The 72,089-nt window shown below is 38.4% G+C and overlaps 1 protein-coding gene across 2 annotated transcripts; it reads left to right on the forward strand.

Annotated features, from left to right (window-relative positions):
* The first annotated feature begins 6,631 nt into the window (after positions 1 to 6,631).
* Positions 6,632 to 50,575, forward strand: pax2b (paired box 2b). Of its 2 annotated transcripts, none has more exons than XM_088070173.1 (10): positions 6,632 to 7,186; positions 8,652 to 8,817; positions 9,418 to 9,615; positions 14,883 to 14,962; positions 16,498 to 16,617; positions 27,907 to 28,082; positions 32,346 to 32,460; positions 45,207 to 45,308; positions 47,572 to 47,658; positions 48,697 to 50,575. In XM_088070173.1, exons 1-10 carry the CDS (start codon positions 7,144 to 7,146, stop codon positions 48,771 to 48,773), a joined length of 1,164 nt encoding a protein of 387 aa, XP_087926299.1. In that variant the 5' UTR covers positions 6,632 to 7,143; the 3' UTR covers positions 48,774 to 50,575. The 2 variants fall into 2 exon arrangements, with proteins under 2 accessions (XP_087926299.1, XP_042363799.1); XM_042507865.2 differs by having other exon boundaries at positions 48,716 to 50,575.
* Positions 50,576 to 72,089: the final 21,514 nt, after the last annotated feature.

The raw sequence follows: 72,089 nt of genomic DNA on the forward strand, positions 1-72,089 counted from the left end.
AAGTGATCAGGAGCTTATGTGGGAGCTGCTCATCCGTAGATTTCTGGGGAGAGGAATATATGTGTACACACACACACAGACACACAGACACACAAACTAATCAGCAAATGTGCAGCTGACATCCTCATCATTACAGTGAATAACCAGCAAAGACAAAGAGGGAAAATTAACCTCTTCATGGAAAAGTCACCGAAAAAACGCCTATCTGAGGCAAAATAAAGTAAAAGCTGTTCTTATTCCATTTTTTTTTTTTTTTTTTTTTTTTTGCACATGTACATGACTGGTATCTTTTGAAAGCTAACACTCTGAAGTGTTTCCCCACTGCAAGTGCTTCTGTTATTGAGTTATACAGTATAAGTATGAACAAATTCAAATATAAGGTTATTTTTAATCTTTGCTTGAATATTTTAACTACACTGCTAATTATTTCCAGCATTTCACATTATGTAACTATTTCACAATATATTACTGTAAAAAATGATACAGCAGCTTATTGTGAATGTAATGCAAATATATTTGTATCAATTTCATTATATCATTTTTACAGTAATTCATTGTCAAATATTACAGTTACACACCATACAACCCTGGAAATAACCACAGCATCTTCATATTGATATAATTGTATCATTGTTACACTAATTTCTTGTGAAATTTTATCCTACAGTTACATCCTGTATAATCTGGTGAATAATCACAGCATCTTTGTAGCCTATTAATTATTTCTAGGATTTTCTAGAATGTAACTGTAGTATTTCACAATAAATGGCTGTAAAAAATTATGCAGTAACTTACTGCAACAGTAATGCAACTGGAAGCCAGTAATTTATTGTAAATGTATAGTCAAAAATTTTGCAGTGCATAGTCCGAATTCAAAAGAAAATACGCAATTTACAGATTTTTCAGGTTTTGTCTGTGCTTTTCAAAATAAAAGGTTAAAGAACTTGTGTGGGGTATAAAAAATGGTGAGTTCACAGCCTGCCACCAGGAGGTGACTGCTACATTATGCATTCACATGCCATAGGCTAACACATGTCAGCGGCCCACTGGACAGAAGCTCTGTTTCCCATATTGCTGACATGTGATTGGAAGCTGTTGGCTGTCTGGTTGGGACAGAGGCAGCTGGCGGGACACCTCCGAGCCGCCTCGGGCTGATCTCTGCTGCACACACACTCACACTGAGAGAGAGACACACACACTGAAGGATCCAGACGTGGGATCAGTTTCTCCCAGGGTGATGAACCCAGGGCCTTATGGGAGGACTGGTGCCTTTATCCACTGGAAGAGAGGCTTCTCTGGAGGATTTTTTTTAGTTTTATGACTTGTTTGTGTGAAATAATAAAATGGAAAAATGTCATATGAGGATGAACTTTTCTAGAAAAAGTAAATCTCTTACAATAGCTCTGACTTTTATTTCTGATGCCCTTAAAATTTTTACTGTAACGCCTCCCCAGTCTTTGTTAAGTCCCAACCAGAGGGGCACACATTTAACTATTCATGTGGAAACTTTGATGGGGGGGAAGAGAAGGGATTTTGTTCCCAGTACAATAAATGCAACATGGAGAATACTTTTGAAAATGACAAGATACAGTCCTATTTTTGATCTAGCACTGCGGGGCATATTTAACAATTACTTGAAAATCTGCATAATGAATGAGGAGCGAGTGTGTATTTTAAGTCTCTGGCACTTTATTCCCCAACTTGGTGTGTTAATGCACGTGAGATGGAAAGACAACGTGTGGGAGATATTCAGAATATTTATGGTAATTTAGATTTTTGGGGAACATGGGGGCAAAAAGGGAAATAACATGCTAAAATTATGCTCTGCACTGTAGATTTAAAAGCTTGTGATAATAATAAAAATATTAATTTTTATTTATTTTTTTGTAATTTGGCCCTTCATTCATGTTTAAATGCAAATGAGATGTTAATTTTTCTTAATGATTTGCTGTACCTGAGGCATGGAAAAGCTCAGAAACTCAACTGTCTGACTGCTTTTGTGCTCAGGGTATGAAAAGTAATTTAACAAAGTGTTTTCTAATCAAAGTAATGTAACCTGATCTCACTTGCATTTGGATCTTTAATACAATGCAAAATCACTGGAACCACTCAGTGTGTGTGTGTGTGTGTGTGTGTGTGTGTGTGTGTGTGTGTGTGTGTGTGTGTGTGTGTGTACTAATGACGGGACAGATCATCAGCTGAACAGCCAGCCTGCCAACATGCAGACATATAAGAAAATAATTTAATTGGAGTTAGCAGCAAAAAAAAAAAAAAAGAGTGAGAGCAGCTCCCTGTGTGTGTTTTATCATCTGATATACGACCCTGACTGCTGTAAACTTCCGCATTGACTTTTACGTCTATTCTTAATTTTTGATGATTCCCCATCAAAGACAGTAAACGGTTAAATTGGCAGCATTAAACTGACATATTTATTTATAAGTGCACTTCGAAAAAAAAAACGGGTTGAAATGAAAGGTGCTTCAAACTGGAGAACAAACTACTGATAGAAACACAATAATGCGATTTTGTTTCATATTATAGTGTTTGAATCCACCCTTTAAAAATGTATTTCAGCATATATTTCCAGAGCAACAATTTCGGCTAAAAATAATCAGGTTTACTCATCAAACGTCACTACACTAAAAGAAAAAATACGACTAAAAACATAATTTATCGATCATCTCAATCAATTTCCGACGATACTGCCTGACACGTGAACAAATTGAAGTTTAAAATATGCTTGGACTTTATATTTGATGAGTTGTAGGCAATGAAAGCAAAGTTTTTACTTTGCCACAGAATATTTGTAAAAATAAATAAATAAATATAAATAAATAAATAAATGGTATGGTACATTAAAAAAAAGAGTTTAACGATGTATTATAATAATGCCCATAACAACCGAGCCGAATATGCACATTTTACTGTAAAATTGGAGGGACATTATTGTAAAATCATACACACAGACTATCAGAAAATAGAGAAAAAAATGAATATTCACGCGACTTTTCGTTATGAGATGCTGAAGAGGACCAGTGTGTGTGCTTAAACCAATAGGCCACATTCTGGGGTCATAATGAGTTTATAACTCTGCAAAATGAATATACAGTTAGTGCATACAGGAAACAGACGCTCAAATAACTGTCGATAAACGAGTATTATTTTAAAAGATTTTTTTGTTGTTGCTGAGGCACGTTTCTCCGCAGACTAAATACACAAATAAATAAATTAAAGCAACGATAAGAAACATAGATCACATTCCAATTTTGCATTTAAACGAGGGGATCGATGGAAAACAGTTGTAATGATCCAATTAATTATGGGCAAAATTAAAAGCAAGTGCAAAATCAATCTTTCACGGTGTCGAGGATGGAATCAAATTGATGCTCCATCTGTTCACGCCAGCAAAGATTTGTAGCCCGGGAGTATTTGTGGCTGCTCGCTGCTGGAGCACATGGACACAGAGAGGAAATCCGATGTACAGTAACAGTGTCAGGAGATGTGTCTGTTAGTGCGTGGATATATATGTCGGTGGAGGCAGGTGTCATATATATTAGATCTAAAATATTACAATTAGTACTCATTTGCATACATTTTAAGAGCTATTTCATATTTTTGACACATTTAATCGCATAAAAAGCCTGAAATATATTATTTATTATGTATTTAAGCATGCAAAACTCGTGCATTTTATTTATTTATTTTTTTGCCATTTTTCTCATATTTACAAAATGTGCTAAATCAGCCCACAAATTCACCATATAACTCTCCTGACAGACCCCTCCCTTCAATCGAAAAGGATTAATATTCAACTTACAACCAGTGGTGTCAGCTCCCCTCTGCAGGGAAACTCAGATCGATTGGTGACGTTGGAATAACGCGAGACAAGCACAGCAGAGTCTGCACGAGAGGAGAGAGAGAAGAGAGAGAGAAGAGAGAGAGAAAAAAACATAAATGACAACTCTCCCACCTCTACAAATAAAAGTTTATACCAGCACACAGACATCATCCTCCCCACAGCTGCCTCAGAGTGTGAGCTGATGTTCGGCATGCTGGACCCTCGGTGCTGCTGCTTCTCCTCCTTCTCCTCTCCTCCTCCTCCTCCTCCTCCATGCCACCTCTCCTCTCTCCTCTCTGCACAGGCCATTAGGAAGCGGGGCAAAAGATAAATTGCTCTCTGTCAATACATTACACCTCTCCTAATGGGTGCACCCGGGCTCCAAAAACATTTTCCAAACTCTTGACATGCAGTGTCTTAAATACTGCAGAGTGGGAATGAGTCGGTAATTGATTTTAATTTTTCTGGGGGAAAAAGGGCTGTTTTCAGGCTTAAGAGGTCACGTGATTGAATGTATTAAAGTATAATTATTAAAGGTAAAATTGAAAAAAAAAAAAAAAAAAAGAAGAGGTGCTAATTGATTCAGCCTTTGTGTTGTTTAAATGGCTTTTTAGGAGCTCTTTGACCTCGTGTTGTAGCAGATGAATGGAGCGGCCCCCCTTCCCAAAAAAAAGGCCAATCTGACCACGCAGCCAAACACAAGCGCACGTGCTGTTCAAACACGTAAAAACGGTGTATTGGTTTGGTTAGAAAATAAAATAAAACCAGCATTTTGTTTTCCACCCCCTCCTCTTCCTCCCTCTGCTTAATTTTTGCAGTGGGGAGATCAAATTGTGGGGAGCAGGAGGGCACGAGAGAGAAAACTGAGGGAGGGGGTGATGGTGGTGGTGGGGGTCTTATAGGGGGGAGAAAAAAAAAGAATGTAGCTTTAAGGGAAATGTGCAGCCGGGTGTGAAATTACAGCCTATAGTGCTACATATTGTACCAGAAGCTCACTCCAAAAACAGTAACAAAAAGAGAAATCATCCCCTAACCTGACCAGGAGGCAGAGATGTGGCCGTCTGCCCCCAAACTCTACCTACACCCCCACCCAAAAACCAGAAACTGGTCAATATGTGGCGAGTGTATAAAACAAAAACAAGGGAAATAAGACACTCACCTGAAATTATGTATTCTATTTTGAAATGTTATGCCATCATTAATATTTTTTAATATTATTATATTTTTAATTATTTTATTATCATCATAACAACAGCAAGAAAAATTAAATAATGTGCATATATATATATATATATATATATATATATATATATATATATATATATATATATATATATATATAATGTGTATATAATGTGTATGCCATTCTTTTTCATTTTTTAAATTATTCTTATTATTTTAGAATTATTATAATAAGGCATTTTTAAAAAGTATTGTCACTTGCAGATATGTGACTGGCATGCAGAAATATTCAGTGACTAACTAGAGATTTCAACCAACTTGAGATTTTAATATATTTATCTTTATGAGTTTATATGTATTTCTTTTTTAATTTTTCTTTTTTAAAAATTTTGCTTCCTTTTTGTTTTCCCTTGTAAAACACTTAATAACGTTGTTATGGAAAAACTTTATGATTAATATTGTTATTAATCATTATTAATCATTAACTATTGTTATTTTATTATTATGATTATCATCATCGTCATCAATTTACCTAAAGAATCAAAGAATTGTGAGGTGATTTAATGCATTTCAATATCATTATTATTATTAATATTGTTATTATTATTTGAGTTATTATAAATGCATGGTTAAAATAGATATTATCAGGACTAAAAACGAAACAGCTTGACTTTAGCTCCATCATTGTTTAGTTTTACTTCCCATTCAGATGTCTTTACAGTGCAGGTCTTATCTGCTGTTTAATTCTTTGCAACACCTTACATGGATCTATAGCTGATGGATTATTGCTCCAGAAGAATATTTTGACTTCTCAGTCTGATCACTGAAGTGCACCCCAAGTTTTACTTTTCTTTTTTAGACTTTGACAGCGTCTTTAAATTTGAGAAACTATACAGCGCCATCTACAGAAGCTGAGCGGCACTGCTGCGTGCAGAACACTTTCACCTCCAACCTCCAAAACCACCAGTGTGCCCAGTTTGGACCAGTGCAATCATCACACCATCAGCTGGATGTAAAACTGTCAGTGTATTTGCAGTATATTAGTTCCCATTTTATATCAAATTTTATATTAAATTGCAGCAAAAAATTGAGGCAACAAACGAATTATTTGAGGCCTACTTTGGTTCCAGAGCGGACATAAAGACAGATGAGCAAACAAATTGAATAAAAATTATTATTAAAAAGAAGCTAAATCCGGGTTGTGAGGACATATTCCCAGAGACAGACCGTTTAGTAAAGAGAAAAAGATCAGAAAGAAACCCAAATTAAAATATTAAATAAAAATCTCTATTTCATTGATTCAAAACTTCCAGTAAGCGCGCATATAACTCAGAGAGCTGTTATAATGTCTAATAAACTGAAATTTCTAACTCTGTTCCTTATTTATCTCCCGCCCCTTCCTGCCGGTGTGTCAGACCCACAGACCTCCTCATTTGGACCCCGTTTTTTTTTTCTTTTTTTGCGTTGGCGAATCACAAAGTGTTGGCATCTATTGCCTTTGTCTGACAAGTCATCCATATAAGCAAAAGGGGGGTCTGCAGAGGGGAGGAGAGGGGAGGTGGTGGTGGTGGAGGGGGAGAGAGGAGGGGAGGGTTGCAGCTTTTAGAACCACAGACACAGAGAGAGGCTTCATTCCCAGCCCCAAAGATCCAGCCTTACGCATCCAGCGCCGAAGAGAAACCCCCGATGTGTGCGTGCGCGTGTTTCCTCCGCCGTTTTTGACGCGTGAATCAAGGCCACCGGGAGGGATTGAGGAGATAAACCGGGCCCCTGCACGCTGGACATCAACGTTGCATTTGAGAGAAACAACCTCGCTGGCTGAGAATTACACCTCCGCAAGGAAGAAAATAAACTAAAACACAGGTCGCGTTACTGAAACAATCCTTCTTTCGGTCATGCTGCGCACCTGCCAGACCTCCGCGCCCGGACCGGACTGTTGAAGAAAAAACACAAGGCAACTTTTGGGGGAAGAAGTTGCCATCAGATCGGTTGTTGAAGCGGGGGTGGAGGGGCTAAACTAAAGTCCCTCCATCGAGTCGAATTTTTTTTCTTCACATTTTCATCCTTGATCGGAAGGCGAAACGGCGACTTCAGTTGATTATCTGTCTTTCCTTTGCTATCCAATGGATATTCACTGCAAAGCAGACCCCTTCACAGCGATGCACCGTAAGTAGCACAACCCGAGTTCATCTGCAGCTTCTACGCGCATAGAAATAACAAGAATATAGAACATTTCTGCACATTAAAGGCCTGCAGCAGAGAGCATAACAGCTTTTTTTTTTTTTTTGGCGCATAAATAAACTGGCATGCACCCAAACATGCAAACATTTTGGATTAAATAGTCATATATTTTTTACGCCCATATTCTGCGTGAAAATTATTCTAAAACATCATAAAATGCAACAATACCCCTGTAAACAAAGCAGCGATGTGCAGAAATTAAACTTGCCATAGTAAACAAAGAACACGCAGGTACCCTGTAATTTACACGTGTATCAGCCTCCAGCTTCCCGCGCATGCAGTGTGTGTGTGTGTCTGTGTGTGTTTAGGCCCTAATAAGTCAGCCACACATCTATTATTCAAATAATTCAAATAACAGTAATAAGTCCAGCTTAAGTCCACACGCACAGTGCTATTTTTGTAATTTGGTGAAGGTGTGTGAATAATTGATGACCTCTTCGTTTACTAAATAATATGTAATATGAGTAATCAAAGCTCGTTCAATTATTTAAAATTACCGTGCAGGGAAAATGAAGGAGCGTGTAACTTAATAGGCATAACATGACCCGCGAGGCTGCTGGGAAAATATGAGGGCTGTGTTTTGGCTGTGAGAAACTTTTACTGGAGCCTAAACTAAGTTACTTTTTAAAATGCATTATTATTTTCAGAATTTAAATAGTCGTATACTCATAGGGTCAAATGCAGGTTGTTGTACTAATTGTAAAAGCTGCACAATAACAGTGTGACAGGTGAAAAATCACATGCAGCATCAGTAGGTGTTGAGCACTTGAACGTAACCTTTTATTTTATTTAGTCAAAAAATAAAAAAAAAGGCCTATCCTAAAGACATTATTGTAATTAACTATAATTTTAAAACTGAGATGTAAATTGGGAGGAGAAAATACAACACGAGCATGGAGGAAAACTACCATAAAAATAAGACATTTTCAGCTGCTTTGTTTAATCAAAAAAATAAAATAAAAATGACATGAATAAAATATGTGTATTTGTTATAGACGCTTAGTTTACAGTATCTGTTATACTTTTTCTTAAAACATCCAAATTCTCTTTTATTTATCATTTGGGATAAATTGCTATTATTGTATCACTGTGATGCATTTTAAAAGCTTTAAAACACAAAAGGCGCCTGCGTAATGGTACTAAACAACTTTCTGATTCCATAAAATAAAATAAAACTATTTTTCTAAACAATGTCATTTTATGCGTCCTTAAACACTTCTCCATAATACCATAAATCCACGTAAATGCACGTTAAGCTATAATATTTAGGCTTTTTCTCCGTCATTTTTGCCTCCCCTATCGAAACAAACAAACTCACGTGCGCCTTCCTCTCCACTACGACTTTATGTAATGTTACGGTTGTGTGTTGCTGCTGTTGTATCCCACGTAGGGCACGGAGGTGTGAACCAGCTCGGCGGGGTGTTTGTGAACGGCAGACCCCTCCCGGACGTGGTGAGGCAGCGGATAGTGGAGCTCGCGCATCAGGGCGTCCGGCCCTGCGACATCTCCAGACAGCTGCGGGTCAGCCACGGCTGCGTCAGCAAGATCCTGGGCAGGTGAGTGACCGGTGTCCGGACAAGCCCTGCAGCCAGGTGCACAGTGTGTGTGGGTGTGTGTGTGTGTGCGCTGGGTGTGAGGAGGTGGATGGGTTTACATGTGCACGATGGTGGTGGAGGAGAGAGCTCAAGCTAGAAAATCAGCTTTTAATTCTTAAATATTGGGTTAATTGTATTTAAGGGGTCCTAAATTATAGATTAAGGGCATTTTCATGCGGACTTTTCCTTTATTTTTATATGCACATGTTATTTTTTTGAGAAGATTTAATCTGAATTAAACCGAATTACATCCTTGTGCCGTGCATGCATGCATGCGCAATGCGTTTTCTCGCATTTTAATTCGTTTTTAAGCAAAGTTCTGTTTGTTTTGAGACATCATGAGACGCATGTTAAGCTCTAAAGTTGGTTTTACTGGAGAAAAGTTTGACTGTCTAGCAAAAAAGTAGTCCCAATATACAATAACTCTGCAAAGTTTGCACCATCTGTGTGTATTATTGCGTTTAAAATGACATTTCACGCCTATCTTACAGGGCTGTCTGCAGAATTACGCCTTAAAAAATTGCAAGCTGTCATCTCATTGGAGAATATTATTTTTTGCAGATATTACGAGACTGGCAGCATCAAACCAGGGGTGATTGGTGGGTCTAAACCTAAAGTGGCCACGCCAAAGGTGGTGGAAAAAATCGCGGACTACAAGAGACAAAACCCAACTATGTTTGCGTGGGAGATCAGAGACAGACTGCTGGCAGAGGGCATCTGCGACAACGACACCGTTCCCAGCGTCTCATCCATTAACAGGTAGGACGCACCAATTAAAACCTTAAAAAATAGATGCAAAATCTGAATTTTGCATAATTTTTTCCCTTGTTTTAAATATAGTTGGGTTAACCACCGGTCTGCAGGATGCAACTCTAAATGAATTAATCATTTATGGTAGTATTTGTGTGCTGTAAGCGCACCACCCACAGCAGAATATTGTTTGGCCAACTTTTGTGCTGCCCGGCACGCCGAGGCTGCCCGCGGTCTCAGAGGTGCAATTCAATCTTTCAGACCAAACTCCCTCAACAATCAGCAGTACATCCAGGACTGAGTGAATCTGTCGAGATGAAAACCGATCAATATTCGGTGACCAGATCCCGTGGCGCTATAAAGCAGGCCAATTTTCTTTAGCACATCTAATGTGCTGGAGCTGCTGCTGCTGCTGCTGCTGCACACAGAGACTCGTGGCTTTCTGCAGGATTTTATTTTGAAGTATTAAGGGGAAACCGATTGGCTGTAATTTGTAAAATAAGGTGATAAATAAAAACATAGTAAAAGCAAGGGGGGAAACGCTTTTAAATCCCTTCTTGATTTGAGTCATCGCTTCAAAATTCGTGGTGATATTCGGCTGTAATTAATATTGATGTAAAATTATGATGATGCATAAGAGTGCAGCATCAATTTTGCCTTCAATGGCAATTTATCTGGTGACATATCCATATTTAACAGTTCAAGAGTCCAGCTGCAAAACTCTAGTTTTCTTAAAGGAATTCCTAAACAGCAACATGGTTAAGAAGATTTTGGGGGCTGGGGGTGGGGGGTGGGGTGGGGTGGGGTATGAGCATTTGACCCTCCAACTAAATAAAAAACATGAAAGAAGCAGTGGACTTTTAATTTGACAAAATTGAAGACTTTTACACCACAAAATGATGCATATAGTGCACACATTTGTGTATAAGCAAATCACAAGAAAGCAATAAACTGTTCAAAATTTTTTGTCGAAGGACACCCCAAACCTCCTCAATAAATAAAAACATGACAGAAGCTGAGGCATTTAATTCTGTCAAAACTGATCACATTTACAGTATTAATTCATACTGAAAATGCACACATTTGTGTACATAAAAATTCAATTCAGAAAGCAATAAATTAAGTATTTCACGCTCAAAATTTCCCAGTGGAGGACCCCTGAACCTCCTTAATAAATAAAAACATGAAAGAAGCAGGAGACTTATATATTTGCAAAACTGAAGACATCTACGCCCTAAATTAATAGTGAAAATGCATAAATTTGTGTATAAAAATCACTAGAAAGCAATAAATTAAGTGTTTGATGCTCAAAATTTTCTGATGGAGAACTCCCTTCATAAATAAAAACATGAAAGAAGCAGGAGACATTTACATTTGCAAAACTGAAGACATTTACTAAGCTGATGCAGAAATTGCACAAATTTCTGCATCAAAAAAAAAATTCAGCAGAAAGCAAGAAATTAAATGCACCAAATTTTCGGTCAGAGGACCCCCAAGCCACCTTGATAAATAAAAACATGAAAGTAGCAGAAGACTTTTAGTTCGGCAAAATTAAAGACAATAATAATAATTTGATGCAGAAAATGCTCAAATTTGTGAATAAAAAGTCACCAGAAAGCAAGAAATTAAGTGTGTGATGCTCCAAATTTTCTGATTAAGGACCCCCCCACTCCAATGTTGAAATGAAACATACGCCCCTGCTGTAGTTATAGAGTGGCAGCTACAGGAGGACCCAGAGCACCCCCACCCTCACCCCTCCTCACCTCCTCCACCACCAGAGATCCCTGGTGATGAACTTTGGTTAAGAGGCACTGTTCCATAGAGCCAGCATCAGCATTACATTTTAATGAGCTGATGGGAGAGCATGGACAGCTCCACACAAGACATCTTTTAAATAGAGAAAAAGGCTGAAGAAAATTCATTTCATGCTTCGTGGCTGCTTAAAAAGCCCCATTTAAGGAGGCTCAGACACATGTATGTGATAAATTCAAAATGTACATTAATATCATTAAAAGAGCCCTATAAAGTTTTTTCAATTCCAATTAAAGCTTTTCTATTTTGGAGCCCAGGGGGGTTGGGGAGCCTTATGTGTCTTTGTTTATGTGGGAAATTAAATTGTGAATACAAAGAAGTGTAATTCTATCAGCCAAATATGAGAGCTACTTTGAATTTCTATTACGGCTTAATGCTGATTTTTTTTTTTTAAGCAGATTTCAATGTGTTGCTCTGTGCCCACACACACACACACACACGCACACACACACGCACACACACACACACACACACACACAATGGAGCACACACAAATGAGACATATTTGTTTTGATTTAGTTGGGGGTTAATATTTCAATGCAGTGAATTTCTAAAGGAGCAGTCCACAAAAAAAAAAAAAAAAAAAAATCAATGAAATCATCCTTAGTGCTTCAGCCACTTTGCTCCAGATCATGTGATGCTACTTCAGGTTTAAAATCCCTTTAAAGAGAAATAAATGACAGGAGACATTTTCACCCCAGGTGTTAAAACAAGAGTTTTACCACTTAAGACAATTCAGAAAAAAAACAACAACAACCGAAAGACTGGAGCCAAAGACTTTTCCAGTTGGGTGACTCTGACTGGGGCCAGTCGTGGGTTTCTGTGGCAGACAGTCTGACCTCAGGACTGTTGACAAAAGAGGACGCTCTATTTAAACACCTTTCGCCTGCATGCATTATTAAATGCCACAGAGACAGCGTAGTACTACGAGATAGGGCCACCACAACCAACAAGTAACGCCACCCTGTTGGTAGACATTAAAAAAAAAAAATCCTCAATGGCGCTCGATATTATTGATTCAGAAGGAAAGCAATTTTAATATTTCTTCAGGGGATTTTCAGCAACAGCCAGGTCATTAATTCATTCTCCCAAATTGCTTATTCAATATCAAGAACATGGATACCAAATAAAGTCTTTGAATTTATGTAGCACACACAAGTCAAAGGGGTCGAATAACTGTTATGGGGAGAAGTGAAAAAAATTAAAACATCAATATGCGCTCTCTGGAAAAGCTTGTTGTTGTAGCTTTGCCTCCGAGGGGAGTTTTTTGTGTGTGTGTGTGACAGTGTTGGATTTATTCCTCTGAAGCCTTCTGGCACCTACAGTAACATCAATATCCAAATCATCTGATGCATTTCTAGATAATATGGAGAAAATATAACAGGAGTATTTTTGGTTTAGTGTGTGGAGTTTTATCTGAGTGGGTAAATATTTTTATGAAATAAATGATGCACAGAGACAGAGGCGTAGGTTTTGTTTCAAAACTGAGGGGGACATATGTGAAAAGGTGGGTTTGGGGATCCTAAGTCTCACAATTCTGAGCATCAGGCACATAAATGCATTCTGGTAATTTTTATGCACCAAAATGTGTCTTTTTTGCATCAATTTATGGTGTAAAAGTCTTTAATTTCATATTTTTATTGGGGGGAAAAAGATACAAATTCTAAATCTTGAGGGGAAAGTGCCCTCCATGCCGTCTCCCCTTTGCACAAGGGCGTAGGTTTTGTGTCTACAGTGACAATTTTAAGCATTGAACACTTATTTTTTTTATCATTCTGCTGAATATTTATGCTCTAATTCTTTGCATTTTGTAAGAAAGTGTAAGTTCACAGTACACCACCCAAATAGAGCCTGAATTTCAAGATTTTGCAGCTGTCATTTAGGACAAAAAATGGAGGATGTGGAGTTTTTTGCAACCATAAGCAACTTTCAATTTTAGTGGAAACTGAGGAGACAAGTGAGTCATTTTATTTTGAAATTTAGGTTGCAGCTCCAGCATGTCATAACTTGGGGGGTATATGGTCCTATATTATCATGTACTATTATTTCTGGGGGTGTGTACTTTTAAAAGCATCAAATACTTATTTGTCTGTGTTCCGGTTAACCAATTTGTGCCTTTTCTGCATCAAGTTATGGTGTAAATGTCTTTAATTTTGTCAAATTAAAAAAATAAATAAAGACATTTTGCTCCGAAAACACTTCATTTTCAGCATTCTGTTGAATTTTATGCTTTTTTTGCCTATTGTAAGTAAGTGAAAGTGCACCTTACTGCCCCCATAAAGAAACTGAATTTCAAGACTTGGCAGCTGTCATTTAGGACACCAAATGGGGGTGAAGTTGTGAAGGTTTCTGCAATCATTTTAAGTTTGATGGAAACATGGAAAATAGGAAAATGGAAAATAGAGGAAAAAAATAGGGAGTCATATTATTTTGAAATTTAGGCTGCAATTTAAGATGGAGTTTATATGGCCCTGTTTTACCATTTTTTATTGTATTTATTTATTTTTGAGTGTATTGTTAAAAGCAACACTTTATTATTTCCTGCGTCCTGGTGTTTTTTATGCACCAATTTGTGCATTTTCTGCATTAATTTATATTGCAAATGTCTTTCATTTAAAAAAAAAAAAAAGTCTACTATTTTTATGTTTTTATTGGGGGGACAAATTCACATGATCTGAATACTGAAGGGAACGTGTCCCCTGCTTCCCCCACAAAATCTACCCACTATGCAAAGAACTAAATCTGAATTGTGCAACCTAAAAGGCTCCACAGTCCTCACCCAACCTCTCCTCTTTGTGCTCCAAAATAGCTCTGGTGGCATACATGATGAATAGTTTTAAAGTTTACAAATTATTGTGACAGCTCCCTTTCTCCCCAAGTGCCATTCAGATTAAAGGAATCTAATGCTGGCGTAAGCTTGTGCAAGGCAATAAGGAACTATTGCTTTCCTGTCACATATAATTTATAGCTTTCTATTTGCATCTGTTTGCCCGTGTGACTAATCCCCAACTTTTTCTCCCCAAGCCCCGATCAATACAACCTCATCCGCATTGGCACATGGGGGCCGTTGGTTCTACAGAGATGTTTGATCTGGGAAGCAAAGGGCTGCGATCGGCCCCGGTGAAACCCCCTCCACAGAGGGGGGAGCGGGAGGGAGAACGAGGGGGGGGAGGCTGATTAGTGTGGGCCAGGTAGAGTCAGTGAAGCTGATCATTGAGGTGAATTGATGTGATTTCATGCTTTGTTTGCAAGATCACTCAGACCAAAAGTGCAATGAAGACTTTTCTCTACACCTCACCTTTAAGGTAGAACCACTGACCAGATCCCTGCTTACGTATGAGTTACGTTTGATATCTTAATCACACAATATCTCTGCGGTAGCTGCTGTTAGAGGCAGTTTGAAAATCTGCGGGAAGTGAAGTCGGGCTGTGGTGACATCTGCCTTTTTTTCTTTTGTTCTCAAGGATCATCCGAACAAAAGTCCAGCAGCCTTTCCATCCGTCTCCTGATGGGTCATCACTGTCGACACCAGGCCATACTATAGGTAATACTGCAGCTCTCTCTTTTGAAATGTTATAGATTATAATCAACTAGAAAAAAAATGTGATAAGTAATGTAAGGATTTTAATTACTTCAACTAAGTAATGTATTTTTTTTTACATTTGATTACTTTTTGATGTTTTTCTAATGTTATAAATTGACCAATGAAGCTGAAAAGTCCAAAAACATAAATTATGTTGACAGTATTTTAATTGCTGGGAAAACAAGCTTTACACTACGAGGTAATGTTCCCAATTGTGATTTTATATATATATATATATATATATATATATATATATATATATTTTTTTTATTTTTATTTCAAGTACTGAAAGGCGTTCTTGTTTAAAAACGTGGCCACCCAACTTGGCTTGGTCAGCAAACTCAGGTTGCTAAGAACGGTGCGCGTTGATTTGATTGGAACAGACGAAAGGCAGAGGAAATTCAAATATGAGAACCGACTCAAAAACTATCCTCAAAATGTTAGTGCAGCTCTACTTCATCATAGAGCTGCACTAACATTTTGAGGATAGTTTTTTTTATCTTTGATGGTGTGGCATCAAAAACAGCTTCTCTGACCCTTGCTATTGGTCAAAATGCCAAAAAAAGGCATTCTTGAGGGGTAAAACGATGCAAAGTGACAGAATGAACGTTATATTCAACATAAAAGCTTTTTCCCGAAAAGAAAACATTGGCTGTAACCACACTGAACATCATGATTAGTAACTATAATCTAATAACACATTTTTTCTCGGTAACTGTAACTGAAAACACTTATATTTATACTGTTATTTAATAACACGTGGTTACCTCCCAACACTGCATATGACATCACAGCACATATTTGGGCTGGGAAATATATTAGCATAATGTCGATATTGTGACATGAGCATTGACATCGTCACAGATTTTACATATCGTAATATCGTAAGTGTTGTGTTGAAGTTACATCATTTGCTGAGCTTACCAAACTGTTATAGCTATTATATTATTTGCCTTTACCTACTTAGACATTATATATATATTATGCATGATTTGTTATAAAAAAAATCTCATTGAGATTAGTTACTCTGGGGTGTTGCGATATACCGGTATTGACGATATACCGATATTGACGATAACCATGATACTTAAAAAATGAAATATTGGCATCATGTCAATAACACATATATTATTACACTGTGTAATTTCTTTTAGTTCTTGCTTTGTCTTCTTCTCCATACACTTTGAGTGCAATTTTGAGTGCAATTCATTTATCAAAAAAAATCAGCAAAAAAGGCTAAAGATTAATTTTACTGATAACATTATTATCATATATTTTATATAAATATCACAATGTTGTCATTATCACGTATTATTTTAGCCAAGATAATTGTGTAGTAAAACACAGACATCGTGTCAGCTTTAACATACTGTATGTTGTAGAATGTACACAATATGATTACTGTCAGTTTTCATAACACAGTACACTTTGAAACTGGTAAACCGCTGCAACACTACATGCATGTATTCATTTTTTCTGTCTTTTTTTCCCCCCAGTACCAAGCACAGCCTCTCCGCCTGTAACCAGCGCCTCCAACGACCCTGCGGGATCCTACTCCATCAATGGGATTCTGGGTATTCCACGATCTAACGGTGAAAAGAGGAAAAGAGATGAAGGTAAGAGAAAATTTTCTCTCTTAAGGAGTTTTAAAAAGCTCATTTTAGGATTAGCACGCACAAAATATCTTTAGAAAAAAACGCTTAAAAATGGAGTAGGATTCTGTGCAGCTTTATGCTATAAAACCCACTTTGCTGAACTTGCAATTACGGCATTAAAACCTACTTCAGTTCCAGCAGATGACCCTTATAAAACACCTAAGTCTGAACTCTGTTACACCGCTGTGTCAATCTGCCAAGGAGTCTTTTGATTTGAAGACACGACCTCCGCTGTTGTCTCCTGCAATTAATCTTTATGGAAGTGATTAAAGGGCTTTAGATAATTACATGTCAAGATGATGTAGCCAACCACCCAGGTCAGTCAAGAAAGCCGCTGTAGCTTGGTGGAGGGTTTTTTTTTTCCTCCTTTAACAAAAGTGGCTCCACTTCTGCTGCTGAAGTAGTAGGTTAGTGGATGTAAGAGAGCCTGAGGCGATATAGATTATTGGTTCTGTAAGCAATAGGCTTCCTTAATGTCACTACATAAGTAGCTGATGAGAATAGCTAAACAGATGCACTCCAAAGCATGTATGGAGGGATGATGTGGCTGCTGGAAAAAAAGGGGGCAGTTATCTCAAACAGGGTGGGGAATGAGTGCCTTATTTCTGCAGTGCTGTGGAATGAGAGCTAATCAGAGCACGGCAGCAGTTTACATAGCGTCTTCTTTGTTATGGCGTTTGTTGAGAAGCACGGGGGTTTGCGGGATATTGAGTGGAATTGATGTTTTATGTGCGTGCAGGGGAGGGAGGGGATGACTAATGACCTGTCAGAGGTAGATTTCCTGGCAAAGATATAAAAACCAGCATGACGTGGACATGGCAAATGACATAATCAAGTCTTTCCCTGTAAGAGATGCAATCGTGGCAGCATAATGCAAACGTCTGGTATTTTCAAGGGTTCATTTTCAGTCGTTCGAGGACCTCTCATATTAGCCGGGGTGTAATGTCTAGTCCCCGAATGATAGAATGCACACATTTCTATGCAGATTGCTACTGAAGGGCAAAGAGGTATTAAAGGGCATGGAGGGGAATAAGGTATGTGTGTGTGAGGAAGGAGAGCCGGCCTGTTTTGTGGAGGTCTTCCAGGTGACAGCGCCATGTTTCTACGGCTATTCAGTCTCAAATGATTCCCCTGATGTGCTGCCATTTCTGTGATTTAGGTGCTCGGCCAGCATTACGATGAAAGAGAAGAAAGCTGTGTGTGTGTGTATGGATGTGTGCGCCCGTGTGTGTGTGTGTGTTTGCGTCAGGGTAGGACTTGTACTGAGGGTGACGGAGGGAGCTGTGGTTCTTATATACTCTCTCTTATAACGGCCAGCTGGTGCCTATCTGGAAGCAAGGGGTCAGGGATACTTTATCTTTCCAAAACATAAACCCCAGGCCTCGGCCGCACACACACGGCTGCAAAAGCAATGTCTCGCCTCCAGCCACAGTTTGTAAGAATAGTATATTACATACGATGTTACCCTGTAGACACTATTGTCCTGTTGCTGTCTTCCTTTTAGTGGAGTGCACCTTACCCCTCAAAAAAGACCAAAAAACCCCTGAATTTAAAGATTTTGCAACTGGCAGGCTAAAGCAGGGCCGTAGCCAAAGAGTCGACATTGGGGTGACCAAATCTGTAGGGGGGTGGGGGGGTTATTATTATTATTATTATTTTGTATTTATTATTATTATTTTGGACAGTGATGCATGGTTGCCTGCTGCAGCATAGCAAATTTGTTAATTATATATTTTTCCGCCATATTTAAGGGAAGCATTTTGAGCATATTTGAAATTTGGGAGGGGATGTGTCCCCCCTATTATATATATAGTGATCACCGCCTGGGCTGAAGTAAGGGATGTGAAACATTTTTGCAACCACAAGTTACTTTAAATTTTGGTGGAAATTGAGCCATGTCAGGAAAATAGTGACATTTTATTTTGAAATGTATGCTTCAGCTCCAGTGTGTTATAACCTAGGTTGTATACAGCTCTATAGAACCATGTATTATTATTTTTGGGGGGTATATTGTTGAAAGAAAGTCATCACATGCCACATTTGGCCATAGATGCCAAAGTATTTCAAAGACGTTTTCTTTCTTTGCTTCATTTCATGAAGTTTTTGTAACATCTGCATTGAATAAACAAGAAATGTAGTCTCTTTTTAGTCTGTGCTCAAACCATAAACACAGATTAGTCTTTTTTCTTGTCAAACAAGTCAAAATGAATTAAATTAATTATTAAATTATTTGATAATTATCATTATTTTGATATTTTTGACTTTACTAGGTTACATTTAATAAAAGTTGTCACACAGTCATCCTTAATTAGGTACCTTTGCAGAGTTATGTATATTTTCCTTTGTCTTTTTTTCATTCGGCACAAACTTAGAACATCAGGTGTTTTTCCATTGAAGAAAAACAACTTAATCTATTAATTAATTTAATTTCAAAAAGACTCATTGAGAGGGTTATTCTTTCCATCATAAAGATTTCATAAATGATATCGTACCAGTTCTCTACAGATGGGCTGAAGCCATTTCTTTGTAATTACTGTTCTGGCAGCTACATCCAGTATTTCAAATAAGTATTTTGTTTTAATATCTCCAGATGCTGAAACTAAAGACCAAAGAGGATTTCATTCCACTTAAATATAATTGTCATCCCAAATCTAGTCACTAATTCTGTATAAATCTTGCGTTGAAAAGCATTTACTCTTGGACAGGCTCAAAACAAGTGGTAGTGGTTAACTTCCAGAAGAAGAAGAAGCCTGAGTATTGAGACTTCTGAGACTGTGTTTCAGTGTTGCCTTGTTTGCCATTCAGACCTATTTTGCCTCCCTCAGTAGTCAGTAGTCTATAGTCAGTTAATGCTTGGATTAAATTTCCTCACCGCACAGTAGCTTGCCTGAGCCCTATTTAACTCGGTAAGCCTCATGATGATTGTGGCACAAGCAGTCATTATTGAGGGTTGAAAACATGAACAAAATTGAGCGAAGGAAAAGGAGGGGAAGGGTTATGAAAGGGGAGGGCGGCTTGCGGGAATGGATTGGCTGTGTGGCCCAGAGTATTTGTTTTAGGCAGTCACTGTGGCGCTCTGCCAAGCAGGCAGACAGCTCCTAAGTTTCCAAGTCAGCAGTGCCCTTAAAAAAAGGTCCCCCCATTACAGGAGGGATGTAGAGATAATGTAGTGTGACACACGTTATGTACACTGGGTCTCGGCAAGAGGAGCTTCAGGGACACAGGTGTCATAAGAGCCATTAATCTGCTATTGTCACGTGTTATTGCAAATTAAAAGTAGCATGTTACACTTGGCAGCCATTGTTGCGGACGGACAGAGTGGGAGAGAGCGAGACCCCTGGAGATGGTCCACGGCTGTCCGCACCTCTTACAAAGTGACATATATTAGAATTTGCAATTCTGCAGAGAAAAGCTATTACCTCACAGATTAACATCCTAACTCCTCCACAACCCCCACTGCTTCTGACACTGTAGGCTCCAGAAAAGACAAAGGAGACGCCGCTTCTCTCAGGGTCAAATAAAAACCTGTCATACAGTATCTGATGTTTAAGTACAAATCTGCTCTCATGGATGTTTTTTGTTCACCGTCTTGTTATTAGTGAGCGTTTGAGTGAGCTGAATTGACCTCAGCAGACAGCTTGGAGGTCTGTTGAGAACACGCAGCGTCCATGAAGTGTGTCCGGCCTTTCAAAGTCATATCACAGCGTCCTTTCATGGCGGCCCACAAATTGCACAATCAGACCCGTAGACGACTCTTAATTTCAGCCATTCTGGCCGCTTTCTCGCTTTGTGTCGCGCTTTCTTCTTGATTTATGAGAGAGATACAGAAAGAGAGAAATTTCATGATAAGATGATCATCACATATTTCAAAAGCCAACAACAATAGCCAGTGGCAGTCAGAATGGATGTGATTCTGTGCTTCAGTAGCTGTTGAATTAATTATTTCTCATCTCTGAGCGTCATGAGGACTGAGCCGATGTGTGTGTGTGTGTGTGTGGATGGAGATGGAGATGAGTGATGGTGCAGGCTGCCGTCACACCCTGCTCTGTGTATCAGCATCTGTTATGGAGGGGAGGGGGGGGTGAATCAACACAGGAACTCAGAGCACAGCAAAATGTCAGCACCTAAGTGCAACCTCCAAATTAGATTAATAAAGCCTTTAAAAGCTTGGGAACATCATGGCAAATGGATGGCCGACAGTAAGTTTCCAAAATGTTTCCCCTCTGAATGCTCCCAGCTGGCCACCAATGTCATTACATTATGATATTTGGTTGAATTTAGGTTGTGACATCCGGTGACAATTATTCAATAACAGTACAACATTGAATACCAACGTCAGTTGACGTAGAATACTGACGACAGATGATGTTGATATTTTGCCGGTTTAAAGTTGTGTTAAGGTACCAAAATCCAGCATCTTACAAACTAAAAATAAATTTAACACTTGTCCAAAGTAAAAATTTGATGGCTCATAATGTTCACGTCCAATAAGCATCAAATTCTATCATCGTTAGACATTTAAAACATTGTCAACCTGATTTTCATTTGAATCAAAATTTGAGCCCTGTCCCATGCAAGAGTCTAACACCTATCTGACATCATATTAAAGTCTGGTGCCAGCTGAGTTATGAAGAACAGGACTAAAGCTGAATATCGTAATTATTTTTATTTGTTTGGCCTATATAATGTCAAACAATACATACAGTACTTCTGATTGTCTCTCAGCTGGCTGCAAACGTCACTATGACGTCAGCTGATGAAAAACAATGTCTAATGCCAATGTCAATCTGAAGTTGTGTACTGAGGACAGATGATGTTGATATTTTGTTGGTTCAAAGGTGTGTCATTAAGTAATCAGAATCCAATCGAAATTTAACGTTTGTACGAAGTAAGAGTCCAGCATCTTACTGACATTATTTTGACATGTAGTGCCAGCTGGGTTATGAGGAATATGGCTTCACCTACGGAATATCTTAATTATTTTCATTTGTTAGCTATAAAATAACAGAAAATACAACTTCTCAACGGTGTAGGTGTCGTTTCAGCATTGGGAGGGACAAATATGGAACGGCCAGAAAATTCAACACTTAATTTCCTGCTTTCTGGTGAATTTTCATGCACCGATTTGTGCCTTTTCTGCATCAATTAAAAGGTGTAAAGGTCTTTAATTTTGTCAAAATAAAAGTCTGTTTTATTGGGGGAAAACAACACACATGTACAAAATATTGAAGGGGACATGTCACCCAGTGTTCTCGTAAAATCACGCATGCAAAGAAATAAGCATCTAAATCTGATTTCTGCACCTTAAAAGGCTCCACAGTCCTTACCCGGTTTCTTGTCTTTGTGCTCTAAAATAGCTCTCTTGCCAAACATAATGAATAGTTTTGTTCATGTTCTAAATATTAAGGGGGGACATGTCGCCTGTAACTCATCCTAAAATCTAGACCTTTGCTCCTTCTTATGTCCTGTTTTTTTTTTTATATATATATAAACAGCCCAAAACTCCAAACAACAGATTTAAAGCAAAAGAAAACTGAAAAAAGCAGGAAATTCTCACATTTGAGAAGCTGCAGACAGAAAATGTATGGCCACTTTTTTTTTTAATTATTTTTTTTAATCAATTTTCCTTCAATATATCGTCTAATCCCTATCAAACACCAATCCCAGATCTCTGGTGATGCAGAACAAACGTATCACAGTATTTCATTTATGTTTACATAATCAAAACATTCAATTAGACAAAACAAAATGCAGCTGAGTTCATCCAATTTGTTTTAATTTGATTTCATTTAGCCGAGAATTGAATCAGGCGGGAAATCATAGAGGTGTATTATTGTGAAATACATAACAATGTGTTGAGGGAACGAGAGCGTATGTATGTTGGCATGTTATTTAAACAAGGAGCCGTCTGAGAGGGGGGGTAAGCTCATTCATCTGAGGGGGGCTTTCATGACCTCAAGGTGGCGGGTCACCTCCCCGTGTCTCCAACAGGAACTTAGAAACTATTTTTTTACCATGTAAAAAAATTAAACTTTTATTCTGAAATCATTCTTTTCTGTATTTAAATCGGGTTTTTATTGCTATTTATACTCAGCCTGCTCTTCATTCATGATAACTGTTCTGTTTTTGTTTGGCGCGCAGTCACTCAGACTCACTCCCAGTCTCAGAGTTGCCTCGGCTGAAGCCTCCTGCTAGGGGTCGTGACCTCTGGGTGCCAAACCCACAGAGAGGAGTCTGCTTTATAGAGCCGGTTATCTGATCTGATGGAGGCTGCTCCCTCGTTACCAGAGTGTTAATACAGACTGATGTCAAGATGAATACACTCAACTCCGACGATGATCGATAAACGACCACAGAGCGGGACAAGCGTGTAACGCACCAACAAAGCCACTGTGGTCAAAGATTAGTATCACCGCTGCATAATGGGCAGTTTAGAAACGTCCAAATAATGAAGGTGACTTCTTGTAGTGACAATAGAAGCTCATCCATGCTTAACCGCACCTTTTTAAAAACTGTAAATATTTGTACGTAAGATCAATTATTTTTGACTAAATTTGCAAAAATTAAAGGTGAAGTTTAAAAAATATATATATAACTACTTGCACATTAATGAGATATTCATGCCACAAAACACAACCATTGTGCTTTAAAGGGTCTATGCAGGTGAAGTCTGGTCAGATTTGTTAAGCACTGGTGTCTGCTGACTGACATACAAAACAAACGATCCATCTACTTTTCATTTTGCTGAATTCAGATTTGTGTATGGTGATACTATAGCATCACCCTGGTCTGGCAAGTTTGAGCAGAGCAGAAAAAAATACAAAAATCTCTTATGTAAAAAAAATTAATATTCTTCTGCCTCTGGAAAAAAATATAGCGTTTTCATGTCTCACTTATTATGAGAAAATGACAACAAGTCCTCTGCATTTAAATACAAAATACACTGTTTTTAAACTCTACTTCAGTACGACACAGAAGCATTTTCTGAAGACAAATATCAGTTGAAAAATCGTACACAGGTTTGATTGGAAACAAAAATCACATGGTCCGGGTTAAGGAAAGCTTAAAATGAATACTTTATTAACATTAGGAGACCTTTAAAGTCATGGTTGCAACAATCAACAACAGCTGATTCATTTGGTTGGCACTTAGTGGCTCTATAATAACACCATACCATTTCCTTTTTCAGTCCCTTAAGAATTTCACTGGCTTTTTTGGGGGGAATGTGTGGCCTTGATTTCCAGCAGCTTTTATAAAACATTGTTTTTTTGTTTGTTTGTAAGTGGGAGCAAGTGTAAACTGCAAAAAAAGCTGTTTTTTTCCTGTATAAGTCTATAAAAATCAAAAGCAACTTGTTCCTGTGAGAATGAAACCACACTATTCTTAGTTTGTGATTTATACAACACTAACTATGCACATCTGCATCCTCACAACCACAAACGAGGGGGAGTTTGGTGACGTGTGGGTTACTGCTTTGTTTGGTGAAATCCAGTAAAATACGATGATTGGTCAAATATGCACAAAGGTCGCAGTTATTAGACAAATTTACAAGGTCGCCCAGAATTGTTTGAAATTGTGTTAATTGTTGCGTTCACAGCATAGCAATATCCTGGGAGCGTTTTATACTTTCTCAGATTTCAGACTGCTAGAAGGCTTTGTCACTTGAATGCAAAGAAATGTAGTTTTGGGGAACTGAGTCCGTAGTTTTTCTTTGGAGGACAGTCTCGAAAAATGATTAAGGCTCCATAAAGTTGATTTACGCTCGAGAGAGCTCAATTAAACGTCTACATATGTCACGGAAATCATCTTCATCACCAAAACACAGTCGTTGCTGATCTGTCAGACGGGAGTCAGTGGCTGGGAGGACAGATGGGACTGTCCTCAGTCTGAGTGGGAGGAAGAGTGTGTAGGTTGACCCAGGATGGTTTGTCTTGTGTGTGGGAAGTGTATTCCTCAGTGGTGAATGACAAATATGTTGGAGGTGGTGGTGGTGGGGGGGTGAGGCGGAGGGGGGTATTGATCAGGTGTTGTGGCTCGGGCCGGCTGATGGAAAGTAATTAATGACTCTATTTGCTTTGGAAGCAAAGAGAACAATTGAGTTTGATAAAGTGACAAGCAGCAGCTCTGGTAGGTGAAAACATGTTGAATATTTTCCTTAAAAGTTCAGAAAAGAAAAAAAATCAGAGTTGTTTCTATTTAGCAGCTGTGTTAACCGCTTAAGGAACAGTTTAACCTGTTCACTTTCATCCCAAGGATAGGATGAGTCGTACCTGTGCATTCAATATGAAGCTATAGTCAGGAGACGGTTAATTTAGCAAAAACACTATGCTTTTAATAAGGAGGATGCAGACAGTTCTTTTATCCATTTAATTAAATTATTTCCACGAAAGTCTTATCATCTGTTTTGCCTGTAATTCTTGTGATTCTTCCTTATTTTATATTACTTTGTATTCCAACCTAATGAGTAAAGTTTGGACTCGTAGTTAATTATATTGATAAAATCTTTTCCATCACATATTTTTACAACTTTTGAAAATGTTTTATTACATTCCCAAACACAATAGAAAAGCGATGTTTGCAACGGTAACAGTCACAAAATTTGGTTTTAAATGGTTTTCGCTGGAGAGTGAAGAGGAGACACAAAGGACGTTTAGGGTTAAAGTCAAACCTTTCGAACATTAAACGAAATAAAAGATGACAGCAATGAACTGATCCAACTTTTTCTCTCCCTATACTGAAACCTCAGTTAAAGTATCCCCTGATACCACGTACCGGTGATGTCTTATTCCCAAATTTAAAATCTGTTTACCGCCCCTGTTTATCTCACATTCACTCTAATATAAAGAAGTATGAGGACAGGGATAACTGTGCAACTAAAATCTGCCAAGTCACCAGGAGGAAATCTGCCAAGTCACCAGTACAACGTTATTGTACGTTTTTTGAAAACCACAAATATGTTACATTTGCATACATATTATACTGACATTTTTGACGTAATGTCTGCGCTGACTTGTCAGTAGATGGAGGGGATGGCGAAAGGAAAACATCATGGCTTGAAAAAGAAAAGCAAAAAAAGGTTTTGATTCAGAAAGTCATTGCTTTTTTTTCGTCAGCTTTTATGCTCCAAATGTGGGTGATTTTTATTGACCCACCACTTTTTTTCCATCAGGGCTAGTGCCACGAAAAGCGTTTGTTTATTACAGAGACATCGCTGTGTTTCCTGCAGAGATCGTGCCCCAAAATCTGGTACGTTACGCCAAAATATGGTATTTTCCTAAACATAACCATGTGGTTTTTGTCCCTGAACCTAACCACCAATCAACCCTTGGCTTGATTTCTTTTAAAAAAAAACGTGAAGAAAACAATGTGCAGCCAAAGTGGAAATGAAAATTACCAGAAAATGATTTTTCAAAAATTTTAATTAATTGAATTAATTAAAAAATGAAAAAGAAAGTTAAAAAAAGGAAATAACCTTGAAAAAGTGTTTTGAAAAGTAATAGATAATTTTATAACATAATCTTAAATATGTAATTTTGAGACATTTCCCCTAGCTTTTAAAAATCATTTTCTTACCAAATTTTTTACCAAATTGCCTTTTCCCTTCTTTCTGAAAGAAATCGCACCAGTTTGCTCATGTTTCGATTTAAATACTTTTGAAAGGCGTCTGACAGCAGCAAAGGAAAAATGATGTCGCATCAGGTTTCAAAGAGTTAACCACAGCAAACCTAAAGAAACATAAAGTTTCAACGTATATTCTACATAATAATGTACAAATGTAACATATCCCTAGTTTGCAAAAAAATGTACAATGCCAACATTTCTCTGGACATAGGGTTGCTAAAATTTGATTGGGCAGCCATGACTGAATGAACTGATTGCAAAAGCCTTTTATAACGGCACTAACAACGATATGAAATCCACCACATCACAGGGCCAAAACCATTCAACCTAATAAGATCAGTATCGGCACCGATAAACATCGGATCGGCGAATCGTTTGTAAATACGTCCTGCATTCTTATGTGCAGTGAAAACAGAATAAATAGTTAACAAGATATTGTTAGCAAACTGGTGATATTTATTGCCCCGACATTTTCGCCGCTATCAGCACAATTTCATGTTACACACACGCACACACCCACTCACACTCTCTTTTATAGCTCCTTCACGGGAGAGTCGGGTTCATCCTCTGGCCTCAGCCGGTGAAAAAAGGTCAAGCAGCAGAGTAGAATGGCAATAACCCTCCCAAATGGTACTATCACACAGACATGATTGATCAATTGAATTCCATGGCAGAGAAAAATGTGGGATTAAGTAGAGTATTATACGCACAATGAGTTGAGGCATGATGTTCATTTCAAGTTCATTTCAGCTCCCTCTTGCCACCAGATCAGGCAATCAATAGGGGCCTTGCATATCATATATCACCACTCTCCCACTGAGGGGAGAACATAATCTGCCGCAAATTTAGAATGACAGATTTGTAAGGGAGCTGAAGCTTTCTGGGATCCAGGGAGGAGACCTACAGACACTGCAGCCAGGAGAGGTGGAGGGGGGGGAGGGAAAAAAAAAGGAGAGGGAGGGAGCTACGGTAGGATGGTCTGTAAAGGCTTTAAAGCGTCGCACACAAGTGACAACGGGAAAAGCTAAGGCATCCTTCTCCCAACAGTCGGGTAATCAGGTCAGGAGTCAGGAGAAAATTCCTGTGTTTGCAGAGCAGCATGATTGAACCAGACTGTGCGATTTTATTCAGCCTCTTGTCCTCCGCCGCTGTTTCCAAATGGAACCACCACACTCGCAGAGAATGAAAGCAGTATTGAATTGTGAAAGGGAAATTGTGCTTTTTAAAAAAAAAACGCTCTTGATTTGCACCAAGAGGCTTTTGGTGAGATAAAAAAAATCCTCCTCTAGCTGGAATGAAAATGGGCTAGCTGCTGCTTTCATTAGTATACATGCTTTCCACAACATGTATACATTTGCAAGTGATGGTAATCCATCAATTACTAGAGGGCTTTCAGATCGTGATACTGTGGCGGGGGGGTGCAGGGGAAAAACCTGTGTGATGTAGCCAGTGGCTCACTATAGCCATTAAGGAGTGGGAAAACCTGCACTCCATCCCTTTTTGTCCTCCTCAGATCCCCCACAGAGGTGGTACACAAAAACACATGAGGAGAATATAAAGTGCTGTAGCTTGAAGTGAAGGCCAGCTTCCCGGGGTCAGTGTCTCGATTGTTGCTCTTTCTTCTTGTAGATGGTTCAGATGGTTCTGGCCCAAACAGTGATTCTCAGGGTAGTGTGGAGAGTTTACGGAAACACCTTAGGGCAGATGCCTTCACCCAGCAGCAGCTGGAAGCGTTGGACCGGGTCTTTGAACGCCCCTCGTACCCTGACGTCTTCCCCACATCGGAGCACATCAAACCTGAACAGGTTAGTAGCACTGCAACACTTCCGCACTCTTATTCACATAGAATTAAAAATGCATCCAAATTGTGCGTGTGATGATTCATCAAGAAGATCTCACAGAAATACATGAAATGACCTCAAACTCTGGTAACACGGTTTGGTTAAAGCACCAAAACTACTTGCTTAGGTTTAGAAAAAGGCCTGTTTTTGAGTAAAATAACTACGCTTGTTTAGGGCTGGGCAAAATATCAATAATATATTGATATCATGATGTGCGATTAGATATCGTCTTACAATCTGGATATTGTAACTCTGTAAGTCTTGTCTTTTCCTGGTTTTAAAGGCTACATTACAGCAAAGTGATGTAATTTTCTGAACTCAGCAGACTGTCTTAGCTTTTCTATTATTTATTTTCCCCAATTAGTCATATACATCAGTGATAATTATTTACTGAAAATCTCATGTCTAAACGCAAACAGTGAACCCTTTAATATTGTTGCAATATTGATATTGAGGTTTTTGGTCAAAAATATTATGATATTTAATTTTCTCCATATCACCCAACCCTACGTTTGTTAGATTGGGAGCAGTATGGTTGCGTTTAGGCAATAAAACTGCTTGGTTATGTTTACAAAAAGATTATGTTTTCAGCTGAAATAACCATGCTGTTATGTATAAAACAACCCGAAAAATCTGTCTATAATAAAATAATGGTTGGTTTTAGGTACCAAAACTGCTTGGTTAGGTTTAGAAAGAGTTCACGGTTTTCGGTTAAAATAACTATGTCTGTTATGTACAGTGCAGGACAGCTGGGTGTAGGCACAAAACTAAATGGCAAATTTAGAAAAAGTCCATGTTTTTGGTTAACATAACTACGTTTGTTGTGCATAAGTCTTAAAAGCATCATAGTGACACAAATACAGCATGTTACATGATGTAAAAACATAAAGCACTAAGCACATTTAGTCAAAAGAAGTCAGTGTTGACTTTTAGTTGTACATGGGAAAACAAACAGCTGTCTCCTAGGTGAAAGTTATGCGTTTGTTTGACCACCATCTCGTCCTTAAGTGAGTTTTCGCTGTCTGTGGGTTTGTAACATCAACCAACAACCATTGCGAGGGAAATCGTGTCCATCATAACAAAGAATTCTGACTGATTTTCCATTGGCAGTGTTTACGAGGTGGCGGCACATAATTTCAACACAATGCATGCAACCACCACGCAATGCGGTGTTAAGAGGTTGTGGTCATTTCAAGTATTTCTGTAAGACCAGGTTGTTATTCAAGCACACACAAAAACCTCACCTTTGTCACAAATATTCCCATACCCAGAAAGCTAATTAAACAGACGTCTGAGATGTCCAAGCACTGGATTACAACCAAGCATGTATAATGCTGGAGGGATCACCAGGAAAACTCCCACACACTATTGATTTTGTGATGAAAAACACATTCCTTGTATCCCCTATAATTGAGAATAACAGTAAGGCAACATGAAATTAATCAATACCTAGATTTTTGTCCTTTTTTTTTGCTGTTATTCAACCGCTGCTTCTTGCCTTTGTTGTTTATTTTCCAATTCTCTGTCACATCTTGATGCTTAACGACTGACGCAGTCTCGAAGGCTGCCTTTATTATAACATGTATTCATGAAATGTTCGTGTGAAAGCATGTATTCCTGCTCCTTCCTTCTGATATTAAAACCACACTCGCCATCCATCCTCATTTCAAAAATTAAAAGGCATTTGGGGACCAGCCACCCCCCACGCCAAAACGACAGCCACAAACCACCGCTTATTAAAAGCTCTGGGCTTATTACAATGGATAACCTTTATTTACTTTCATTATACTATTAAACAACAAGAGACTATTAATTTCTCCCACCGAACTACAAGTCGGACCCATAAAGCAAAAGCAGTCGCCTAATTGAGTTCATTTTAATTTCTCTCCAATCGGGGCGAATTACGCAGGTGATAAATCAGTGGGACAGGCCTCACCTCCAGAAGAGGGCCTAATTTGCAGCTAATTACAAAACTGATTTCTACTGGAAGATCAATACCAAAACGAATTGGAAATGACTTGCAATCACAAAGAGCGTCAGGGAGAGTATTAAAAGGCAGAGGGAAAAGGGTTAGACTAAAAAAGAGGGCAAGTAAGGAAAAAAAGGAGGCCAGGAACAGTCTAGAAAAATCAGGTTTAATTTAATGCAATATTAATCAGAGCACTTTCTCTTTCATGGGCGCCTCACGTTTTTTCTTTTTTTTTTTTTTTTGTGGCCCTATTAGCCAGTGTCTGGGTTCTGTAGCGAGGCATTAAAAACCCATTCTGGAGATGCAAAACTCAATGGATTCACCCCTCCCACACTTCTGCTAGCCATTTGGTCATCCCTTTCAGACCCATCTTTTCAGTTTTCCCCCTTCTGCCCTTTATCTGCATGATAAAACGTCTGTTTGGCGTCTGAAGCCTCCGAGAATAGAGGAAAACATCCGACATTGTGCCAGTGAACAGTTGTAGCAGACAATTAGAGTTTATCGGTGATAGTGGCAGACAAGAGCGGGGTCACGGGCGTCCCCCTGTGGGAGCGCGGCCCACTGAGCCACTCAGCCTCACACTGGGCTTTGGACAAACACTGTCAACACTCAGACTCCGGAAGTCTCATCTCATTAAAAAAAAAAAAACCCTGCAAGCATCTGCCGTGAGTGTCTTTTAGAGGAATTACAAAAGGAAACATGAGGATGGGGAACAAGTTGGGAGGAGATTATTTTTAGGTTGCATTTAAAAAACATGTTTTTTTTTTTGTTTGTTTTTTCAAATTAAAGGGTCAGTTCACCAAAATTACCAAAAGATGCAATTTGTTTTATTTACATCAAAACAGATGTCTTTGGGTGTTTTTTTTTTAAATTTTTTTATTGGGACTATTTTCTACTCAGGAAACAAACTGTATTAAAACTGATCCCCGTCAATTATCCAGGACAAGATATATTTTACACCAGTGGCACTTACAGCAAATGGGCCAACTCCGACTCGCAGTAGGATGCGGGGTATTCTGTGGACCATTTTGTAATTTAAAGTAAAAATAAACTGATTTACAATGGGATTTTTTGTTTATTTTTTGTACTTTGTATATACATATGATGCCAGAGTGCATAAAAAAAAGTAGCCAGACAGAGCTTGTTTGTTTTTTTGAAAAAATACCAAAGGAGGACACCCTGAACCCCTGACACTTTCCAGTGTAATTATTTATAATTTATTTTTTTATTTAATTTTCCCTGGCTTCCTGTCATTTTGTAAAAATGGCATTGTGCAAAGCAAGTTGAGTATGCCTTCTTTTCACCAACTGAAAAATATCATCCCTAGCATTGAGTATCAAAAATATCAACCATAAATTTGGCATCAAATGCCGGTCAGATTCATAGTCTTGTTTACTTATTTTTGAATCAGATATCTTCTGATTTAAAACATAATTACATAACATTAAACTAACAAAAAAAAGTAAAATAAATTTTCTAAAATTTTAAATCTAAGTAAAAATTATTGTTTTCGTATTGCTACTAATTTTTTTGTTTTAGTTTTGCGATTTTTAAAATTTAATTTAATTTATTGTTTAAAATAAAAGCAGCATTAATGCATTATTTCCACTCACTGTCGTTAAACTAGGTTTGAGATGGTTTCAGAAATAGTTTCATGAAGTTATTTGAATTACCAGATACTGGTTGTGTTAAAAATATATTGGGATTTTGTGATTTAGGCAAACTAGTCCTTTAATTCAACATCTAAATTCACACAAGAGGCATAAACTCAAACAGCCAAACGTTAACAAAAAGTGCAAGTTGTACAAGTGATTCTATTCAGAGATAAGAGGTAATGAAATTTAAAGGTGGTTTAGACTCCAAAGTAAAAGCAAAAAGGCAAAAAAAAAAAAAAAAAGAAAAGGTGACTGGTGTCTCTCAAACAGGGCCACATGGTGAGCCAGTAACAAAGCAGAACTGCTTTCTCCCTTGGCTGATCAGGGGTAGGACTGCAGTCAAGCACAAAGGGCCAGCTGACGCCTTGGCTTTTCACTCATCTCAAAATCCCACTTCCTCTCAGACAATACCAAAATACATTCATGATATGCTTGAACTGCCACCCTGCAGCTTGAACACACACACTCACACACACACACAATGCGCTCATACAAATTTATACTCGCACAGGCCTGTGTGGAGCGCTTAATGGAGGAGGAGAAGGGAGGATTTCCATCTTGGTATTGTTTGGTTGTGTAATGATTCAACTGTCCTTTTCCCAGGCTAATGAGTACTCGCTCCCTGCCCTGAATTCCAGCCTGGACGAAGTCAAGCCCAGTTTATCCTCTAGCGCCAACCCAGACCTGGGCCCCAGCGTGTCGCAAAGCTACCCTGTAGGTAAGATCAAGTGCCATACAGTACGCCTTTATGCTGCCGAGCCACAGCTTCAGCTGAGGGGGTGTAAAAAGAACAAGAAAAACAAAACAATGTGCAATTGACGAAAAAACAATGTGATAATAAAAGCAAACCAAAAAGTTAAGTGTGAAGACTTTTTTAATACCATTTCACTCTGAGCTGAAAAGGTGGTACAATGATGCGATAAAAGCTTAGCAGCTGTCCTCCGTCTGGTTCTTTGCTGAGCAAGCAGGGTGATAAGAGAGATTGTGGGGTGGGGCAGGGAGGGGGCGAGCTGTTCAGTCACCGCTGGACAAGGACCTTTGGGTGTCAGCACATCAGAACTATGACTGTGTATCAGAGCAAGGTCTCGTGAAAAAAAAAGAAAAAAAAAAAAAAAAAAAGAAGGGCCACCATGCAGGACTGACTGCTTGTTGGCTGCCGCTGCGTTGCTCCTGTGATTTGTTCGCCAGGAGACAGTTTGTGTGTCTGAAAGCACGAGTAATGTGCCTCGGTAAATACGCTCTGGCATTTTCTGCCGCCTAACTCTAACACCATGATCATTTATTTCGCCCTCCTATCTCTCTCTCTCTCTCTTTCTCCCCCCTCCTCGTCGGCTCCTCTCCTTGTCACAGTTAATGACTGCCTGGCTAATTGAAATATTGTTTCGTTGTTGCCGTGTTATTACCAAGAAGAAGGTTAAGTTTACTGAAAGTTTACGATGACTGTCGGGGGCCCTGAGATTAATATACAGAGCTTTTATTAAAATTCATATAATTATGCAGCAGCCATCAAAGGCAACGAGTTCTGCGTGGGGGAGGACAGGGTGATTGAAAATTGCTGCGGCCCCCCTCCTCAAATGATAGCCAAGCAGTCTTATGAGAAAAGAAAGGGCCCTTTTCTCATTAATATGTGGGAGGTAGATTTCCCCTGTAAGGCTGGCCTCCTGAGAAGAAAGGTGTGTGTTTGTCCTTTGTGCACTGATGGCCCCTGTAGAAAAGCAGGCCTGGTTGTGCAGGCGGCTTTGTTTGCACCTGGGATATTTTAGATGGTCTCTGCAGACTACAGAGGGTCTCCTTACTGCTTTACAGGTGCAAAGAGACATGTAGAGGAAGAATGATGGGATTGTATGCATACCAGTGTGTGTGTGTGTGTGTGTGTGTGTGTGCATGTGAAAAGCATGACTTGCTTTTGCGCAAAGATTTTGTTTCAACAGTCAGGGGGACACCTACGAAACGGGAGTTTTGGGTCCTCCTTTAGTAAATTTTGAGCGTCAAAGACTTGAAGGAGCAGTGTGTAAGATTTAGGGGGATTTACTGGCATCTAGTGGTGAGGATTGTAGATTGCAAGCAGCTGAAACTTCTCCAGGTTCTCCGGAGCTGAATTATTAGCAAAGGTCTCTTTCTCTCCAAAACAAATGGCCCAGGAGTTTAAAACCAGAAAAAACAACAACTAATTAAAGCAGTTTCATGTTATGATTCTGTGTTTCTCAAATGCTGTTGGCATGTCAGCAAAGGGCTGCTAGCCTAGCACCTGCAACTGTGTGCGCAGGTCACTGTCTTTCCAAAACAAACGGACTAGGTGATTTAAACTGGTCAAAGCACCAAATAAAGCAGTTTCACAAAATAAAATAAAATAAAATAAAATAATAATAATGTTTTCTGGCCCTCTGGACGTGAAGTGGCTGCTAAATACAATGGCCGAAGCAAAAACGCAAATGGTCATATCTAGAGCAAGTATCTGGTTTGTCCGTTCTGGGCTACTGTAAAAAAAAAAAAAAAAAAGGGATGCGGGAAGACATTGATACAGCATAGTATCCTAATATTTTGTATGGCAACATTGTAGCAATATACAGACAAAAAGTAGCAATATTTTATTATGTAAATCATTAGTATTGCAAATAAAGGCTGAAGTCTCAATACTGGAATATTAAAATGATCTGTATTTTCAGCTAAATGTTGCTGCAATAAAATTGAAGTGAGACGAACTTGAAAACTTTATCTTATTAGATAAAACAAGTCTTGAGAAAGTTTTGCTTTGGGAACATAATTTGCAGTTGAAAATCCGTAATAAACTGTAATATATCACAATATATATTATCACAATACTCAGCGTATCACAAAATGTTTAAAAATGTACCGTGACTTAATTAATGTAATAATACTGTATCATGGGGCTACTGGTGTTTCCCATGCCCTGTAGAAACATGGCGGTGCAACATGGTGATCTCCATAGAGGAGAACCCAAATTTCACTCTAAGGTAGCAAAATCGACTTTTTCGAGTTTTTTAAAACTCGCTAATATATCCTCCCAAAATCCTACACACAGTTTATGATAGTTCTGCATCAATCTACAGTGGAAATGTCTTTAATTTCTTCAAAATAAAAGTGATGTACTGTCATTAGGGGGATGTGTCCTCCCCCCAGAAATCTACACTGATGCTTTTGTGTGAGAATATAAGTTTATTTCATGCCCTTTTCTCAGATCTCAGTGGAGGCAGAGAAATAAAGCATTCAGAGGTCAAACTAATGGAACAAACATCACTTCCACTTGGTAATTAGTATTTGGTTAGTGGCTCCTCTGCTTGGTTTTCCCTCAGTGGCTCCCTGTGTGGATATTAGGTGATATTCAGGTGTGTGGTCTCTCTAATGGCTGAGTATTACAGTTTACTTGGCAGCGATAAGCCTACCAGAGGAATTTTAAGCCATGCAAAAAGTAGTAAATTATCTGCAGTATTTAGGCCGAGATCCAATTTCAAATTAATTGTGTCTTTACGGGGGAAAGAACTGGAGATTATGTTCATCCTTAAAATGTTTTCCAACACCAATTAAAACGCCCGCAGTTATTGATCTTGTTGATTTTATGTCCTGGAATTTGCATAATCTATTAAAAATGAATGATTCATGAAGTGCTCATTGCCAGAGATCGGGATTCTCAGTGAACTGAAAGACTTGAGAGATAGAAATCTTTTGTGTCCTCTGCTTATCCTATTAAGGCTCAGAAGTACCTGCAAAGCAGGCTCAAATAAGAAAGGGATTTAAGGGCATTGTGCACATCATCGAAATTCAGAGGCAAGAAGCCACTTCCATTAAAACAGTTTTTTCTCCCTCCCTCTCCTCCACATTAATGCTGTATTACCTGCTAAATAGTCCCTCTTACCCCATAAAAACACCAAAGGGTTCCATGAATATGTGGATAGGACAATTGCATATTGTGAGGTAATTTCTATTGTTGATATGGGAAGTAATTTCTTTGATGAATTCCCTTCGAGAGATGGATTTCATCTCAAGTGCTTCTTATTCTTGTTCATCCGAACTGCTTAAAATTCAAATAGTGTGAGCCGTGGGTGAATTTATGAATAGCAGAAGGAGGAGCTCGGAACTTTTTTGTGTATTTTGAGAAATAAATGGAGAGATGGCCTTGATACGGCCAATTGTCCACTATTTCTATAGAGAGTTTCTGTATTTCCTGAAATTAGTCGGAGCCCACCTGTTTTCTCGATGGTGCTTCAGACTGAAGAGCCATCGCCGAGCGCTGAGCGGATTCCCTTGAGCACTCAGTGGGAGTTTTACACATCTCCACTCAGTGACTGCATACTGAAGACTCTTTAAACATATTCCCTGCTGGGCCTGTTAATGGAGGCCTCCGATGGCTTAAAGCTCCCGTGTCAATGGCACTTTTCCTCCTCAAGCAGCTGCTCCCGTACACTCCTGTCAACTCTCGAAACTTCATCCAACCACCCACACTTAAAGGGACAGTTCAGCACAAAATCAAATATACATATTTTTCCTCTTACCCGTAGTGCTCTTTATCTATCTAGATTGTTTTGGTGTGAGTTGCCGAATGTTGGAGATATCAGCTGTAGAGATGTCTGCCTTTTCTTCAATATGATGGAATCAAATGGAAAATGAGCGTGTGGTGCTCAAAGTGCCAAAAATACACTTAAAAACTCCACAGCAATGAATCTTTCCAAAAATCATGACCCATATGATTGGCCATCATATGCTGTTTTTTAGCTATTATCATGTGTAGTTTTCCGGCAGATGAAAATATTAACTGCCAAAATGTCCAGTGTAAAAATATGCCAGACAAATAAATTAAATAATTAATAGCATCTTAAAAAGTCTAATAATGTGTGAACTACAACATGTTGCCAAAACAAATTCAGTAGAAACTTATATCATGCAGACCAGATTTTAGGATTTTAATCACGTACGGACCTCTGTGTCAGCCAAAGTAGCACTTCAGCGCAGCATCTATTTTTCTAAATTGGCCTATTTTTGTAGCTCATGTCAAAATAATAATTATAAACTTTTTTTTCCAATTCAGAACTTGAAATTCATATATCTGCTGCTTCTCTGTGTAACAAAATGTGTGGACTCTGTGGGTAATCTCTGGGTGAAACTCCCAGAGTGGCATTGTTGGTTCCATGTATTCAGGGGCCTTTTTGAGCCCTGATTACAATATGACGTGGTACAATCTGGTGTAGTTAGGTGACGACATCACGGATCATGTTCTCCTGAAAAACCTTCAGCACACCACATACCTACTTGTGTGTTCACGTAGGACTTTACGGTGACATTTGGTGCACTGAGTCCCTCTTTGTCTCTGCCACTAAACCTCTGATTAATCACTGTTTTCAAGGTCATTTATTTGACATGTTTTATTGCTGTATAAATGTAGGATATTATATGGTAATTTATACATTTGTCAGGTAGTTGTCCTACAGTACTGTGCAAAAGTCATAGGCCACCTTCAATTTTGGTTTTTTGCAAGGTTATAATGATCACACATATTTATTTCTCAGTTGTAGTATTACAAATGCTAATATTCAGAATAAAACAACTTCAACAGGCTGAAGTTGCAAGTATTCAGTGTGACCTCCCTTTGCACTTAGCATGTCTTGAACTCTCTTGGGCAGACAACAACAAATTTACAAAACTAACCTTATAGTATATCAGAAGATTACTTAAGAAAACTGGTATCTAGTAACTAGTATGACAAAGAGAATTCAAGACGTGCTACGACTCATCAACTCACTTAGCACCACTGAGCGAGCTAACTTTACACCTCAGCCGAGGAGGACGTTCTTCCCTCTGTGTAGTGATATGTTTGGTGGGTGTAGTTTGGAAGAGAAAAAATGGTTCCTACATGAATCTGCTCACAACAAAGTCTGTGGATAATTGTGTGTAACTGAGTCATGATTTCTGGAAACGTATTTTTCTGGCATTTTTGAGCTCCACAAGCAGAGTGTCATCTATTTCCATTATATTCCAGAGAAGGCAGACATCTCTATGGCCGATATCACCAATACTCAGCTACTCACACCAAAACAATCCCAATAGATAAAGAACACTAAAGGTAAGAAGAAAAATATGCACTTTTGATTTTTGGGTGAACTGCCCCTTTAACATACTGTTGAAGTGAGTGAGTGCTCTCAGCGTGAACTACACAAAAAGTAGCAGGACCTGCTGTTGTCCAGTGAGCAGCGAACAAAGATCAGACAGCGAACCTGCCGTAAGTGATGTGTGGCCTCATGACAAACCGCTCGCCCGTCTCCCCACAGGGGAAACTCGGGCCCAGGCTCCGAAATTAATGCTTATTTCGTCTTCACAAAAGCAAACTAACCTTTGAGCACACATTTGATAATGAATGACTTTCAGCCGGTGCTTGGGGAATTAAAGCAATTTGGCTCTCCAAACATTCTTTACTTAGTTGTAATTAATTAGGGTGCTGAGATTTTTTGGCTTGTGATAAATTGCCCCATTCTGCATATAGCCTAGAAAACGGAGGTCAAAGATTTTTTGGTTGTTGTTGTAGCAAACATGAAGGTGTCCCTGTCATGCTAAATTTAATACTCTTGCAAGCAAAAGAGTCATTCACAAATGACTTTGTGTCCGTGCCAAATAAAGAGAAGGTCATCTTGCTTTTTTGTTTGTGTTTTAAGACACGGAGTCGATGTTAACGCGGTTTCTTGTCACGTTTTGGTGGGTTGAGATTAAACTCATGAGTCTCTGCTTTCTCAGAGTAGTTTTAACTGTATGTTTTCAGTCACTCTGTGTCGTTCAAAGTACTGTCAGTAGCTGTCATTTCCTCTCAATTTGTCAAATACCTGCAGAAAAACAACACTCAAACAATCTCGTCTGTAAAAATCAAACGTTTCAAGGCCAACTAAAAGCAGGAAATGCCGTATTCCCCGCTCAGCAGCGATTGCTACAAGCCACTTCTCAAATTAAGACAGAAATCAACAGGCTTTTGTAACAGCAAACCAAAAAATCTTTGAATTGATTTTCGCCGGGAAAGAAAAAAGAGGGCAGAGGAAAAATAAATAGCTTGATTTGCTGGCGTTCAATCTAAGGGGACTGTCAGAGGAAGCAGACAATATAAAGAAGCCCATCTTTTAATGAGAATCTGGACACACATCTCTGTTGTAAAAACAACAAAAGGCTAGGAAGCAGCTAATGAGGCTATCATTGCTGTACAGAGAGTTCTCCGAACTGGCGCCTCTCAGAAAGAGGGCTTTAAAGGGGACATAAAGCAACAGTCACAGAGCTGCTGGCAGCCGCTGCCAACTGTATCCTGGAATACACAAAAACAGGATCCACAGAGGCTCTGATTATTATTATTATTAGAGTCAATATGTGATGGAAAAAGACTGAAGCTAGTGGCAATAGACTGAACAGATTTTTTAACGGGTAATAAAAACCTTTAAGAAAACATATTTTCCACATATTGCTTCATATATTTGCAAATTAAAATAACAACTTGTGCTTTGACCAAAAATACATGTTGGTTTTCACTCCTCTACTCCGAAAAAATGAAGCAAAAAGAAATACAAAAATGTGTGTTTTACTCAGGGAGCCCACACATTTTCATGGATAAAATTTCAAATGTTTTTATGACTTTCCAAGGACCCATGATAAAATTGAATGACTATTCACATCATGTGATATGAACAGAACTGTATGCTGTACTGAAATATCAATTATTGTATGAAAACTGAACAGCAACCTTTTCCAGTCTCTAATAAATGGTTACGATTGTAACATTACGCAGAGGGTTACTGACACAAGAGTACTATAACAATTAGTTTAAATACACACTATAACTTTTCCAAAACTTCGAATGATTTTTACTAAATCCATTCCAGGTTTTCCATGATGGTGGGAACCCTGTTTACTATTGCAATTTAACGTTAGATGAAGATTGAAGTCACCAGTGAGGGTGAAGTTGAAAGTATTGATGCCCTGATCCGATACACTGGATTAATATCAGGGTTACTATTGATCAGATATTGGCTGAAAGTGACCGACCCACATTAAATAAAGTTTCTTAGCCATTTACTGATGTTAGAAAATTGAAAAAAAAATTGAAAAGTTCAATTTTGTAAGCCTTTAAGAGCAATATCATTAAACTTTGCAGAAACACTAATGGAATTTGGTGAATGACAGTAAAATTTACAACCTTGCGTCCTCAAAATTTATCATTTACACCAGTGGAACAAACAAAATCTGAATCTGAATCAGGGTCTGAAGAGAAAAAAGCACAAATTTCAGCTGTAGTTACAATAAAAGCATGTTTTTAGGCAAAAATTGAATTTCTTCTTATAAGGTTTTGCCACATTTTAAATAGGACTGCATGATATACAAAAAAAAATCATATTGTAATTACTTTTACAGATACTGTGATTGCTGTATGAGTTGTGATTTGACTGGGATGGCTGAGTTTGCATTTCATTTTCACCATAAAAATTACATAAAAATACTATGGTTATTTATTTGATTTTTCACCAAACAAGCCTGTTCCCTTACATCTGGAATATGATTTGTAAGCCTTGGCATGTTGTGGCACATTTACCTTTATCAAAAAATTGCAGCTTTTGCTATTTGGATATTGCACCTGGCCATATTGCAATTCTGATAATTTTTTGATTAACTGTGCCGTCCTAATCCGAATCAGTGAGAGGAAAAAGCGCAATTGGCAACTCTAGTTACAATCAAAGCAGCTTTCTGGGTAAAATCTGCATTTCTTTCATTGCAGTTCTGCCACATTTTAAAGAGATTAAACTAGATGTTTCCCTCTAAACTGCAGGCAGAGATCCTGTGCTCATTATGTATTTCATCTCTTCAAAGCGAGGTAATAAAGAGATAAGAGTATTTGCTTTTATTAAACATGTACGACTGCTGTAGCTGCTGCAATAATAATGAAGAAAAGAGCGGGTCACTGTTTGCTGAGACAGTTAGACAATAGTTACCAATGTCTACACACACACACAATGGCCTCACCCCGGCTGGACCCCCCACCTACAGTACTCCCACGGCTCCCTTTGACTTATGTGCACTGGCTTGTGGCTAACTAATTCTTATTATAAATGAAAGGTCCGGCATGACCTCACTCTTCTCTGTAAAGCTCTTTAGCTGTGCAGCTCTCCAGTCTCTGCGCTTTGACCAAAAGTCACATCTCAGCAGGCCTCGTACAATACACAGATCTGTGCTGAGATTTGCAAATAATAGAGAGCAGTTTCTTTATCGTACAACTCATGATCACAAAGGGAAGTTGAGTTTATTTTGGCATGTGTTTTAAGGGAGAATTCCCTTCCAAATACATTTCCCATATGTATTTTCTATAATAATGTGTAATATAGGGACTTAAGCAAAGGACAGAAACTTTTGGAGCTGCTCCACAGACAGCCGATTCCAAATCCTATGACTTTATGACAATAGTACAGTGTTTTATGACAACAAAGGTACATTTTTTTTTAATATAGAAGTAGACGTTATGTGTTAAAAAAAAAACTATTAAAAGAAAGAATTCCCAGTAGCAGAAGTAGTATTTAGATGATTTAAGTAAAAGTAGCACTACCACATAATTACAGGTCCTGCGTTAAAAATGATATACAATTAGATCTGGAGGAGCATTATGAGCAAAGTGTACTTAAAGAGTAACGTTTCAACCTGGACGCTATTCTTCAATGTTTTTGTGTCTAGGTGACTAATGGTGACAGTTTTTTTTTTAAATTGGTCCAGTATCGAGTGAGAGGGCTGCAGCCGGCAGCCACAAAACAAGCTGCAGTGTAACCCATTGGGGCGTTTGTGCACCTTCAATTTATGTCTGCTAAAAATGATATAAATAAATAGTAATTTTAGTGTGTATAGAGCCGGTTTATTTCCACATCAAAGTGGGTGAACTAAGGCATTATTTCAACCACTGATTGCTGGAACAGTGAAAAGACAAGCCAAGATTGCTTTTGTGAGTTTTTTTTGTTTCCTGATCATAAAATAGGTTTTGTATATTTTGTTAATCACAATCAGCCAAGTAACTGTGGCTTTAGAATAGATTTAGTGGAGTCAAAAGCGCAACGTTTAAAAAAGTATATGCTTACAAGTAGTGCATTTCAAGTACGTCAAATGTATTACTGTACTTAAATAAAAGCATTTCATGGCTTTCTGCCACTGCAAATATCTAAAACTAACTAAAATACTTCATGTGAAACATGACAACATCCTTGAAAACAAGTCCTAGTGCTTCAATTTGAGTATTTTGGCACATGTTTAAAGACTATTTTATTGTTCGAGATTAGTGTAATAGCCAAACAAGGCCTCCATGGCTCCTTCAACCCTCACTCCCTCCTCCTCCTCCCCCTCGTCCCTGGCAGGCCTGAGTGTCGTGGACCTCCAGGCCTGCCACCCTGCCTGTTCACCAGATTCACCAGCCGTTTCAGTCCCCGGCCCCCCGCAGCTCCCACTGCAGCCAGTATGCCTGCCAGCCTGTAGTAGCAGGTACTTAAATACCCAGAGGCCTCATTCACTCACCCTCAATTAAACAAATAAGTTGCTCATGATATTGCACATGTATGAATTTGATTTTTGAGTCGATATCTACATTTGCCCGTGGTTTATGCTCTCATTAGCAATGATTATTTGTAGCGATATTTGGACGTTACATGGGAGGAGAAGTGTGGGAATAGAATAATGGTTTTACTTTCACATGTTTTTAACTATTTTTTGTAAATTTGTTTCTTTTATTTATTTAATATGTTTATTTGCACATTCCAAAGTTGTCAGACACACTTTGGTTTGGGATTTTTCTCTATCGGGTACATAAAGTATATATCGTCATTCACATCAATTTTCCTTTAGTTTATTGATTTTAATATATATTCAGCAGACACTTGGCCAAAGAACAGCGCATAAACATGCAATAATAAATACAAACAACATAACTAAGAACACTGTCACACAGTAAAAAAGAGTACATACAATACCTAATTAAGAGAAGTATAAATGCATGTTTTTACAAAACTTTCTAAAATAAAGTAATCACATTGACCATCCGGATCTTGTGATGAAAAAAAATTTGACGGATGTAAAAATTACTTCTACACTCCATCAGGCTGTGAATTGACTTAAAGGCACACTTTTTTTTATATGGAACAAGAGAAATGCAATTAATTTTTTTTATCATCATGGTGAAAAGTTTTCTGTTAAATGTTCGAGAGTTGTCTGTAAAGGCAACAACATGCACAACAGTGTTCTTGTGGTTTTATGGTGCATTTTTTGTCCCTCATTAATGCTCCATTGGGAGATGATTTTCCCTTTGAGTCCAAGTGGCCCTCACAGCTGACAATATAACAGGGGCCTCTCTTACCCCGGCCCCTGTGCAAATCGGGGGTTACGTGCCGTTTTGTGCAAACGTCCCTGTGGCCAGCGAGGACAACCCAACCGTCACTCTCAATTACAGAGCTGAATATCTGCTGCCTGACGGGTGACGCTCTGCAGAGGGGCCAGTGTGCCAAGAGAAGAGGGAGGCTGCCATATTTAGAGAAGTTTGAACTGTGTAATGAGGAGACATATTTATGTGGCCAGTATTCAGTTGCATCAAAGCAGCAGCTGTTATCTTGTTTTTCGTTCAACTGTTAGAGAGGCCGACTGATGCTTTTCGGAGTTTAGTAACAGGTTTAGAATACTACGTTCCTTGACATGTTTGTCGAGTGTCTCTAAACTGCAGTGAAAATCGAGTTGTTGTGCGGACTGACTTGCGGTGGTGGTGATGAGTCACAATGTCTATAGTAACATGATGTCATACGAAATACCATAAGTGTTAACTAAGTGCATTGGGTGGATTGCATTTTGATGTTAAACCCTGAAAGCAGAGATGGAAAGTTACTAAGCGCACTTACTCAAGTTAGTGTATTTAAATAGAGTCTCCTTACTTTAAATGTAATGTAACTGGATGCTCATATTAAACGTGGTCAAAGATTCAAATAATGAGATAAAACTATATAAATTACTGTGAGCAAAACCCTCAGACCTTCAGACTGTTCTAAATACTGTTTCTCACATTTTTTTTCTACCATCAACAGAAGCTGACATCAGCTTGGGATGGATTTATTTACATGGTCATCTGCTTCAGGCACGCTCCTGCAATACATGACGTACACTGCTGCATGTAGTTACATGCTAACCCAAATTTTGGATCATATTCCCACTGAAGCATGTGCGGTTGTGAGGTTTAGAAGCTTTTACTGGTGATTTTCACGGTAGAAAGTGCTGCTATCTACAGTCATTCCCAGGATCCAAGTTCACAGCTACATATGCTAACATCAAGGAAATTTTCAATTTTGGCTGCTGAATTTATTAATTTTTCCCCAATTCTGGATCACATTCCCACTGGAGCATGTCCATTTGTGAATATTTTGGTTTAGAAGCTTTTATTGGTGATTTTTCCCCCTGTGACAGTCATTTGTCAGCTGCACTGATGGTGCAGAGTCATCGAGATACAGGGAATGCAAACCAATCAGAGCAGACTGGGCTGTTTTTCAGGAAGGGGGACTTAAAGAGACAAGTGCTCAAACAGAGTGAAGACAGAGAGTGACAGAAAGTACAAGGAAAATAATGCATGTCTTGAACTTTGACAATGTAAACATTATGTAGTAGAAACCCAAAAGTATGAACGTGAGCATTATAGCTTCCCATTCGGTACAGTTTTAAGATATTTGTACTTTATTCTTTATCTCAACATTTCCAAGGGCAACACTGTATATTTTACATGACTACTTTTTTTTAAAAAAGCAATTGTTAACTAGTTATATATTTACTAAGCAGATTCAGGTTTCAAATATAAAATCAGTTAAATATGACAAATTTGAATAGATTTTATTAAACAGTATAGTTGGTAAAATTAGCTACATCTCCGACTGCTACATCATTAAACGCATCAAGAATAACATCCAAGTGACTCAATATATATAACACTAACAATCTGAAAGGAATGAAAGCCCATTTACGCAGGTAAAAAACTTTTAAGTCATTATGAGTAACTTTCTCAAAATAATGATAAATAAAGCTTTTCATTATTATTTTGAGAATGTTCTGATTATTTTATGATTCTTAGTCATTATTCTGAGAAAGTTCCTCACAGCAACAGGATACGTTTCGTTCATCACATTGGCAGAGATTGGGCTTCCACAGAAAGGGAACAATCTGTATGATGAAGTTTTGCTTCTATTTTCTTATAATAAGGACATTTTGATGATATATTTTATTTTAAGGTGGAATTCTATTTGGAAGACTTTTACTTGTAATAAAATCATTTTTTATTGCTGTATTGTTACTTTTACTGAAGGGTCTTCTTCCACTACAATATTCAGTTCAAAATGTTTTATTTGATTGCAGAGCTTCAAGTCCCAAATTAAAACCAGAAAGCACTGATGAAGTGTTTTTTTGTTTTGTGTCATTTTGTCTCTCCAGGTCGGGATATGGCCAACACAACCCTACCTGGATACCCCCCTCACGTTCCCCCCACAGGCCAGGGCAGCTACCCGACCTCCACGCTCGCTGGAATGGTTCCTGGTGAGTAAAAGAGATGACGTGGCTGCCTTACACCGTCACTGGGAGGGGGGTCTATGTGTCTAACTACAGGTGGCATTGCCCTCAAAATGAACAGGTGTAGAAGCTCTAGAAGCAGAGTGAAAAGCGACAAAATACACGGAGAGGCGATAAATATTGACCTGCAGAGTAAAAGGCGCGCGCATCCTTATATTATCTCTGTGTGTATGATTGGATTAGACAGGCAGAATAAGTGATCAGAGACAGCAGAGACGACAGTCGCTCTCCCGTCCTTCCTGCTTTCCTCTGCCTTATTGGCTCATTATCTCCCCGCGTGGCCATTCGCACCGGCCGTCGATAAACAGCACTGCCAGCCCTCCCCAGCCTTTGTGCTCCAAAGCATATCCCCTTCCCCTCCTCTACTTAACCTGCAGTTCAGGTTCACAGCAAACAGTTAAGGGTCAAAAGGCAGAGGCATGGGAGCCTGGTAAATATTCAAATCGCTGTCTCTCTGAGGAGGTCAGGCTTGTGTTTCACTGCCAGGGATGCAGTTTTGGTGTCGGGCTCATACACTTCTTCAGCTGCAGCATCACCATTTTCACCAAACCGCAGCCGGCATTTTGCTTCAGTGTGATTAAACCACATGGAGGGGGAAACCAGTGGAGTGTGTCCTGGGTTTGCATATCATTTACCAATCACACAACCCATCACAAGCTCTGGCTGTTCCTCTTTTCTCCTTTATGATGACGAGTTTCGTTATCACCTCAGACCAACCAAGGGGGTTATATTAACTGTGCCATTTGTTTTCATATGTTAGCTAGTGGGCGTTCTTAAAATACATGAATAAATAGATAAATAAGTTCTTTGAACCTTCAAAATTACATAATGGAACAAGGAGATAGTGCTTTTAGTGAAAGGATTTTAAAGAGTTAGGGGTGATGGAAAAAATCGATACAGCATAGTTTCATGATACAAGAATGACAGTTTTACAGTTTTATTTAGTCCAGATTTTAAAGATATATATCTCCTTATTTCCCCCATCATAAAAATGAAGGTGAATTTAATTTTGTATGTAGTGTTCAAATTATTGAAAAGTTCAATTTGTACAAAAATTGGAGGGAATTTGGGTGATGTGACCCTTTGAAATTGCAAACTTTGCCATATTTTCCCATAAACAGCTACACTTACTTAAATAAAAACTTTTTTTTTGTTTTTTCTTTAAATCAGCCACTTGTATCCCATGAGGCTTTGCAACAAAAAGTATATTGATGCAGATTTGTTTTATTTTTTCAAAAATTTCTGCTACTAAACAATTCCTTTAGACTGCTCTCTCAGGCTAAATAAACGTTGGCACACAGTAGTCATGCACTCTTATCTTTCTTTCTGCCTCTCTTACAAAGCATTATTTTGAAAATATAGATCCTTTACATTTATTCTGACGTACTTCTGCTAACATTTGAGTCTATTTAACAGCTACCAGTAAAAAACAGAAGCCGGTAGCACCCAGTCTCAGTGCAGTCCGGATTTACTTTTGGATTTTAACTAATAAAACTGTTAAATCATGTCAGTGGAAAAGGGCATCAAGTCAAACATACTTTTTCTTGCCATTTGTTCTTATGTGGCACAAAGCAAAAGATGAGGGCCTTAATCCCATGGCTTGTGGTTTTGTGTTACAACCCATTCATCCCACACACAACCACTAAGATTTAGTGACAGGCGCAAAAACACTGTTAAAGCAAAGCCATTTCTCACCAGCTTCATATAAAATCTCGCCTTTATTGTCTCGTAAAAGAAAGAAACGTGTTGAACCAACAGCAGTGTTCGCTGACATGCTCCAAGTTAGTTTCCCCCTGCAATGAAATTCTGTCGCACCAAACACCAGAGCTCAGACCGGAGGGGATTCAGATTGGGAATGTTAAAAAAATTCCTCCAAGAAAGGCTGCAGGATTTATTGCAGCATATCAAAAATGTATGCATGAAACTGTTTATTACCACTCTGTATTTATTAGACCGGTTTGGAATATAGTGGAGGAAGAAGAATGGGTAGATATCCATAAATGGGACAGGGAAAGCCGCCTTCAGTGTCACATCCTGTATTGTTCAGTGTTGCATAACTTAAGTGAAATGAAAAAGAAATAAATTACTTGCTTGACTGGTCGCACATCGATGACTATCATTTTCCCCCTCAAATTGCATCCTGTTTTGAATGACGAGAAATGACTGCATGTGAACGGGGTAATGGCTTGACGCATTGAAATGCTAATTGATTTGTTGTTTTGTTTTGCAGGGAGTGAGTTTTCGGGGAACCCCTACAGTCACCCACAGTACACAACTTACAATGACGCCTGGCGATTCAGCAACCCAGCATTACTAAGTGAGTAGAGCAGTTAGAAACTGGATTAATTGACCGTTCGCTAAAACCCTCACCCAAAAGCAATTGCTCTGTTGTAGCCTTGGCAACCGTAACCAGGCACAGCAGCTTTGGATTTCAAACTTTGGTCTGTCATAAGAGCAATACGCTGCCATTTAGGAGCTTCGAGGATGTTTTTCTAAGCTTCCCAAAACCAAAATCACAGGAGGAGAAGTGTAAGGAATGGATTAAACATTGCTTTTATCAGCTGCATGTCCGTCTAACTATCTCACTAGTTACAGTCATAACTTCTAAAGCCAGGAGCGCATCATCAGCTTGCTGCATTATTATATGTGAAGTTACAGGTTACATCAAAAGAAAGAGCCCTGTCATGATTAGTACACCAAGTGTGCTAAAGTTGGTCCTAGATGCTATCCAGTAGGGGTCGACAGATTATCGGCCTGGCTGATTTTTGGGGACGATATTTGGCATTTTGCTATTATCTGTATCAGTTCTTTATTTTAATGATCGCCAATAAATGAATTAATTAAAAAGTGCAAAGAAATTGTAAGCATGGGAGGAACTTTTACTTTGAAAAACCTCAGGGAGCTATTTGTATGTATTCTGTTTTATTTAAATTTTTTATATGATGTTTAATGTTTCATTAAACATTTGCTAAAGGCAAGGTTACCGGAACAGCATTAGTCTATGTTTGCCAAAGAGCTTTTCAGTTTAGAATAATATGTAAAACAAAAGCGTATTAATAATCTTTAAAAAAAACAACTTGTTTTTAATGGGAAAAAATGGCAGTTGTGGTTGCCAGAATTTTACCGTAATAACTACAGCAGAACTTTTTATACTATTATGGTAAAGCCATATTTGTACTGCTGAATCTAAGGTTAAGTTTGGAGTTTGATTACATATTTTACAGTATAAATACAAGTTTTTACCATAGAAAGAGAAGCTTTTCTGCCATAATCAACATGAAAGTACCTTACAATACATTTGGTATATTACATTTTGTTGTTGTTTCAAATGGTTCGTTCTTCTGTTAACTTTCAGGTTCCCCTTATTATTATAGTGCCGCATCGAGAGGCTCCGCCCCTCCCACTGCTGCCACTGCCTATGACCGTCACTAGTTACCATGGAAACCAAATCAACCTGCAGGACCATGGGCTTAGCCTCCATATTGCCCCGGTGTGAGCGGCATGGTCCACTGGACACTGAGCAACTGCGCATAAAATGTTCCCGGCTCACACAATGAGAAACTTAACGTTTTTTTGGGAGGATTCCAGACGACTTCTCTCCCCTCTCTCCCCGCAGCTTTTTGGACATTCAAAGCCAAAAAAAAAGAAAAAAAAAAAAAAACTACAAGAAGATCATCAGAGACACTGACGTCACTACACACACAATGAAAACTGACTAATTGCAGAAAAAAAGGAAAAAAGAAAAAGACTAAAAACAAATTTATTTTCCCCCCGTGGCATCGTCACAGTCTTCATCCCATCACGGATCAATACTGTACATTCCTTTTCTTGGCGGCTCTCAGCAGGGACGCTGTCCGGAGCTTAAAATGTAGCAGCAGCCTTTTTTGTTTTTTCCTGTTTCCATTCGTCTCCCACTCCGATTCAGATGGCAGCGCAGTGAGATCAGAGGAGATTAGCAGCAGCACACGCAGGCAGTGGCAGGCTAACGTTGTTTTTATCCATCTGAACAGTCACCGACCAAACATCCAGCATGAGTAAAATCGATCGCTTTTGATGCCATGAGAAGATTAGGACATGTTCTCTGTGATACACAATCAAGATGTAAAAATGAAAATGAAATAAATAAAGAAACATCCGTCTGAGAATAGAGGGAGCCATGACAATATATCACCATGGCCCGCTATTTGCAAGATTTCAAGAAAACTAGTAAATATATTCTTAAAAAATGATTTTTTTATTTCGTTTTTATAATTCGTAACAACTGAACTGCAGACTGCTTGGCTAGTGTTTTACTATTTCTTATTTGTCAGGATACAAGAGGTCATCAGGCAAAACCTGTTTTTTGTTAATTTTTGCACTATGTTGGAGGTTTGCAACACTGGAGCGTTATTATGCAGAAAAATGATGATGCATATTTTTGCTTTATTTCATTAAAACTGTAAGTCTAATAAGTCTCAGTGTGAAATGGCACTTACAGTCTCACAGTTTTTTTTTCCTGTAATTCAAGGCCCATCATGTCACCGCCTTGATGTGCACTACTTTGTTCTCACAGCTTTTATTTAAGTTGATTAAGTCTTTGGCATTCAACCACAGAAAAAGGATATAACAGCCATCCCGAGTCAAACCAGTATCATATCGTCTCGTTTGATGCCAGATCCACTCTGTTTCTGGCGACTCCAATAACGTCAAAAAGCAGGGCGACGATTTCAGCTAAATGCCTTAAACATGCTCCCTCCTAACTTCAGCTCCCTCACATGTTTCAGGCCAAGTTTTTTCTTCGAATCAAGCTGAAACGATGGTTTTTTTTCATTTGTTACGTGAATGTATTTGCATTTGCCAAAGACTTAGTTCTTGTTAATGTTTATTTACAGGCCGCCTATATGCATCATGAGAGCAGTATTATTATTATTATTGTTATTATTAGGTAAAACCCACGTTGTTCATGAGGAAAAGTATATGTATAAATTCTATGCAGTGCAGAGATGGTCATCATATGCATATTCAGCTGTAAACCTAAAGGTAGGTGGAGTTTATTTAATTGTTATGTTATTTACAAATTGTTTCATTTTGTAGGAGGATTTTTTTGTGTGTGATGTGAAGACACTTCTCTGTAAATACAGTAAGAAAAAATGTCTTTCATGTTCATGGGTATTATCACTTTCATTATGCTGGTCTCACATGTACAATAATAAAAGTGTCTGAAATCTTTTACGCAAAAAAAAGGGCTGAATGGTGTTTCTGAATATCTGAAGAGGAGCTGAATCGATTAGCTGATAGAAAGACGATTAGTGACAGCATTTCTGATAAATGGTTTTTTAAGTCAGTTATTTATAAATGTGAGCATTTGGTGCTTATGATAGGAAACTGAGTATCTTTAGATTTGCGGCTGTCAGTTGAGCAGAAAAGCAACTTGTAGACGTCAGCTTGGACTGTAGCATAACGAGATTTATAATCAGTATATTTAGAATATCATCAATAGATGTCTACATTTTAACCCTTAACTTTCACAATTTGGTCACTGTTACGAAATCCAAAATGCATCATTCATAAGATTTTTATTAATCTGCCGATATAAAGGTAAGTTACGGGTAAAACTTTATTTAAACTTCTAGTATATCAAAACCTAAAAGGTGTTTTTTAACACCAGTGGTTGACAGAAGATACAATTACTCATGAACGGTACATTTTTTTTATTTCTTTTATATTAAGGTTAATTTGTGGATAAGCCTTGCACATTAAAAGAAAATCAGTTCATAAAAAATGATACATTGTTATTAAACTTTCCTTTAGTATACAAAGTAGCTAAAATTGGATTCGCCCTGACTAATGCTTCTCACACAAAAATATCTTAAAATAATATTCAAAATAGTTAACATAATACAGCTGTTTTGTATTATGAATCAATTATTATTTTTTTTAAAAAGATGCTTGATAGGTGAACCTCGAGACTGTATTGTTGTTTTGCCATCTCTACCACTGCATTTAATTAATCTTTAAAATCTGGAGCTTCAATTGTATCTAAATGCCTCAAAATAATTTTGATAATGACTGAGAATGCATATTTTGATATAATTCATATTTGAGATATGTTCCCCAGTAAAAAAAATGAAAGAGTCGAAGAGAAATAAACCACGTTTTCAGTCACTTTGACTCAGAATGGTCTCACTAATATACAACATAGGAAAGATTATTATTGATTAGAACTGCAGTATAGTGCACCAAGTATTTATATGTATAAAATAACAAAAAAAAGGATGAAATAGGGTGGGTTTTTTTTAAAGGAGTTACTTCTCAGATGCAGGTGCATTGGTGAGTATTACTTGAGTTTTGAAAAAAAGAAAATCTTGCACACTGTTCTTCCTCAGAATCACAATTTATTGATTATAGTAATGTTTCGGTCGCCCTGGGCCTTTGTCAAGAGTATTTTATAATTTAATTTAATACAAAATACTCTTGTATTAGGTGCTGAAGTGTGCGTCATCTTCTTTTTTTCAGGATTAAAATTAAGTGTTACCATGTTAAGTATACACTTGATGTCTGCAACTTTTTTGCTCAAGGTGAGAAATAACAAAAAAGCCAGTTGAAATAAACAATGGCAGAATGAATTCAGGTACCTAATGAGACTATTTCGAGATAAATGTGTTTGTTTTTCAGGTATAAAGATCACATGGTGCACGGTGGGGGCTACAGTGAGAATGCCTCTAAATGTTTTCTCCATGATTCGGATCACCGAGCAGCACATAAAGTGTTTAACCTCTCCTCGCTTTGTAAAGCTGAATTAATTTTTCTAGCAGTGTGCCTGAATTCAATTTGTGCTAAGTTGCAGGGAGAGATTTATGCATGAAATCCCTTTTAGAGCTTATTTCACTCTTTCTTCGCTCCGTAATCCCTCCGCCGTTGCCGCCTTGTATGACTTAGTTATATCATTATTGATTTACAACAAGTGGACACTGTCCTGATTAGCGCTGTGCGATTTGCAAAGGATTTGGGGGCTGCAGGAGAACACGATAAAGCAGCGTGTACATACGAAATGATGTCAGACAGAATGGGAACGTATAATACAGTTGTCGAGCTTTTCATTTGTTAATTCAGACATCCATTTCTTGGTTCGAACACTGTTTTTAATCTTGTTTTAATGGAAAAAGTGAGTTTTGGTCCTGCATGGATAGCAGTGATATGATATTAAATGAAAATATTATGACATTTTTTCAGCAGAATACCCGTGTTTTTATCGTTCTAATGCGCATTTTCTTCCAAGTTTTAAGAATGTGAAGATAGAAAATAAGCTCCTCTAAAACATACTGAGCTTTGGTGCACTCTGATGCCTCTGGGTCCACGAGGAGAGACCCCCTTTTTGCTTTGTAATTCAATATCTCTGCCTGTTGTTTATTTCATAGCTCCCCTGTGAAGCATCAAAAGCTGATGTTCTGTCAGCCCCTAACTGTCGTATATGTTTGTCATTCACAGCCCTTGTTAAACGAAGAGGAGGGGGAGCGAGAAAAAAAAAAAGTGGGGGGGCGCTTGACTCTTTCCTCTCCCCAGCTGAGAATTCCCAGAAGCAGAATTATTCTATTTAGATGGAAACTTTTTTGTCACTTTCCTGTCTAAATTGGCATATCTGGCTCTCTCCTCCGAAACCAATAAACTGTGAACCTGGATGTATCTGTCAATCAAGCTCAAGCTGACTGCAGCATGCCAGATGACAACAGCATCCTCTGGAATATAAATATATATATTATTTACTGTATATAAGAAGAGCAGTGGGGTGACGTGATTGGCTCTAATCAGCACCTGTCACTGTCTTTGCACATCAAACACTCAGTTTAAATTAAAAATCAGCAGTCAAAGCACAATTACCTTTCTCAGATTGACATAGAATTAAGTATTTGCTACTAAAAAACTCTAAAAAATTAAGCATTAAGTATTGCATAGAGGCATTTTCATTTAGATGAAAAACTGGTTCAGTAATCAAGTTAATGCACAAGTGCTGAAATCTTGATTTACGGCACATTTTATGCATGAAAACAGCCCGCAGATGTGATTTTCTTCTTTTAATGTTCAACTTTTTGCTCAATATCTAACCCTGGCATTAATTTTATTACTCATGATTGGATAAGTAGTAATTATCTTAATGTGTAGACCTCATTCTGTAGATTGCTCATAAGGAAGTTGAATCATTATGCCGTAAAAGTTGCACAGGACAAAAATATGTACATATGAAACAGTTTGTCTCTATTGTAGAAGACATGCAAAAAAAATCAAACTATGCACACAATTCTGAAAACCTGAAGCTCACATATCAACAACGAGCCTCCATACTACTGAACTCTAAAAACTATTAGAACTAGATAAAACTAGATACTATTAGATACAACTGTGTCAAAGCATACAAGGCCTCAGGTGACCTCGACTGTACTGGGAAAACACTTGAGCAGCGTGGACAACAGAGAGGACAGCCTATTTGGCAGTCAGTTCCAGCTGAACACTGTATTACAGTTAGAAATAACAGGGTTGCCCACACACATTCAGTTATTCAACCGCGCCCAACACGATTCTCCATTGTGGACACACAAAAAAGAAACTATGTACAAAATTCTGAAAACTTGAAGCTCAAGAATCAACAATGCGACAACAATCGCTGTACGACTGTCCTCACATCACAAGGTTAATGAAAATAAATGCAAAGTAATCTTGCTGATTGAAATCTGATTGGCCACCCCAGGTCCCACCCCATTACAAATGATAACAAACTGTTAAAAAGTTAGTTTAGACAGGATGTTTTTTTTTTTTTTAATTTTGTTGGAACAATTTCTTTAATAAAGTATGTAAGCTTTATTTTACATAGTGCAGTGTCACTCTGCTGTGTTGTGATTGGTAGGTCTAGATCTCTAGATCTTTTAAACTACACTGTAAACAGGAATGCTAGACAATGCAGTGTTAGTAATTAAAGTAGGTACAGTGGGGACCTAAATTGTAAATTTGAGCTAAGACAATGCATGTGCAAGCAACAGCACCCTTACAACAAGCCAAGGGCCATTTAAAATTCAGCCTGAGGGCCACAATTGGCCCCCTGGCTGCACTTTGGGCACAAATGGATTAAACTATTAGGATTAAAGAAAACAAATCAGAACTGTGTGATCCATTAAATACTCTGTTATTCATTTTTTTAAAGAAACAGAAAAGAAAGGGGTTGGAGCGCCACGTGTGGGAGGATGTGCATTGAAATATAGTTCTGACAGTAATAAGAAAGCTCTTCTATTCCAGGTATTACAGTGTAACAGTGAACCTCATCATGCATAACTTGAAACCACAGTGTCAGATCTAACTGTTGACCTTTTGGAGCCGCTGCGCACTAATACATGCTGACTGAACGCTCTCTCTGTGCGATTTGTACAGTGGTTCTATGAATATGCTGCAGCAACTGAATTATAATTTGGTTACTGGTGTGTCAAATGTACAATAAATCCTCAGGATGTTATCATTTGCAGTGACACACCAAGACGAGGGGAGGAGGGTTTGTGTGTGTGTGTGTGTGTGTGTGTGTGTATGGAGAAAATATGAAAATGCATTTCACGTCTTTATATCTGGTTTGGACGTTATGAAAAGAGGGGAATGGATCTGCTGCTTTATGTGCTGTATCTAATTGGATATGGCAATATATAATACGATTCCACAGTATCCATCAATTCCTGTGTTAGACCTGTTTGTATGGCCGTGTCACTGGGGCAGCCTAGCTTGTTATGATGCCTGAGCAGCAATTATGAGGCAATTTTTGACTCTTGCTGTGTGAGGCCATCCAGAGGATACTTGAGGGGAGGTTCCTAATGAGTGAGCATTGATTGATTGGACATAATAAGTGCGCTGCTTGACTGAAAGCAAGTGTGAGAAAAAATGGGGGGGAAAAAACAGGGAAGGGTTAAAGTGGAGTTTGGATGACGGGATATTTCCAAATGAAGCAAATGACCAGTGATTAGATTTGTTAGCGTATAGGTGATCGCCACACCTCTGCCAAAAACCAGGCTGGCTCAGCCCAGCGCCAAACCTCATTTACCCTTCACCAGTAAATAATTACCCTAATGGCTATTGTGTGATACATGATGCAATTAAAGCCTAATGCAGTGCACCTCTCTGGCTAGGTTGCACCAACAAGGATTAATTTAATCTAAGATTAGCTCTAGTCAGAGTTTAGTAAAACTAGGTTTGAAATGAGTAAATCTAGATTTAAAATTAAAAAGAGGGCCATTACAAATAAATAATCTTGGTTTATTAAAGCCAAGTTTTTTATTTAAACAAAATTTAAATGGATTTTAATCAATAGGGACAAGCATACTGAAATTAAAATAAACACACAAATACTTAAATTAATGAATAAATACATACATAATAAGCAACGTTGAACGTGCAGCCCATCCCTCCCTCCTATTTTAGTGTGTATCAGTACTTTTTGAACATTTTCCAGCACATTTCAAAGTTATCGCAATAATATCGATTATCACGATTTTTTTGGTCACGATAATCGTGACATAAAAATTTAATATCGTTACATCTCTAATAAGTTTTCAACTTTTCAACTCTACCCATATCCAAGTGGTATCATTATTATTGAGGCCACTGTAGCGAAGACTAGTGTGATCGCTTTCTGTTTTCCTCAGAGCTTTTCAACTATCCTCAGATGAGCAATAAACACTAAACAACATCATCAACACACACAACATCGAAGAAATAATAAAAAAACATGTTCACTGAAGAGGTTAAGTTATTATTAATTATTTTAGATATATTCATATTTTACTTTTTAAAATGAAATAAACGAAAGAAACCCGGCGTTACTTGATTTTGACCGTTGCCATGGAGTCCATTCATCACAGATCACCTACATTCATTTGCTTTGACAAATAACTCAGCCAAAATATAGGTTCAAATTGCAGGGTAGGGGTTATATGCAAGACGGTTGCAAGATTTTAGCTAATGTGGCAGCGCTCATCTAACTTTGCACCTAACATTCATGACACATATTAAAATAATTGCTCATATAATGTGATGTTCATTTCATATTCCCTACAGTAACTGTTACACTAACGTCACACACACATCAACCCTTGAATCAATCAATTCACGACTAGTAATAACAACGAGAAAATCACTCGTTCACTGCTAAATTACTCCTTTGCTGCAAATAGCCAGTTTTGGAGCTGGACAGACAAACAACACAGTTCTCTTCTGCTTTTGTTGCACAATAGTTGATGCACTTACTTTTGTGCTGTAAATCAATCCTTCATTTTTCTCGGGAGATTATACCCGGAGAAAACCAGGATTACAAAGTGAAAGCTTTGCTAATAGCAACCAATTTTAAACCAATTTTTTAAAATTGTTCTATAGCCATTACATTGTGCAATCAAAATTAAATTCAGAATTAAATGTTTCAACAAAAAAGTTATCTCTGGATGCTTTAATCTAGGTTTAGAGCAAAAACTAATCTGAGAGATTAATAAAGAGAGGTTCAAATTTAATCTTTCTTCATTTTAACCTAGTTTTTAAGTTTGGCTCAACTGAATTTAAATGTACACCATGACTTAATCAGGTTTAAAAGTTAGTCCTTGTTGGTGCAATTTAGTGAATGTATCAGGTCCCACATTACAGGCGCTGGCAGTCCCGGGCTAAACGGGGTTTGCTACCTGACTGGCCAGTAATGAGGATATCCTCCAAAGCAGACAGAGGAGCTCCCTAATCAGCTGGATCTGTCAGCCAGGCGTGTTTGTTTGCAACCAGGGGGAGCTGGGAAATATTCAGCGAGAAGTGAGGAAGGAAAGCAAGAATTTGATGCAGGCTATTCCTGTTCGAGGGAATAATAGAAGCGGGTAGAAGAGAGGGCAGAATCATCAACCCCCATCCTTTTCCCCTCTGTAACCCCAGCTTCTCCTGCAGCTCCCCTCACCCTCGCGCCTCCCTCACCACCACCACCACCACCACCACCTCACTCCCAACACCCCAGTCACTGTCAGGCCAAACACATGATGAATTGCCCTGTCAACAGAATTCATTCAGGGACCAATTAATTCAGCAGAAATGAACTAGAGCCATCAGTCGCTGAAAAACTCAGAGCAAAGAGAGCAAAGTAGCTCTCTTTGGAAGAAAGAGAGACAGTGTGTGTGTGTGCGAGGGAGAATGAGAGAGAGGGTGCCAAGGGAGTGCAGTGGAAGTTAGCCTGACAGGAATTGGTCATTTAATGCTTTAGCGCACTGGAGACAGCCCCTGTCATAGAGGAAGCCATGACAGGACTCCCCTGGTACTTTATTTATTAATTATCCAGAGCAGCAAGGGGCATTTAACTGTCTCACTCCAGGCCTGTCAACTCGACTTCTTGTCATTTCCTCTCCATAAACAGGTCCTTTTAGAAACAAAACCTCCCGAATCAAAGCCGGAGAAAATGTAATTATTCACAAATCTGACAAATATTTGTGTTGCGACAGCTTTTACTCGATTGTCACTGAGGCAACAATATGTCAGCTGATCAACTGTCAGCAGTGAAAGCGGAGTCAGGTAAACTCTCATGACCTCTTGACACGGAAAAAACACAACCATAAACACCCCGCCAAGAATGCATACTAATATTGGAAAAATAATGCATCTAACCCAGTGTTTGTGAGCATTTAGCATATACATATAACATACATATTATCATAAACTACTATTAATATACATATTTCTACAATTATTGTTATCATTGTTGTTTCTGTGCATCTCTCCCTCTCTCTCTCTTTTTATGTATCATTTTTTCTTACACGGATTACTGTAATTTTATTATGTTAATCCATTTTGTACACTATTGCATGTCTGTCCACCCTGAAAGAGGGATCCCTCCCTCAGCTGCTCTTCCTGAGGTTTCTAAGATTTCCCCCCCGTTTTTATTTATCTGCTAGAGATTAGAGAAAAGTATGTGAAATAGAAATGGTTTTTAGTAAGAGAATGTAGTTATTTTCTCATTTTTACCTGGGTTATTAGCTTATAATCCTTAATATTCATATTGTGACCCCTTATTAGGGTCCCAACCCCCATGATGAGAACTGTAATCTAATATTCTTTCTTTCATTTCCAAACATATGGATCTGATGTTACGGCAAACACAGTCAAGTTGTTTAGATTTTGTACTTACGTCATTCACACATTTTGATGAATTAACAAATGCCCGGTGTACCTTATGAATAGCCTTCAGCAAGGTTGTAAAGAGAAAACTATCATAATCAGGTAAAAGTACTGTTACTTTCAATTCAAGTACAAATAAAGTTAGACAAGGTAAAAAAGTAGGTCAGTTACTCTGAGTAAAGTTACTGCGTTACATTTTCAAACAGAAGGTGAGTCAAGTAAACGTGTATATGATGGTGATAAGACATGGCAGACCTTTTAAAGAAAATAACACATTTAAGCAACAAAACACAGCGCATTAACACATCACACCACAGAGCTCTTATGTTCAAACAAACAACAGCTAGGCCTACAATAACTTTCTATGGATCAATATCAAATATACAACTGCCCTAATTAATGCTGCCGGACCAGAATTAACCAGTAAAGAGAGAAAACTCAACACAACAAGCCAGCCACAAAGAGCCAAACAAGTGTACACCTGTGGCAGGTGTTACAACAAGCGATATTAAACTCTTTCTCTATATATATAGATTACATTTCTGGAGGGAAAAGCAGAATAAAATCTCACCAAAGCAGAAAGCACAAAGAAGTATCAACAATAAAAACTAGCAGCAATGAACACAAACCTTAAAACACAAAACAGCGTCTGCACAACACAGTTTTTGCACATCTGCAATGAATAATGCGCGCGCGCGCGCGCGTGCGACGCTAAAGTGCCTAGCAACAATGACAAACAAGTTTGTTGTTGTTGTTGTTGTACTCACCTGGCATTTATGTTTCTCCAATTACGCGAAGTCTTCCTCAGTCTGCTCCAGGTTCAGCTGCTCAGCTCGTTTATTTTCGGTGAATGATATAACCAGTCTGCTTAGGCCTCTCTGTCCCAGTAGAACCAGTCCGCTTAGGCCTCTCTGTCCCAGTAGAACCAGTCCGCTTCGGCCTCTCTGTCCCAGTAGAACCAGTCCGCTTAGGCCTCTCTGTCCCAGTAGAACCAGTCCGCTTAGGCCTCTCTGTCCCAGTAGAACCAGTCCGCTTCGGCGTCTCTTCTCCCACTGCGCTCCTCAAAGTTTGAAACATTTTTGGGCTGAAGGAGGCTCCACAGCCATAAACATTGACAGTCAAAAGCAGAAAGTCTTTACACACCTCACTGAAGACTAAAGGTGACTAAATTAACTCAGAAATCACCTACACAATCCTGCGCGAGCGTTTAGCATACTAGCGTGTTAGCTATACCCAGCATGCACCTGTTCAGGTAACTCGTGGGTGTGTTTGATTTGAGTCACTTAGCGCGCTGAGTGGGTGGAGCATTAAATCACTACTAAACTGAGGTTTGGTTTGGATTTTGAGCTGTACCGAGGAGGTTTAACAACGCTAACCTAAACATATAATGACGAAATTCTTCATTTTGATACACTGTAACGGAAGTCACGTGAAATGCAACAAAGTAGACAACTATATTTTACAAAATTACAAAAAATGTCAAAAAAACTTAATTAGGCTGCAGGTAAATGGCTTATTTTTAATGTTGTTACAAAGTACATGTATACAATAAAATTACTTTGTTACAATAAGAAGAGCAATTGTAGTTTGTTACTTACAACTACACCTGTTGTTTGTTTTTTGTTTTTGTTTTGTTTGAATAAGAAATCTGCTGATCGATTTGGGGAAAATAAAGGCCTACACATTTTTCAGACTTTGAATAGTTTTTAGTTATAGACATTTTTTGCCTAAATGGATTAAAGATGGTAATAACTGTACACCTTGTCATTGCCCTGCATGTAGGTCTTTGCTGCATGTATTTTATTTATTGCAATATAATGCATTTTCACGTCAACTAAGGAAAACACTTAACTTAAAATTAATTCCCAAATACTTCACTATTCATTTCGTCCCTTTATTTTTCAAATAATTTCTTTTTTTATTTTTACAAAAAAAAATTCATTTAGAGTCATACAAACCATTAACCCCTTAACTACAAGCTGATTCTAATGATCTGTGGCATAAATGACTGACCCAGTTTTCACAGGTTAGTGCCTTCTTTTCCAAATGTGGAGCCCAGGGTCAGTTTGAAGAAAACTGCTCTAAAGGATGATGTCAACTCAAGGTACGCAGGTGCTTTCACAAGAAAGCTAGCGACGTCTTTAGAAGAAAAAAGAAATTTTTGTAAAATAATTAAAAAATAGATTGTAAGAGCTGTCTTGCTTCAGCAGATACAGTTGTGTTTTCTCTGCTGGAAACTCAATGAGTCTGTGGTTGACCTATTCAGTCAAAGGTTTGATCTTTCCCTATTGTGTGGTGTTGATCAGGTGGTAAATATTTGATGAAACCTTTTCTTTAGCACATCATGCATCCCGGTGTAACAGGAGGATGCAAGCGGCAGCTGGGATGCTGCTTCAGGTATTCCTTACCAAGATGACACAACAACCCACGGAAAAACAACCTCACCTGCCCTAACAGCATTACGAAGCATCTTTACAAGAAGGAATGTAGATAGAAACTTAAAGAGGGAATTTTTTAAGATTTCTAATCCAGTCCACCCATCGTCATGGGAGTCACACACTTTAAATGAACAGCTTGCAGTGAGTTGATCATTGAAAAAGTGAGTGAAACCGTCTCTCTGAGAGCTGATCTCTGCAAGTTTGAAACAAAGGCGATAAAATCTAGAGGAAGCCAGAAATAAGGAGATGTGCTGCAGTATATAATTAATTAAATGAGACTAATTAGGAACATGAGAGCAGGTGCCAGGCTATGGGCTGACAGCACAGACAGCCAGACAACAGGAAGGGAAGAAAAAAAAACTATGGGTAAGGGGTGTAACGTGACAAGAGGAGGGACAAAGCAACTTTCTGTGTTTTGTCACATGAAACCTCCAAGGAATATATATGTGACAGAAACTGTAGACCCAGACGCCATGGGGGTCTTTCCCTTTGTTTAAGACAGATTTTCATTTCGCCAATTTGAGGTTGATGTAAGCAAGAGATTTTCCTCCTCATTATTTCCGTGCGTGGATTGAAAAAAAAAAGCGGTACGACTGAGAGACTAGTATATATGAACATGTGCAGGAGCTCACCAGAGACAGCATAGAGATGTCATGCATATAGAGTGCATATAAAGTGTAGCGCACTGCACAGCCTCTGGTGTAATAAAAAAAATGTCCCAGCATTATAGATCCTACAGAACTCAGTGTTATTTTCATCGTTTTTGGGTGATAAAAGGAATTACAGCTCACTAGTTGTTATTCTAGATCAGGGATACTCAACATGCTTTGCTTTGGGGCCACTTTTGCAAAATGAAAGGAGGGCAGGGGCCAGTTGCAGCAGCCCCATATACTGTTTCTGGGATTTCTAGGACATCGCTTTGATTTTAGGACGTTTCTAGGATTTTAGGACGTTTTTCAGATTTTAGGTCATTTCTCAGATTTTATGATGTTTCACAGATTTTGGGGCATATCTTGGATTTTAGAACAAGTCTAGGATTTTAGGACATTTCTAGGATTTAAGGATATTAGGGGCTTAGCTAGGATCTCGGTCAGAGATTGCGAGGTATCCTCCACTAGCACTTTAATTGACAAACAAGCTCGATTTTGATGCTGTTTTATGCACTCTAGCACCTTATAAATAATTTTTTTTGTTTGTTTGGGGTTTCATTTTGCTATTTTAGGTGATTTTCTTGTATTCTTTTCTTTTTTTTTGGTATTTTTTTCTCTAAGTCGCTACCTGCCTTCTTCCTATATTTTGGGAAAAAAGGTAATTTCAAATGGCTTGTGAGTGAGCAGTGAAAATTCTCTCAATATAACAAACACTCAAACTAATATTGATTTTTTAGGTGGAACTTTTTTTAGGTCACCAGAATACATTTTGTCGTTGACTCCCATCCAGCAGGGGTACATTGCTTAGCTTTTGTGTCAGACTCCAGCCAGCTTCTCCAAACGGAGCATGTGCCTGCTGACATTTACTGTATGCAAAATACTGTCCATAAGCACACCATACAACCCCACCCAAAAAAAAAAATCCCTTTAATATGAAGCTGTTACATCAGTCGTGCACAAGCTCGAAGAAAACCTTTATTTCTACCACAAAAAGCACCTTCCATCCTCTTTTCTTTCCACACGATGGGGTTTATGGAAAGTCCAGCTTGTGCAGCCTGAGACGCTCAGAAGGGGCATCAGCCTATTTTATCACAATTTGCTCGCTAACCAGTTACAAATGTGGCATGTGATGACAATAATGAGGCTTGATGTCACTTAGCCTTTGGGCCGTGTGTGTGGAATAGCAAAGCAGGATGTCAGGGTGCTGCAGGTCCTCCACTCTGAGAGGCCTCCTGCGCGAGGTGACAGACACCGCGGTTAGAGAGAGAGAGCCGCCTCTCTAACAGCATTATAAATTACTGTAGATCCTATTTGTGTCAGTGGAGGCAAGTGAGGGGAAAATTCAACATCAGCCTATTTATTCATTTACTTATTCCCTGGCTCGGTCAGGCTCAGTGCTGCCGGAGAGGAGCTCTGCAGAGCCACTCTGCCTCAGAACAAATGCTGTGTGTTTACAGGGACACATGGGCATTTTGTTTTAGAGGCACGGGTGATATCAGAGTCAATCAGGCCAGAACAGGGAAAGCATTACAGTACAGCTGATTTTTCTTCTCCCTGCCTGGATGGAGCCAGAATTTTTAGACAGCCATAAAGTACAGATAAACCTGCAAGCATGTGCATGTAATGACTGTTTATGGAAAAATGTGTGTTACGTGTAGGATGTTGTCCACAGTGACCCGTATGAACATGACAAAAAGCCAAACCATGGATACAAGTATGTTATATTTGTACGTTTTATACATGATGTAGTTTAGATTACATGTATATGAGTTGTGTTTCTCATCAGGAAGAGGGAGGGATTTATAGTGGATGGCGTGGCACCTATAGGTGAGGTGACTGCCAAACAGCAGAAAGCAACAGACACGCTTTGAGACCAAAAAAAGCAGGTGTATTTCAACAGCCAGTCGTGTTTGCAGCAACCAAATCGGGTATTTTAAGACAAACATGGTGTTTTCCCAACCCTAACCAAGGTTTTTTTTGTGGCTAAACCTAACCACATGTTAATCACTTCAGTGTCACAACATTAAAATGTAAAGTTTTAACATATTCGCTGCATGTGAAATGTACAAATGCAACATATCTTTGGTTTGGACAAATGCACAATGCCAACATTTATTCTGGCAATTGTGTTGCTCTGGTTAAGCTTTGCTTCAGTGTGGTCTGTTAAGTGTAAGCTAAATAAACTTAGTAAGTGGGAGATCATGGTTATGATGAAACGAAACTAATAACTGGCTGTTAGTAGGAGCACAGGTTTAGGGTTGTTCCTGTTTAATTTCACTGGCCTTTAATGACAGATGCTAGTGGTGATTACACAAACAGAGCCACATTAAGATTAAAATTTAAAAATCTTTTTTAAAAGAGTATCAAGACCAAGATAGGGAGCAATAGCACTGAGTTACATACTAAAAACAACATAAAACACAAAATATGTCACAAAGTCAGAGCTAAACAAAAAACATGTAAATAATCACAAGTGGAACCTTAAGAGCAGCCAAAAAAACAGCAAAAAAGAACAATATAATGAGATGATAAACATGCAGATTCTAATATTCCCCAAAACACTGACAGCCAAAATATCTTTGTGAGTGAGATTTTTTTTTTCTTGTAGATAATGCATGCTCAATAAACAGGCTCACCTGACTAAACACTCAAAACAAGAACGTTAACAGTTCTTACTTTGCGTAATCAATAACAAGTGACAGAGAATGGATTCAGTAAAAAGTCATTTCCCAGCTAACAATGCCACAAGTGATTTAAAGGAACAAAGTGACCGCAGCTCGATATGTTTTTGCATGCACCTGTTAATTCACACACTCACAAAAAAAAACTAATACAGAAAAAGAGATGGAGCTTTCGGTTAATTATCAAGGGATGGCTCGGACTGTGCATCATCATTAGTTTGACTAAATAGCGTCGGTCAGTGACTCAAGTAGTGGTAAATGGCACAATTAGCAGGCCGAGCAGGGAGAGGTATATTCAATTTGAAAGCCTTCTTTCTTAATCCATCTCCTGTGATCATGAGAAATGCTGAGCTATGGGCTTTTACGCTCAATGACATTAATCAGGTTAATTCAGAGTAAAATGTCAACATTGTAATCAAGAACTAGCACACTCCAGCAAAACGTAAATGTCTATGGACGCTAACTTTAAACGTCCAGCAGCTTTTATCTTCCCCATCTCCATCTTAATGTCTTTCCGTGGAGATTCCTCTTTGAGCATGTTGGCACATTTCCTCTTCAGCTGGGCATATATTTGATTAACAGCTAAGAAAAAAAAACGAAGCACAGATAAGCTCGAAACCTACGTAGCAACCGGCAACAATGAATAGCTTAAGCACAGACACCAGGGAGGTGTTGACATGCTTCCTTAACATGAATCTGTTGTTCCTTGTTCTACTCCCAGTGCCCCAGTGCTTAATCCCTCAGTGCACTTGCTCTGTAACCCCAGCAGGTGCAGTGGGAATCTATAAACACAGCTGGTGCGTCTCAGCGTCGAAACTCTTCAGATCTACCCTCACCTCGCACCTCACCCCACCGAAAAACCCACAGTTTACCCCGAATACCAGGCATAACCCAGATTCACGATGCTGGCTGAGGCTTTTATTGGGGCTGCAGGCAAAACAAGAGTTCATGTCAACTAATTACGAGTACTCAGTGTTTCCGTCAGGATTTTTAGAAATTTGTCAGAGTGGAAAAGCTGCTGAAAAAGCTTACAGACCGTTATGGGACAATAAACTCTCAGAATGAATGAAATCCTTCTTTGGTTCGCACCTTTTAAAGCAATAACTTACATTTAGAGTTTGCAAGCAAACAACAGATGCATTTACATAAGCATAAATAAGAGAAATAATTTCAATGTGCAGCAAACATTAAAGCAATGTTAAAGACAATGTTAAAGAAGTAATACCTCCCGATAATTAATTATGACCCACTGCAAGTGTGTATGTTGTGTATTTGTCTGCAGGCACTCTCCCTGTATTTTGTTATTTTCCTCTCATTTTTTGTGCTCAGGATGTTTATGGATGTGTAGCGTTCAGGTGAGGTTGGGGCTTTATAAAAAATTAGCAACCAGGTGTCAAATGCTTCTCCAAACACAAAAAAATTGGGTTTGGCTTTTTCTTTCATTTTCACTGGCGAATGTGTTTACAAACAGGAACCAAATATCTTCCGTCATTCACCTTTAAAGGTCCAGAGTGTAGAATTTAGGGACATCTTTTGGCAGAAATGGTAATAATCATATGTTTTCATCAATTTAAAATTACCTGAAAGAATTGTTGTGTTTTTGTAACCATAGAATGAGCCGTTTATATCTACATACTAGGTCCTCAACCATGGAGTCTGCCATGTTATTTATAATGTTTTGTTTAAATGAAGACTAAAAAAGTAAAGTCCAAGACCAAATCTGATTGAGTTCAACTTGAGCTCTGAGTAAACAAGGTTTAAAACTTAAAGAAGGCTCCTGAACAGACTGAATCTGGTTCAAGGTCACAAGCAAAACCATGTACATGTCCTTGTCAAATATAAAAAATAAAGCTATATATTCATTGTTGATTTTAAAAAAATAGAAATATGGATCAAGTTGAATGAGTTCTTGCTCTAACCTCCCCATACCTCTGCAGTCCCCATACCGAAACATCATTGTGTGTCAAAATGAGTATAAGTGTTACAAGTGTTTTACATGAGAGTTTTGCGGATCCACCACAATGGTTAAGGTTTGGTGAGTTTTAGCAATTAAATTTAAAATTCTTAAAATATGAGTTCCAGCTGATTTAGCAACATTTAAGAACAACCTCTTAATACAATGTGTTCAAAATAACAAATTTGTAATAACTACCACGATGACAATTAAACGCATTCTTATAAATCCCTCTAGCTATACTTTAACATCTGTGTCTTCTCTTAAAGATGCCCACGACGGTCTGTTCTGCTCTTTCAGATTACATCAGTATGCAGTAAATTATATTATTGTGCTTACATACAAAATGCCTGCAAATACCCACTTGCACCACCTATTGCTATCGGAAGTTTGTGCATGGGAATGGCGGACCCTGCCACTGCTGCAGCTAGAGAAGTAGGCTAATTAGTAAATACATTTATAAGTGGCAGCAGCACAAACAGTTTGAAAAATTGGGTTGCATATGAGAAATTATTATAATTTATAGCTTAACTCATGATTAGGGAATTATTATGTTAATTAAGAAATATTCTGTAGGCCTACATTCATCCAAACTCGAACATATGTGCTTCCTTGTGCTGTATTTATGTGCATACATGTCAACCAGTGTCTCTTGTCTCTTCCTGGAGGCCTGATGACTCCAGGTTTCGGTCGTCTCATTCACTCTGATTTAATGTTCTACTTGGCTTTGCATTTTAACTCGTTAAAGTGTCGTAGTCTATACCTGCCCGGGAACGTTAGTCCTGATTGCTTAGGAAATTCACCGCTGCCTGGCTGTAATGAGAGTGGACAGAGGTTAGAACAGCTCAATAGAAGAGATAACCAGTCTTTGATCCAAACAGCCATGCAGAACATACAGGCAGTAACATTAGAAAATGTACTGTCAGGAATTTTGGATTTTAAATTACACCTGATTAACCTGAAGGGATAGTAGAGGAAGAGTTTGCCAGACATACTAAAAAGAAACATGTGGACACAAAACCTGTCAACTTTCCTGAACCTAAAGGTTTGGACAAAGATTGAATTCATGCTAAACTCATATACAGTTGCCACGTTAAAAAAATAAATAAAATGCAAGCTCTCGGTGTTGAGGGATTTTATTTCATGCACCTGTCAGTCACTTCCATCTCGAGCGCTGCAGAAGTGTGAGAACAGCCCTTGCTGATCAAGATCAGTGAACAGTCTCATGTCTGCAGATGTCTGCTGTGTGCTATTATCAGAAAGCAGCTTCACATCAGGCTGCTGCCACGAAACATGCATCCTAGAGAGGTTTGGTTCAGTCACTGTAAGGAAATATCTATTGTGCATGTTTTTCCTTTTTTGGACATTTCTGAGCTGGCTTATGGCAGCGGTTGATTGACATCTGAGGGTCAATTGCTACAAATAGCCGAATAGAAAGCATTTTTCCCCCTTTTTAACCATCCCACATAACATAAGCTATCAGCCAAGAGTGATTTAAGCCATACATTTACAACAATTAACATCTGGAAGGGACCCATGATGCGGTTCATTTTTATTTCACTCAGAAAGAGCGAGCTAACAAACTGGCAAACTAGCTTCCAGTCGGAAAGTAAACTATTAGGTTAACCTGCTAACATTAACTCAACATCCTACTGTAGCAGTGATTCCACTCGCCAATATTACTTAATTTATTACAAGTCACCTCTGCTCTGTATGTTATTTACTATTTTTTTTTTTTTTTTGTTAGTTGTGTTAATAATTTATTATATTCATTTTCCAAATTCCTCTGCTGGGCCTCCATAACTGTGTTGAAGGGACAGTTTATCCAGAAATTTAGTTAGACCAAAACGTACTTTTATTCTTTTTTTTTTTTGTTCGATTGAAATGTTCACTTTTCACAAAATATAATGGTGTAAAAAGTGAACCACCAGTTCACTAAGTTTTTTCTTTCTTTTATTGTAGTATTTTCTGGAGCTTGTTACCATGAAATGTAATGTGGGGGAACTTACATCATTTGGTTGTTACTAGGTACATATTTGTTTTGTTTACATGTAAAATGAATTACAGTGTCCTGTCCTTATGTGTTTTCTGGAGCATGTGTTACACTAGACATTACTTTTCATTCATTTAAAATTTAAATGTCTCACTTAGCAATAAGCCTGTGTAAAACTCTCAGTATAAACTGGGGTAATAGGGATAATAATTAGGTAAGTGGTAAGTGATTTCTCCTCTCTATAAGATAAAACTATCACAAAGGATTTCCCAGTAGACTGTCATGAAAAACATATCTGTTGATGAGATACCTTCTTTAATTAATATTTTTCCTTTAATCAGGATTATGTTTTGACAAAATCTCCTTGTCTGACTTTTATTAAAACTGTAAATTGATACAAAATCCCTCGGCTGTTGAATATTCACGAGGGTCAACTAAAAAAAAGATGTGGATCGCCCAGAGTTGCCACCACAGCCACAGTCTCATTGCGCCTTCCAAAACACCTGAGGGGGAAAATGATTTCCTCATCGCCAGGCTAATGGTGTTCATTTCTGTTAATCTATGGTCCAATGTTTTCCAATTTGGAGGGTGTATCCTCACTCTACACTGTCTATTATGCTCCAGGGCTGGGGAGAGGCCACTTTCTCCCCATCTTGGTGGCACTTGAATTAAACGGAAGCCACTTGATTGCTGGGAAGCACACGGCTAAGCGATAAAGCAATTAAGACAGTCCAATTCTTAGCCAAAGGACGGGGCAGCTACAGCTCAGGAGAGAATTAATTTGTATATAATGATATCCTCTGGTCTTTTTATTCACATTTTTGTTTCATGGCTCTTCTGGGCTCTTTTGTGTGGAAAGTACACCCCTCTCTTGGCTTGTCAGAGAGATGAAAACAAATCTGTGGTTAATAGGTCCTCAGTGGACAGAAGAGGTCTATTAAAAGGTTGTTTGGGAATGAATGGGAGGACTGGCTGAAGAGACCAGAAGAAAGGATGCAGACGAGTGGACGAACCTCTGCAGGTTGATTCCCTCTAAGATTCAAATCACATCATTCAAAGTGTTATATAAGCATATTTTGAAGTAGATAAGGTTGTTTAAGTGCAACAAAGGAAACCACATTCATTTCGGGGTGGAGGCAAGTCAAGGCCTAGCTCACATGTACAAGGATATTTTTGAAAACAAGTTTTTCGAACACCGTACACACAGTTTTCTCTGGCTGCCAGCCCATCCACTAGCAGGTAATGTTGGTATACTCTTTCCTGCAGACAACAAACATGTAACATTTTCAGATTATACATGTCCTATCAGAGTTTGTCAAGTGACAAAGTGAATGAGCTTACTTTGTGGAGGGGATAGTGGATGGCGTGTCACCTAGGCAAGATCCCTGCCGAGCTCCAGACCACAGCAGACCATTGTTCAAGACCAAAAATTTAAAAGAAAAGAAAACATAGGAGTTAAATCATGACATTTCTGTCACCAGTGGCCTTTTAGGCATCAAATGTGTGTTTTGTAGCGACCCATCACTGTTATTTCAGCAGCTTCTTTGTTTAGGTATTTGAAAGTATCCACTACATAATAACAAGCAAATGCACCATACCCCTTATTTGCAAAAAATGTACAATGCCAACATGTTTTCTGGCACTTTATACAGATTTTCAATGACCTAAAACACAGTTTACATGTTGTCAAAATGCCAAAATAATGCATGGAAAAAAAGCAATGTTTTGATAAATACTCCCGTCTGTTTGGACTAGGCCTAAGAGACAAAACCTCAGCAAATAAAAAACAAAGCCATCTACTTGAATACCACTGGAGTAAGTGGGTTCGTAATTTGGGTTAATTTAACTTAATTTGGTTGGCTGTAACCAATTAACTATGCACAAGCATGTAACTATACTTGTTCCAAAAATAAATAAAAAAACAAACATAAAGGAGATCAAAGAGTGATAATCATTTTCTAATCACGAGTGTGATTGCTTATAGACACTAAATGTTTGAGAGCAAACAATTTTCTCTCCAGCTGGCCTCTTTATAGATCATGAAAATATACTACTTAAATCAATGGGAGACATCCCACACACAATGGCAGCCCTGCTGTTCAATGATGGCTTTTGTATTGGGGATAATCTACTGAGGTCATCAATCATGTCATGCATCCTCCACTCTGAAAAAACAACACTGGCTGATGTAATGGATTGAAACATATCTGTTAGAAAACAACTCCCTCTTATTCACAAAAAGAAGATGTGAAATATCTGTGACGAAATATATATGTTTAGCAACAAACAAGAGGAATATTTTATACTAAACACCAAGGGAGTCAATAAGGCAAATTGTTCCAAATTCACTGTCAGGCATGTGGCGAGACAAGCATTTTCACAGCAAAAGACTCCCTGGTTGAGCTGGAAATGTACAATTGACCCTGTCTGCTTTTTCAAAATGGTGCAACATTATAACCTGGGGGAATGTGTTGTCATCCAAATGAGATAAGTTTATTTTCTGCGATGTGGCATTTGTTCCATCAGGCAGGGAGGCTATAAAGCTAGAAGGATCAGCGGGGAGTCGAGCTCGGCACATGTGGCGCGAACGAGGAGCCCGACGAAAAGGCTTGGCCACCGCCCAAATCTCTGCCTCTGCCGTCTGTGCAGGCCCAGCCTTGGAAAGCAGGAGGCCACAATATTGTGGAACAAATTTCCTCTAATCTGAGCGTGCTGGTCTGGGGCTCCGGTGGGAAGGCTGCTCTCCTGTGCCCTCCCAGCCTGTCCCACAGATCAGCCCAGTTTACCCTTCACAGTGCCAACACACTGCAAGACGGATGAGATGGCGGCGGGGGGGTTAGAGCTGTCGGGATCCCGGCCCTTCCGTGGACCGCTCATGTGTGCTCTCAGCAGGCCGGCGCTTTGCCCTGGAGAAAGGAGCTGAGTGGAGAAGAGCTGGCACGGGATTGGTCAGCTCCCACCTGCATCCTCAGAGCCAACACTGATACAACTTTAACAACTTTGTCACTATTAGTCTGAGAGCAATAAAATAATAAAAACCTGAAATGACATTTTGTTTTCTTCCTTTCTGGATGTTTAAGGGATTTTTAAAAAAAATTTCCAACGTGATTTTCCCATGTTTTTGTATCTGAGTGACAAATTTGAACAACAATTTTTTTAATTTGTCCATTATAGAGAACTGCAACACAGGCTACGATGTAACTACTCAGGGCAATTACACACTGTCAATATACGTCCATTACAAGTGCTTGTTTTTGCCACTGACAGGCTCAGATTGTTCTTTTAAGTGTCTTACAGTATTATAAAAATGATACCTTAAGATTTTTTTTGTGTTAAGGAATAAGATCCTGTGTATTTAACGAGAAATAGCCCTGAAAATGCTATCTCCAAACCCACCAGACTCCATTTTTAAAAACTGTTACGGGTGGCAGCGTATGTTTTCATCTAACTGAGTAAAATAGTGGAAAAAGAGCTTAAAACTTCTAATAATTCTGTAACATCATTTTAAATGTTTAATTGGGATAATTATAAGTATAGTTTTTCCCTAGCTTTTTTCTTTTTCCTTAGACATTTTTCTCTACCTGTTCGAAATAATTTTCTAAATCTGCAATTTGCAAATTTCTTGCATTTTGTGGAACATTTCTTAACAAGTTGCTTAATGCCTGTTTTCCCCATGTTTTTTTTTTTTTAAAGAAATTGCATTAATTTGCTCAGGGTTCAAAGGTCTAAATACATTTGAAAGGCATCTTAAAGCGGCACAAGAAAAGTGATGTCACTCTAGAGTTGTTTATTGTTGGAACAGTGAAAAGACAAACCAAGGCTTTTTTTATTTGTTTTATTTAGTTTCTGTTGAGTTTGAATGAAGTGTGTTTTCAAATGATAATATGAC

This window comes from Plectropomus leopardus, chromosome 19 (assembly GCF_026936395.1).
Source record: "Plectropomus leopardus strain MGB_pleo_1.0 chromosome 19, ASM2693639v1, whole genome shotgun sequence".
NCBI lineage: Eukaryota > Metazoa > Chordata > Actinopteri > Perciformes > Serranidae > Plectropomus > Plectropomus leopardus.

Excerpts from the sequence above, each read along its gene's own strand:
- pax2b (XM_042507865.2), top strand. The coding sequence starts at position 7,144 with ATGGATATTCACTGCAAAGCAGACCCCTTCACAGCGATGCACC. Across the intron at positions 8,818-9,417 it reads GTCAGCAAGATCCTGGGCAG|ATATTACGAGACTGGCAGCA; the intron begins GTGAGTGACCGG and ends TATTTTTTGCAG. Across the intron at positions 47,659-48,715 it reads CAGCAACCCAGCATTACTAA|TGCCGCATCGAGAGGCTCCG; the intron begins GTGAGTAGAGCA and ends TTATTATTATAG.